The following is a 72,089-nucleotide window of genomic DNA, read 5'->3' on the forward strand; positions in this document are numbered from 1 at the left end:
AAACATTAGGGTGATCATTTAAATGTGACAGCAAGCTTTCTAGCCCACCAGATGATTGGATGCCATGGCTTCTGCTGTCCTGGTGGATGACCGCCTGCCATATTTGGTGATCTAAGTCAGGTATGATAGGGATCTGTGTGCTTTCTGTAGAGGGACCCCTGTGGCACGTAACTTGAAAGCATTGGTTTTGCCAAACAATTGAGATTCTTGTTGTGCCCAGTGGACAAAGTGTTTTGCCTTCTGAAAGATAACTCTCAACCAGGAGCGTGCTTTCAGAAAACAAAAAAGCAACAATTACTATGCTGAGTAGGGATTTTTCTATCTGTGAATGGGGGAGGGGTCATTATGCATTTTTACTGCCTTGGACTCCTGTGCAACAAATGGCACTCCCTAGCAGCAAAATCAAGTAGGAAGGGAGAGTGCCAAATTTACCTGATGGCTGCACAGTGAACAAGCCACAGGGTGAAGGGTTTATGTCAGCAAAGCTATTTGATGCTCTGCAGGTGTAAAAACAGAGGCCCATACTTAGGAAGCCTTTGCTTTGTCCTTGCATCATGCAAGGTGGCACAAGGACAGCATAAAGGCTTCAGTAATATTTATAAAACCAACAAGGCCTGATTTGTGTGGCTTTGTAAAGAAATGTAACACAAGGCAGCTGCTTGCACTAAGTTACATTGCATTTCAACTTGGGAACAATTCCATGGGCAGAGCATGGGTGTTCCTGTGTATCCACCCATGGATTTTGCTGCATTCCCCAATTTACAAAGACTTGTAAACCTGGGAATGTGTTGAAATGCTATGCCTTCCCAAGTGAGGCGTAACAAGGAGAAAGATCTTAATGTCACTTTGTTATTTCTTTTTTCATGTGTGCTGCAATCTGCAGGATTATTTTCAGGGAGTCCATTCCTGCACATAAAATGCATGGTGTCTGCGTTGACGCTAGGCTGCACACAGTGCACCAGCGCAACGAGTGAGCAGAAATGTTCTATATCTCTGTAAATATGTTTCATTTCTGCCCGCTCCCTTGCTAACAACCTAGAGCTTTGCTTGCTGCCCTGCATTGCATAAAAGTTTAGCAAATGTGATCCCAGAGATTCTCCAGGCTCTAAACAGAGCAAGGGAAGAATAAAGTTGTCAGGGCGTAAACACCCGATTTACAGTAGTACTCCTTTACCACCAAACGCAAAAAATCTACCCAGGTTATCAATGATGTTGTGAATCTTTGGGGGCATAGAATGCTATATATTATATTGTTAAACAAAAGAAGTCTATCATTGTGTCTTCAAACACACATTTTTGCTTCAATTGCAATTTTGAGAACTGCTGTAGTTTAAACTGCTTTTAATCATTTTTAATGTTACACATTGATGGGAAAGAAGAGGAAAATGCTTTGTGCAACCTGCCTTTCTTAAGCTAAAATCATGTTTTTAATTTGTTTTAGTAAAGTAGTCGGCATTTATAAAAGCAACATTTCTATGTTTCCTAATATAGGACTATTTTCTAAAAATATAGGTCCTAAAGTCCTACATCATTAAACACTGTTTTTAGTTAATTTGAGATCATTGACACCTTGAAGGAAATTTATCAACATTTTAGGGCATATTTAAGAGAAATTGTCGGAGAACGAGCTGCACAAAATTTGGCAGCACTATGCTCTGACATTTTCAAAATGCAGGAATGTGCCGTATTCACATTGATAGGTTTTAAATTAGCATTTTTACTATTTGTAAATTGGAGAAAAATATTGATGTTGCCTTTCTTCTAAATTATTTTTCACGTAATGCCAAGTTGTATTTCAATAAGTAAATAATGTTTATTAGGTCCCAAATAGGAGACTACTAATTTAAAGAATGACTTCCTCTACAGGAAGTCCAAATTCTTGTCACAGAGCTTTCCTCTTCTATAATTGTAGAGGCGTTTGTACTTGTGTTCTTAGCTTCAGTAGCATTGGTTATGCCATTTCGATTTTGCCCACTAGATGTCGCTGTAGACCCTGGAATTGCTCTCAGAGTGTCCGCGGCAGCCAGAGGAGCCACTGAATTTCGTGATGGGGAGAGCGAGATCTGGACTGGAGCAGACACTGAAGCGGGAGTTTTTCGAAGCAGATCCATCACAGATGTACTGGCCACCGGTATAATCGGCTGTTGTTTTGATGTCTTTACTGTTTTTCCAATTCCTGCATCGAGATTGGTAAGAGAATCACCGCTCTCTGCCCGCATACCGCCTCGCTTTGCTGCCAGCCCCTTGTCACGAAGAGCCTGCTTCGCCGCTCTCGTCTTGGCTGCGGCAGCGGCAGCGGCTATCGTAGCGGCGTTTTTCGGCGCCATTGCACAAGGGACACGGGAAACATTCTGTAAGGGCGAGATTGTATCTCAAATCCGAGCCGGTTGATCGGATTCCTGAAGTCCGTCCTGCTTCACCTGCGTAGCTCCCCCGCTGGTCTGCCCACGAGCGATTAATCGCAGTACAAGTATCCCGATCAAAGAGGTACAGAATGAAAAGCGCAATTGTAGAGCACTCGGGTCCGGTGCAACCATCAAGTGTCGATCTTCTGCTCTGCTCCCAGACATCTTACAAGGGTCACCATCGGAATTTTAAAAGCAGTGAGGAATGTGCTAAGTCTTGTTCCAATTAGTCCCTGGTTTTAATGAAGCATCCTTGTTTCTTCATTTCTTCGTCTCTATTCTTTTCCGAAGTACTGGTTTGGGAGCTGCCTCACAGCGGTCTAGCACGCCACCGCCATCTTTGCCCCCCTCCTCAGGAAAGCTCTGTGACATGTAAGGAGCCAACAGGTGCATCGGCAGAAACATTAAACACTAAGGCTGGGGTGGACCTTAACGTTGGAATGCAAGGTATTGAGAACCTCTCTCTAAGTAATACTCCTGTATGTTCTATAGCCTCGTCAGCCTCTTCAGTATTATTGATACAGACCACATCTGCAGGCTCACTAGCGCCAGCGCCAGTAATAGTACTTGGTGCTATGCCAACGGTCCAGGAAACCCCAACGACTATGGCAGCGCAGGGAGGACAAATACCGCAATGCCAGCCCATATGCAGTGATCTGGGGATATCAGATTTAAGAGATACTGTAAAAAACCTGGGGGATTCGTTGGATTTCCTTGAGGCTCCTGACGACAAGGTGAGAACCAATGGAGATGAGATAACTCCCGATCCTACTGACACGGATAGGGACCCCTCAGACTTTTATTCAATATCAGAGGGGATAGAGGACGCAAGATGGTCAGACGATTCCGAGCTGGATATAGAAACTAACACTGGTTCTGAGACTGAGAGCGATCACGAAGAGAGAACGGCAGAAATGAGAGAAAATAAGAGAGCTACAATACGGAAGAAAAGGGCCCAGGTGCTGACTTGGGATTACTCCCCCTCTATTGCATTGGGATCACTAGAACAAGAGCAGGCCACCGGCTCTCGACCGATACAGGGGTGCTCTTCGCACCAACAGGATGCTACACTCTCCACGGTGATGGATACAGTCCTTCAGGCTATCGCCTCCCATCGTGAGGAAACATCAAGGGATGGGTGCAAAGCACAATTAGCCCTACATAAGGTTCAGGGAGTAGTGCGTAAATTGTCAAGATCAGTTAATACTTTTAATACCAGAATGACAGAAATGGAAGATCGCATAGTCATCAATGAGGCAGAGGCTACGGCTACACATGAACAAGTTGAACTACATGAAGCAGAACTAAGTGACGTCAGATGGAAGCTCGAGGATATGGAAAATCGCCTACGGCGTAATAATCTACGCGTCCTTGGAATGCCGGAAAATATGGAAGGCTCTGATATCCGAGCCTTCATTATCCAACTCTTTAAAGATACACTTCCTGAGCTCTCTTCATGGAACTGGGAGCTTGAGGTTCAACGGGTGCATAGAATACCAATCACTTTGAAACCCACTAGGAAACAAGGAAATTAGCCACGGGCAGTCCTTGTATATTTTGGAAACTTTCTTCTCCGACAGGCTATTTCAGATAGAGCCAGGCCAGAAGCTCGACGGTCTAGGGATTCCATCTCCTATTTTGTGAGACCGGATTTTTGCCACACTACGGTGGAAAGGAGATGGCGCCTGAGACAACTCATTAAACCTTTTATGGAGAAGAAAGCACAAGTTTATCTCAACAACCCAGCCAAACTGAAAGTTCTATACAATGGCCAGACCAAATTCTTCACTTCCGAAGTAAAAGCTAAAGAATTTTTAGACAATCTCACTTAAAGGCTTACTTTAAGTGGTCATCGGTTGAGAAATAGAGAAAACAATCGTTGGATCTGAGAATAGTCAGCGAAGAGAAGAGAGGATAAGGGACACTACTAGACACTATTGACAGTATTGAGTTTTCCATTTTTGAGGCATCAGATCAAACAAACTTTAAATATCTCTATATGTTTCTTTATATATATATATATTTTTTTTTTCTTTTTCTTCTCTTTATGGTTTTGTTTTATTATAAGATTATACTCACCACAAGTCTGGTTTGGGAGCGTCTCTCCATCACTAAAGACTCTTATAGAGTCTAATTGCCTCACAATTTGGGTGGAGGAGGGTGGAGGGAGGGTTGCTTGGGGTTGGAGGGAGTGGGAGGGGGAGGGGGAGGGGGGAGGGGAAGCGGGGGGAAAAATGGAAAAAATGAGCTTCATCTGTAGTATAAGAAACGTTAAAGATTATTTGATCACTCTAATTTTTTCCTTAACTGACAGGAATCCTATATTAGTTATTTTATTTAATCAGAACTGTCAGAAGAATATCAATGTGAATATTGAATGTAAAGTTGGTTGGTGGTGGTGTAAATTATGTAACTTAGATGGTACCGGGTCAACGGGAAATAGTATAGAATGGGGAGATTAAAACTACGATGTTGGAACATAGCGGGTCTCAATGATGGGAGGAAAAGGGCCCAATTTTTTCAATTATTATGTCAGGATCCTGTCGACATTCTCTGTATTCAGGAGACTCACATAGCTGGACATGATAAAAATTTATTAAAAATTCCTGGATTTAATTTGATAGCTGCAACATCTCAAACGTCTAAAATACAGGGAGTTGCTATCTTGGCAAGACCCGGTTTGGGGAGTCCTAGACGCCGACTAGTTGACAAACATGGAAGGTGGGTTGTGGTCCAATTAGACTCATCTATAACCATCTGTTCACTCTATGGTTCTAATTTGGATGACCCACAACTCTTTATTGAACTTGAATTAGAACTGGCTTCCTGGACCGGTCCACTTTTTCTGTGTGGGGATTTTAATATAAATATTGAAAAACTGGTAAACAATAGACTCCCTCAGAATTATAGTGGCCGTAAACCCAAAGTTTACAGGGCTTTATCTCATTTGATGGATAGTCACAACTTAATGGATACCTGGGACATCTTGAAGCAGAATGATAATGGCTTCACTTATTACTCCTATCCCCATAACAAGTATGTCCGACTAGACTATATTTTGACATCATTACATCAGACAGCCCTAGTAGATATTATTAAATCCCCTAAAACTATCTCTGACCACAATGCACTTACGTTAATTTTTGAATTGGACAGTTTTAATAGACCTAATAACCAATGGTCATTTGACCGAAAACTTCTTATTAACCCGGATTATATTAATCATATTACATTATATGCTCAATCTTTCTTTGATAGCAATCAATATAGCGCATCCAGATTTAGTGTATGGGACTGTTTTAAGGCAGTAATAAGAGGAGAGACTATAGCGTTTGTCGCTAGTCGTAAGAAAAAGCAAGATATTATTAACAAACAACTTAACGCGGAACTTATTAACTTAGAAACACTACATGCTAAGCAAATTCAACAAGGAAGTTCAACCTCTGATACACTGCAAAAATTATTGACTTTAAAAACAGAAATGAATAGCTCGTTAACTCAAAAAGCAGCGGAAATTTATCAAACCAATAGAGATAGAATTTATGAAGCAGGGGAAAAAGTAGGGAGGCAATTAGCTCTTAAAACTAGACAAAAACAAACATACAATAAAATAAAGAATATCGAATATGAGGAACAACAGTACACCTCCCCTCAAGATATTGTAGACGTGTTTCGAAAATATTACATAAAATTGTACCAAATTGAAAATGAACACCTTTCTATAAGAGACACGAACATTTTTCTTAGTGAATGGCTTCCGGAATCAGAGATACCAGGAATATTAGACAGAGTAGATAGAGCTGAACTGGAGAAAGATATTACAATGGATGAATTAGAGATTGCATTGTCGGACTTACCTATTGGGAAGTGGCCGGTCCTGACAAGATCCCCCTAGAGCTATATAAGGTGCTGGGCAAACAGATACTACCCTACCTATTATATCTGTTTTTAGGGGTACATTATCACTCAGCTACACCAGAGTCTTGGAAGCACACTAATATAGCGATATTTCTAAAAAAAGGGAAACCCCCCCAGCTTCCATCTTCATATAGACCAATCTCACTTATAAACTCTGACTCAAAAATTATACTCCAAGATACTTGCAAACCGACTGAGGGGGGTCATCGAACATCTCGTATCCCCGTGGCAACATGGTTTTATTCCTGGAAGAGGAACGACCGATCATACCCGAAGAACCATCGCCTTATTTGATATTATGGGTGTCACGGGGGGAGAGATGTCGATGATCCTACTCGATGCCGAAAAAGCATTCAATCGAGTATCTTGGAGTTTCTTATGGGGAATTATGGAATTCAACAACTTTGGCCCATGTTTTCTCAAAGCTCTAAAAGCCCTGTATATTAGCCCTAGGGCCAAACTATCCATTGAAGGTTTTGAGTCAGAGTTTGTAGAAGTACAAAGAGGCACTAGACAGGGTTGTCCCTGTTCTCCGATATTGTTTGCCCTTGTAATTAACCCTTTAATTTTAATGCTTCTTGACTCCCCCCAAATTCAACCAGTTAAGGTGGGTTTATACTCTACTAAAATATTGGCATACGCCGATGACATCGCCGTGCTTACAACCAAACCTGCCGATGCAATAGCAGAGATAGAACAAATAACCCAGGTCTTTGGATCTTATTCGGGCTATTCTCTCAATAGAGGCAAAACTATGGTTTTGTGTACAAACATTATTATATATGATAGTCCCTATAGAGTTAAAAATGCAATTTATCTTGGAGTGAATATTTCCCCTGAGATAAAAGAGATTAATATGCTTAATTATGATCCTTTGATCAAGGCAGTGAAAACAGATCTTAAGAGGGTAGATAATTTACATCTTTCCATAATAGGGAGAGCGAATTACATTAAAATGAGTATATTTCCAAGAATATTATATCTATTCCGGGCTATCCCATTGATGGCCGATGGTAGCATTGTTAAAAGCTTTGATTCCATAATATCCAAATTTATATGAAACTATGGTAAAATCAGGAGAGCATTGCCATCACTAACCCTCCCCTTACATAGAGGCGGGCTTGGTATCCCGAATTTGACATTCTATTTATGGGCGACACTACTCCAACAAATGGGCCTGCTCTTTAAAATCAAGCCTTCCAGTCTACCTAACACAGACTCCTATATCCCTTCTATTTTCGAAATAGCATTAGGTAATAAATGTCGAGGGCTATTTTTGAAACAACTTGAAGCGTCATATTATAAAAAGACCAAGTTTAAGGTGATAGGAGATGCATGGAAAATATGGAAACTTGCCTCTAAACAATTAGGTATACCCAAAATAACAAAATATATTTCCCTTTGGCATAATAAGATCATATCACCATCTTTGATAGATAAGGTCTCTAGGAGATGGGAAAATTTAGGCATATATACACTTGGCCATTTCTTTGGACAGAACATTACCCCATCCTTCGAGGGACTACAACAGAGATTCGATATTTCATCCACAGATTATCTAAAATATTTCCAAGTTTTTACTAATATTCGTAACTCTAAATTTAATATTAATTTAGATAGTTTTTACTTCTTCTCTATTATTGGGAAGCGAGCTACTAGGATAGGCACTCTATATGACCTATTTTCTCAATCCTGTAATGATGATTTAGGACGTGTTGAGAGATCCTGGGTACAAAAACTTGAAAACCCAGATGTAGATATTGCCTACTCCCTAACTCTTTATACAACATTATTTTTAGCACCTAACCTTAAAGCACAATATTTTAAAACTATATACAATCTGTACTTTACTCCGGCTAAACTCTTCAAGTGGGGATTACGAGTCGATGGCTGCTGTCCTAGATGTAGACAGGGACAGGCAGATATAATTCATATGTTCGCTGAATGTCAAAAATTAGTTAACTTACAAACATCGATTGGAGGATTTTGGGTTCAAGTATTCGGGCGGAATCTTAGATCCTCTCCTACCCTATTTCTTCTAGGTTATGATGAATCCTTATGTTACAGTCTGGAGGAACAAAGGATTGTTTTCTTGGGCACTGCCGTCTTTCGTATTATTCTTGCGGCTTGTTGGAAAGATCCCAATGTACCCTCCTTTCAGACGTGGCTTTGTCGTTTTCTTGCCACATTTAAGCAGGAGATAGCTATATATAGTACAAGAGGTAGGAAAGTTAGAGCCTGGGGTACCCAGATCTGGGCTCCAATTTCTGATTGGTACTCTGATGTAAGATCCTCCCTCTGATAAGAAAAGGATTGATATGATATGACGGGGCAAAATGTGTAAATTTCTGCTTTATTTTTGTTTTTCCTGATGTATTACTGTCTCATTAAGAATTCATTCTGTTGTAATGAAAATGATTGATTGAATACTTCAGATCAGATTCAATAAAAAAAATTAAAAAAAAAAGGAAGTCCAAATTTTATGCACTCTGGCAATGTCATCTTGTCATAGATCAGAAGGTTCTCTTCTGATTCTAAATATGTTTATTGCCTCTTTTGTATCACTAGTTTTGGCATCTAAACTCGTTTATTGAAACTTGGGCAATCGTTTTTAAATCTGTCTTCATTTTTTAACTGATTGAGTTTTTTAACATTTATTGGAGAAGTGGGAGATAAAATTGTGTGATATATTGATATATTGAGTGGCTGTAGCCTCACAGAAACCTCTAACATGGAGTACACGTAGTCCTCCTTCTACTGTTATCTTCTGAAGCTCGGCTAAGCTAACTTTTGTTTTTTTCATGCACCATGTAAATGTATTATGTGCACAATTGATCTTGGTAAAATATCCGACTTGGAAAAAATGTGGCATGATGAATAATGGAAAGAGAGAGACCCTTCCATCTCTCCATTGTGCTTACCAACTTATTTAGTAATGGTTAAACATTGTCATTATATAATTTCTCAGATGTTTATGTAATCCATATTCGTAAATATTGTTTAGGGTACCAGTGCAGTTCCTCCTAGTGTACCCCATAACATTTTTGTACATTGGGGACTGCAGGGGGAGTCCAAGGCCCCCAAACTCCTCCAACTCCCCTGCTAACACCCAGCCCGGGTGCTCGCAGGAGCCGACATTGCTTCCACCTGGCGAGATAAGCTTTTATTTGCTCCTGACAGGCAGAAGCAATTCTGGATCTCCTTATCTGAGAAGGAGGGCAGGGAAAATATTGTGTGCTCCCACCCAGTGTGTGCAGCTTTTTGCTCCTGTGGATTTGAGCAACCTACACACATTCAGCGAAAAGTCAGTGCCTCAAGGATTGGTTTCCCTAGGACAATGTCCTTGACCCTGCCCCTGAGGGTGTTTTTAAAATATTGGCCAATACTATAGGGTCTCTGGGACCTAATTGAGGCTCGAGTAGCGGGACAAGCGACCCCTTCCCCATTTATAAAACACCAGTGGCCAGACCAAAGTTATGGGGTCTCCGGGGCTCGGGAAGGGGGGCCACATACCCCCTTCCCAAATAGAATATTTAATTTCCTCTGGCCCTGAGCCACTCTGGGTGGGGTTGTATAAAAAAACAGAAGATCAATGACATATTTTTTAATAAAAGACAGGATCCGCAAATCCACAGCACCAATTTGTTTTTTAAAATACATTTTTTGCTCTGATGACTCCCTCATGCCTTCTTGGGGGGTAGGGTATCTCTACCCTGTACCCCTATATTTTGTATTTGAAGTTTTGCTTTCTCTTTTGCGGGATTGCTGTTAAATGTTTCAAATCAATGAATAAGTGGGGAAAAAATGTTTTGGGAACCCAATCCCTTTCCTTTTAGACCCCACTTGATATATCACCCTGAAACTTTCCAGGAAAGAATTGAGGTGGACTCATTTTTGGAGATTTAAGTGAAGATGTGGCCCCAAAGTATACCAAAAAATGCTTTTTCCTGTAGAAACACAGACTTAACTATAACTACGCAGTGAAGAGCTTACACACACATATATGTATATATTGATATATTTATACATATACATATATTCAGTTGAAACATTATATAAGTCTGAAATTAACCAATTATAGTTCACTGAAGTAAATTTAATTTGTGCATGTGCCATGCACTGTGCCGTCATCAATTATGTAATTTCTGATATTGCATTGATGTTATCTGTGATGTCATACAACATACCGTGAGTGATGTAATATGTGAGGAAATATGTAATATGTGAGGTAATGCACACTTCATAACTAGGCCTACCCTGCACTACACACAGCCTTTTGCTGTGAGCAGGGTGTAGCTGGCCACATGTCCAGACCTAAAACCAAGACCTGCCCCCAACCGCCATTGCATGTGGCTTGTGGAACATGGCGAAGGCCAGGACCTAACAGCATGCCCCTATCTGGCGGGCAAGATCCTAATGCTGGTTAATCACCATGCTCCTGCAGTGCTCAAGGCCGCACCCTTTTATTCACTGTGCTGTGATACCACCGTACCACTGAGAAATTACATGGGGACCGCGCTGAGCCCCGCAGCAATACCACGTACTGTGGAGCCATGAAACAATTATATTGACACAAAGGTGTACCCTCTCAGGACCTCCCTGGCCCTACGAAGGGCCAGGAGCCAAGTCCCCAGGTAATAATATGGCAACTGCAACTTTCTGTTTATGTGGCTGACAGTCAATTAGGATCACGTATTTTGAGCTTGCGGTACCAATGTACTCCATAGTAGTATTGTGTCACTTTATATGAATACAGTTTCAGCCTTAATAGATAGTAGTATAGTAGGTAGTTATAGTTAGGACCTAGATTCCATAGGAAAAGTGATTTTTCTTTTCCCTATAACTTTGGTGCCGGTTGATGAATCTTCGTGAAATTTTCAAAAAAAGTGGCCAGCTCCAGTCAGCTTCTGTCTTGAAAGTTTCGGGGTGATTCGTCAAACAGGGGCTGAGAAAAAAGGGGGGTCCCAAAACACATTTTCCCCATGTTAATTTAAATAGGAAACTTTAAACAAAGCTACAGCCCGAACTACTGAACGGAATTTCACCAAATTTGGCAAAAAGGTAGGTCTTGATTCAGAAAGAGACCTTTTTTTAAATGGTGTAAATCCATTCAGTAGTTGCTGAGAAATTAGAAAAAGAACAATATCGATATCTGAGCACCGAGGAGGGTTTGCGCACCCTCCCAGGCACGAGCTACACTCTGATTGGCTGCCAACATTCCAAACCAGGAAGTGTTGGCAGCCATTTTGTGACTCGGTTACTGCGTTAGAAGATAACTGTGGAAATAAGGGTGAAAAAGAAGAATGGGGGCAGGGTAGGAACACCGTGACCCCCTAGGCCTGCTCAGGGGGTTGCGCAAGGACCCCCAGGGCCCCCCTATTTTTTTTTATAAAAGTGCTGAGTGCGCACCTCCTGCCATGAAAAAAAAAACAAAAAAACAAGTGCAGGGTCAGGCGCTTCGTTTTTCAAAGCCCCCGGTGGGCCAGGTCCCAGGAGCACTCAGCAAATAATTTGTGGGGGCCCACAGTGGCCGCCCACAGATGCGGGGACCACCACCTCCCCGGGGCTGAAACAGAAGAAATGTGTGTGGGGTCCCAAACTACACACGCTGACTCGGGGACAACCACCTCCCCGGGGCTTTGATAATATAGTGCGGTTTGGGATGCAGTCCCCCCCACAGCCCCGGAGACCACCACCTCCCCGGGTCTCTGTTTTAAAATAAAAATTATGTGTGGGGGAAGAGCCCCTCCCCACATGCCTCGGGGACCACCACCTCCCGGGGGGTACTTAAAATTGAAATTCGGGGGTCTGTTACGGACCCCCAAGCCCTGGGGATCACCACCTCCCCGGGGCTTTAGAAATGTTGGAAGGGGGCTGCACGGACCCCCTGCTGGAGCCTATAGTGGCCCTGGCAACCGCCACCCCCCATGGCCGGAACCTGCAGTGTCCCAGGCTATCTACCTACGGGACACTGATGTCGGGGTGCCCACCCCTGGGACACTGCTGTTTGCTATGGCAGGGCTGGAGCACAGCTCCCGCCCTGTCATACCAAACTCTGCTTTGCTTCATTGAAGCAAGAGCAGGGAAACCTGCTCTCGCTTCAATGAAGCAAAGCAGGATTGCTTTTGGGCAATGAAAAGATGTCTGCAGCTGAAGTAGTCAGTTGGTAGAATGAGAGGTATCTCAAATGGTGGGCAAGATGCTATTTTTAATAAAGCAGAGAATTGATTGGCTGTTTAAGAACTTTGTACATTCAAAAATAGGGTGCATTTTACTTTCTTTAAAAAACAGGTTTCTTATTGGTTAGTAAAAAATGTTTGACAGGTACAATAGAAAGGATACGGTCATATTTTGCAAAGTCAAACACACCGGCTGTTTGCATTTGCAACATTGTGTGGTGAACTTGTGACCTGTCAGTTTACTTGAATGTTCCATGAACTGTTACTAAAGAAACTGGCATTAAGCAGAATGGGGGTAGAAGTCAGTTGCTAAGGGTTATTATAGGTAACCAATGGATGTGCTCCTGCCTGATACTTCAGACAAAGGAGCTTTCAACCCTAATGTTACTTTGGCATCTGCTTGCATTCAGGCAATGTGATGTGGCTTGTTGTGTGTGGGGTAGGATGTGTGCGACTTTGGGATTCATGTTTGACATGTCTAGCATGTGGCAAATGTGTGGCATCACTGTGTGTTATGTTGCCTCACAGCTGCTCCTCCCTCCTTCCGAGCCTATTTATTTGTGTGCGCTGCACGGTTGTATAACTTCCACTCCTACGGCACATCATTGTCATGCTTTTCTGCACATGTCCTCAAGCCTGACAACGACACACTGATGTTGGCCATTGAAGGTGGGCGGCCACGTGAGTGTAGGTCTATGGTAAGGATTGGGCGGACACAGATGTAGAGTTCATCTCTGGTGAAGTCAAGCTGTGTGTAGGGCTAGGCATGTGGCTCATGCTGCGGCAATAGAGATACACACAACACTTGGCATGTATGAGCCAAGACCCGAGTGGTCTTGCGCTCGTTCATTTCTCCGTTTGTGCAAGCCTGCCCTCTGGGTGCATGCTACATTGCAACATTGTCGATTGTGTGCCAGGTGGCGCTGACACTAAAACACAGACACACGCATTAGTTACTTCCTTGTCGAGTCCACAACTGAACCACAGCCAGAGCCCTGGGCCAATCCGCTTACGCTTGCAGGGAGGGGACGACAAAGCTACATAACCGAAGTCTTCCCCACTGCCAGAGGTAACATAGTTGCTTCCGCTGGCCACAGCCCAATGTAATGTGATGGGGCCCGGGGCCATTATGCATACATAATGAACACTGGCCTCACCTAAAAACCAAGCACGCTGGACCGACTTCGAATGCTATGACGAAGACTCCATCTCTAAAATCCTCTCTACCTTAAACCCAAATAACCACTTTAATGACCCGCTACCATCCAACTGCCTCGCTGCTGCCTCCCAATCCATTGTTCCTATCTGGACTGCAATAATCAACCCCTCTCTCCGGCAGGGGTCGACCCCTTGAAAGCCGGCCAAGTCCTCCCTCTTTTAATAAAACCATCGCTGGATCCAGCCTCCCCTGACAACTTCAGACCTATCTCCAATATCCCTCTGTTATCCAAAGTGTTAGAGAAGTGTGTACAACAGCAACTAAGTCAGCACATCAACAACTTCCACCTACTTGATGACTTCCAATCTGGATTCATACCGGGGCACAGCACTGAAACTACTATGATCCACATCGTGGACGATGCCCTCCAAGCCCTAGACCAAGGCAAAACCTGCCTTCTAATACTCCTAGATCTATCCTATGCCTTCAACACGGTCAACCATGAAAAACTACTCAAACACCTCAAATTCAGGATGGGTTTGGATGGCGCTGTCTTAGAATGGTTCAGGTCCTTCCTCCACAACCGATCTCAGAGATTCCTCATTAACGGCAACCTATCAGCTCCCATTCCGGTCACGGTTGGAGTCCCCCAAGGTTCAACCCTGTCTCCCACCCTCTTTAATCTTTACTTAGAGCCACTCACCGAAGTTCTTTGTACCGCTAACATCTCCTACCATATGTACGCGGACGACACCCAAATATACATTAATATTTCATTGCTCGAAGAGATCCTCTCCCTGAACGAGACCCTAAAACTGACCATCCAATGGCTAGCCTCTAACCAACTCAAACTCACGCAAATAAAAACTGAAATTCTCCTAATCTCCCCTAAAAAAGCCAACCCAGAGATTCAGATGTGGATCAAGGCCATCACAGCCTTAAACTGCCTGCCGACCATCATGGACTCTGCCATCGATGCATCTGACTTAAAAATGGCAGTCCAAGCACTAGTCATCTCTAGACTGGAATATGGCTGTTCCACCCTCACGGGATTACCCAAGATCTCCTTGGCACCTCTAAAAGCCTGCCTCAACGCAGCCGCCAGACTACTTACTGGCACTAGGAAATTCGACCACATTTCTCCACATCTGAAAGCGTTGAACTGGCTCCCTTTAGAGGCCAGAATAAAGCTGAAACAGACATGCATTACACACAAGGCTATTTATGCAAACTCCCCTGCTTATCTGGCACAGAAACTAGTGGTATCTGGAGGAAGCAGGAACTCCCAGTCCACCAGATACCTCTTGCTCCAACCAGCCCATTTTCAGAAAAAAAGAACCTACAATAGGGCCTTCTCCGGGGCAGCTCCAAGAATTTGGAACTTTTTCCCACTCGCCATCAGAAGAATCCCTTCTCTAGCACGCTTCAAAAAGGAGGCCAACACTTTCCTCATGGGAAAATTCCTCGTCTAAGGCCTGCCTTCAACCACCACAGTGTGCCTGACTAATCTAAGACTATCGCTTCTTCCTCTTATCACCATCTCACTCCACCAAGAAAATGTGGGTCTTTTGTTTTTACTGATTCCAACTGTAATTGTAACCATACACTTGTGCCCCTCTTTTTTCCCTTTGTTCCCAGCACCCCTGCCCCCCCAACCATTTTGTATATTTCTGTACTCTAAGGGGCTCATTTATGAGCCCCTGCGTCACTTTTGCGCCGCCGGTGCGTCACTTTTTGTGACGCACCAGTGGCATAAAACATGCGCCATGTTGCGCCATATTTACAAAGTGACGCATCTAGGTAGATGCGTCACTTTGTAAACCCCTGCGCCACATTATACCTGCGCCAGGTATAATGTATGCAAGGGGGGCATTTTGACACAAGAAAGGGTCGTAGAAGTGACGCAGTGAAATCTACGAGATTTCACTGCGCCACTTCTAGTGTGCAAATGCGTCAATTTCTTACGCCTGCCTCACAGCAGGCGTAAGACTGACGCAGGCCCTTTCACTTGGGGCTTGCCCCATGTGAAAGGACACATTGCTGGAGTTGCGTCACTTTTGTGACACACTCCAGTGATGCGTCACTTTTGCGCCTACAGATACGTCAGAAATACTGACTTATCTGTGACTCCTTGCGACATGATGCGTCATACTGTAAATATGACGCATCACTGGAGTCGCAGGGAGGGCGCAGTGAAAAGTGGCGCATCACTGTTTTCACGCAGTGTTGCGTCACTTTTCATAAATGAGGCCCTAAGTCTTTTTGTTTGTTCTCCTCTGTAAACCGTTGTAAAGCGCTCTGATAGCCTCACGGGTCAAGTTCGCGCTCTGTAAAACACTAAAATAAATACATAAATAAATAGCACACGGACACAGTTAGATAGCTAGTGGAACTTGCTACAGGAACCTGTTCCTGCCCCTTTTTATTACCAGGCTCACATGTCCAGTGATGTCTGTGCTGGATGCGTGTGGGGTGAGTGTAAGCCAGTCCTCTGGGAATGGTTGGTGCTGGCAACAACTACAACAGTCATCATTGGAAGGCACACAGAGATTCAATCATAAAGGGTCCATGACTTGTGGTGCACTAAGGTAGGGGCACAAGATATGAAATCATAGACAAAAGATTGTATCGTAAAGGGTCCATGACATGTGGTGCAATGAGGTAGGGGCACTAGAGATGAGCGTGCTCATGTGAAGAAAATGTTAATGTCCCTTCGGGATATTCCTGCTGCCTGAGGTGACATTACTGCGTCCGGTGTCTACAGCATGAAAGAAGTCAATCAAAAAGGGTCAATGAGTTGTGATGCACAGAGTTATTAGCACATGAAGAGCTCAGTGTGTGCACAACCAGCGATGATGGTGTGTTCTTGCAGGTCAGGATTGGATTGGATATGTGTGAGACCTGCTGACCGCAGTATAGGCCGGAGGCAACGGTCAGCAAGGGCCCACAACCACGTGGTGTTGACTTGAGCTGCACAGAGTTAGTGGCACCTGATGCAGTCAGCGTGTGCGCAGCCAACCATGATGCGTCGTCCGGGTAGGCCGCACTGGATGCAATGTCTGTTGCCTACTGGACTCTGCAATTAATGAATCAAGACTGAATTTGAATTGTGAGCCCTGCTGACCACAGTGTGGGCCTGAGGCAGCGGTTAGCAAGGACAGACAGCCACGTGGCGTTGACTTGAGCTGCACAGAGTTAGTGGCACCTGAAGCGCACAGCGTGTGCGCTGCCAGAGATGATACGTTGTCCGGGTGAGCCGCACTGGATGCAACGTCTGTTGCCTTCTAGACTCTGTAATTAATTAATCAAGACTGAATTTGAATTGTGAGCCCTGCTGACCGCAGGGTTGGCCGGAGGCAGCGGTCAGCAAGGGCCCACAGCCACGTGGCATTGACTTGAGCTGCAGAGAGGTAGTGGCACCTGAAGCGTGTGCGCAGCCAGCGACTCTGCAATTAATGAATCAAGACTGAATTTGAATTGTGAGCCCTGCTGACTGCAGTGTAGGCCGGAGGCAGAGGTCAGCAACGGCCCACAGCCATGTGGCGTTGACTTGAGCTACACAGTTAGTGGCACCTGAGGCACTCAGCGTGTGCACAGCCAGCGATGATGCGTGGTTCGGCCGGGCTGCACTGGGAAAAATGCCTATTGCCTACTGGACTGTGTCATCTGCAATCGCGACTCGATCTGAATTGTGAGCCCTGCTGTCCGCAGTGTAGATCGAAGGCACTAGTTAGCACAGAAATAACTGCATGGTGCTGTGCTGCTGGGTTCGCAGGGGGCCTGCGTCGAGAAAGCCAGCGGTCACGTCGGTGGCCTCGTGGCAGGTTGAGGGCCACCCCCCTGGCAGACGCATTGGCCTTCCTGAAAGTGAACCACGCCCAGAGCCCCGGCCTATTTATTCACACTCCTTCGCTTGAGTGGCAATTGTCAGACCAGCCCACTTCATTTACACTTACAGGGGGGGACAACACTGCTACATGACCGAGATCTTCCCCACTGCCTGTGGTAACATGGTTGCGTCCACTGTCCACAACACTACAAGCACCAGCAATATATGTCCTCATGGAGAGGTCTGTGCTCTGCATAGTGAGGTCTGTCCAGCACATCACCGCCACACTTGGCATTGTGTGCATTCTTGTTCATGGGTGACTTGCCTCCTTCACACATACTTGGTTGTCACCTCTCCCAACATTCAGCTATTGTGTGGATGAGGGGCCATGCTGTTTTCAGAACATCTGCTGTCCTGTTCTGTGCTGCCTCGTGGTAGGCGGGGGAGGGAGAGGGGTGGTCCGGGGGGCTCCTGGTGGTGGTGACGGTGGGAGTTGTGGCCTTCTTGGGTCTCCGAGCTGCATGACCAGTAGCTCCATGACATGTGTTGGTCTTCAGATGTGGCTCTTGGCTAGGTTCCCTTTCATACTGTAGGTAGTCTTCCTGCTTTACACCAGGAAAAGGCAGGTGTCAATTTCCTACTGCTAAAGTGTCTTATCGCCTGTTTTTGGATCGCATCGCAGATTTGGCTGGTCGTTGCAAATATCAGGAAGTGGTGTTTTCGTGTTTTTTTGCACAGGAACAGCTACTCTGCATATCATTAGCGTTAGTTGGCGCTCTTATCCGTGGCGATGTTTTTTGCGGAAGCTATTGCTGGAAAACTGGTGATATCAGCAGTTTGCACCAGGTTGAGAATGGAACGATAATTCTTTCACCAATTTTGCTGCGCTAAAGTGCCGATAACTCGGCGATAATTTCATCCAGATTCGCGCACCCAGCCGCTTTTTAATTTTTTTGGGGGCCCTGGGGGTCCTTGTGGGACCCCCTGAGCAGGCCTAGGGGGACAGGGTGCTTGTACCCTGCCCACTTGTCACCTTTTTAAAAAAATCTTTTCTTGTGATTCGCATGTAGCTGCAACAAACTTCTAATAAACACAAGGGCTCGTTTTAGAGCCACCCTATAACCCAACAGTGGGTACTTATTGCCGAGTTATCGGCACTTTAGCGCAGCACAAGTGTCGAAAGAATTATCGCACCATTCTCAAGTTGGTGCACACTGCCACATTGCCCACAGGCTGAGGGTACCAACACAGCGGACAACCAACATCCCTCCGCAGACAAAGCTGCTGGCTGTGCTGCACCTGTTGGCCTCTGGTACCTTCAAAACAACAACTGCCAGAGTCGGAGGAGTCTCACAGCCAGCTGTATTAAACTTCCTCACACATGTTTTGGATGCTTGTCCACAAAAGGGACGGCAGGCCCCTGTTTCCGCACCACACGCTCGTCCCAATTCGTAGACTTCCTGCACAACCAACCCCATTCGTTGTCTTGTGCTTCTGTTCTCCAGATCCAAGAATGTGGTTTCTGAAATGTGTGTGCACCAGGTTATGAAGTCCAGTAGTCAACAGAAGTGTAAAAACAGTAATTTATTACAAAAACATAAATTAACAACACAAAAACATCAAACAACAAGTGACATTCCCAACGGGGAACAGCATCAGGGAACTTGTGGATCCAAATAACTGCAGATCCTCCTGTAAATCCCAATACAATTAATTTTTCTGAAAGTCCGGATTCAGAAACCTGTTGGATAAATGGTGACAATGGCCAAGCATTAGTATGGTCACAAACATAATCTGGTACAATGTATTGCACTTGGACAAACCGGAATGCTTACAGGTATGATCAATCCTGCACAAAAAGAGCGTAACAGACGTTCGTGTGGCCACGTAGAAAAGGAAAGGAAGGTTACGACCACACAAACTTCTGTTACGGTCTCATTATGCAGGATTTAGCATACTTGTAAGCATCACGGTTCGTTTCAGCTTGATATACCTGCAGCTTCCCTTCACCCACATTGCGCAGGAACAGCTGGAGTCCAAGCAAGGTAACCACACCATAGGAGGCTTCCCAAACATGTTGGGGGCAATTGATTGCACACATGTATTACTTGTGCCCCCTGCCGACATTGCACACAATCACTGCAACAGAAACCACACACATTCTAACAATGTGAAGGCAAAATTGGATCACCAGGGCCTGTACACTAATGTCATCGCAAACTTCCCAGGCAGTGTGCATGATTCCTACATCTTCTGCAAGCAACACAGCCCTAGTCCCCAGACCGGTCAGCTGCCGAGCAATGCCTGCCCGACCCTGCGCACCCAGACCTCAATGCTCACCTGCCACCACTGGCGTGTCTACAAGGGGGCCCACCAAGTGCCTGAGCAACCTCCTCTGCCGTCGCTGAATTCCACGGCATAGGCCCCCAGCGCATCCTGCTGCACCGTGCCGTGGAGTATTGTTTGTACAGCCTGCTTCCTTTGGTGTACAAGCGGTCCAGCTGAGCTCACAATTCAAATCGGGTCTTGATTGCCAGGATGGTGTACCGAGGCCTACGCATCATCGCAGGCTGCACACCTGCTCAGTTCTGGTGACACTAATTCAGTGCAGCTCAAGTCATCGCCACATCGTGGGAGGCCTGTGTCAGCCAAAGTGCCTCGGCTGCCACCAACTCTGTGCACTTCAAGTCATAGGCCCTCATACATAAATGATAACCACAAGGACACACCCAGATAGAGAGTGGAAATGGTGTCGAGCACGTGCGCCTGGCCCTTTTTATTGGCAGGGTCACATGTCCTGTGATGCCTGTGCTGGATGGGTGTGATGTGGGTGTAACCCAGATCTGAGGGAGTGGCTGTGGCATGCTGACAAAGACCTGTGGTCAGGAGAGCACTACAGGGAAGACCTGGGACATGTAGTGTTGTCCCCCCCTGTAAGAGTAAGCAGAGTGGGCTAGCCTGGCGTATGCCAGTCCAGCGTAGGGGTGTAAACAATGACCCCTGGGCTCTGGGCATGGTTCCGTCCTGGGCTGGACAAGGAAGTAACTAATGGGTGTGTCTCTGTTGTAGTGTCGGCACCACCCGGAATGCAATCGATAATGTTGAACCCTGTGACTCAAGTCCCACAACATGAGCAACATGCAAGTAAGAGGTAATCACTGACCCTACATTCATCCATACTTCTACACTTGAATGATCATAGACCTCGGTGTAAATTTGAATGTTTGATGCACATTCTTTGGAGTGGTGTCTTAAGGTATTTTCTTCTCTGCTTTTTGGTATAGCCAGTACTATGTACTCATCAATTCACTTCGCTAATTCCCAAGCACTTATACATTCACCATGCACTCTGCTTGCAGTGCTCTAATCATTCAGTCAGTACCCATGTACTCATCTAATGACCCAGGCACTAACACATGCACTGCTACAATCCTCTGTACACTACCCATGCAGCCCTCTAACCAACTACACACTACACATTCTCTCCTTCAATTCCCCAAGTAGTACCCATGTAGTCCAGCAATCACCCTGTCACTCCCCATGCACTCCTCAAATCACCCAGCCAGTACATGTACTTATCCAATTACTCCGGCAATACCTTTGTAGGCATAGTTAGAAATTAGCAATTAAAAAACCTTGAAATTCACTGAAAAAAACATAGGTTTCAGGGACTTTATAGTTAGAAATTAGCATTTAAAAAGCCTTAGAAATTTGGTGAAAAAACCATAGGTTTCAGGGACGTTATAGTTAGAAATTAGCATTTAAAAAACCATAGAAATTTACTGAAAAGACCATAGGTTTCAGGGACGTTATAGTTAGTTGGACATTTCACTCATACAAAACCAGAGAAATTCTGTTGTTATAGTTAGTAGAGCTAACTATAACTCACGCCCCTGCAATGCTGATGATGTCACACATTACATCATTCATGACATGGTCAGTGACACCACTGATGATATCACTGATGACATCTCAAATGACATCACTGATGACATTGCGGACGGTGCTGCTGGCTGCAGCACCGTCCGCAATGTTAAAAGTGCTTGCACTGCATTTCCCTGCACTACGTGGCAGGCACCACGCGTTTCCTGCCACTTGGTACATGGAAACTCAGGGGTGTACCATGGTTACCCCCCAGTACAGCGACACCTGCCCCAAACAAGGTGGGCCTGTAACCGGCCCCCAAATCAAATCCCCGCCAGCCTTTCCATGGCGGCATTGCCACCATGGAAAGGCCTTTTTTAACCCACATCCTAATTTGGTGGACGGTGCCTGCTAGGCACCACCACCATATTTGTGGCCCTTCTCCGTCTGCCAGGCAATCGGTATGGTTGCCTTTGGCTGTGAAGCGGCAGACGGACATGCATCCGCCGCAGTACCCACTGCCATCCTAATTTGGCGGTGGGTAAATCGCTATGCTACTTGATGGCCAGCCCGGCGGTGGCGGTCCTTCGCCCATCATAATGATCCCCATAGTTACAATTATTAGAAAATGTTTAAAAATATATGTAATACATATGATGTAAAAATAAATTAAACATCCATATATATAAAATATAATATATTAATTTACTTAATAATATTGTTAAATATTTTAATAAATTATAAATTGTTCAAAACATATTAAAAATTATAAATACATATATTTATAAAGGTCATGTGATCAAGGCAGAGGAGCTGCCGAAACGCGTCATGGCGGAGTGCTTCCACTTGCAATAAAAAACAAGTTAAGCACTCATTTGGGTCCACTCTCATTTCGTTTTCCGTAAAAGAGATACAGAAAAGCGAGGATTCTTCATATATATATACATACACTAATAACATAAAATTAAAAATTAAATATATATATGTAATAAATTAAAATATTAAAACATTTTGAATCTTTTTAAAATACATGTAACACTACATTAACTGGAACAGTAAAGAAAATGTTGGATAGCGTAGGGGATAAAATTACTATTCCCACTCCAGAGAGTGCAACAGCAGGGAAAGTGTTGGATAGCGTAGGGGAAAAACTACTATTCCCACTCCGGAGAGTACAACAGTAGGGAAAGTGTTGGATAGCGGAGGGAATAAAATTTGTATTCTTACTCTAGGGAGTGCAACAGTAGGGAAAGTATTGGACAGCATAGGGGTAAAAATTACTACTCCCACTCCAGAGAGTGCAACAGTAGGGAAAGTGTTGGATAGCGGAGGGAATAAAATTACTATTCCCACTCCAACAAATGCAACAGCAGGGATAGTGTTGGAAAGCGTAGGGGTAACAATTACTATTCCCACTCCAACGAATGCAACAGTAGGGAAAGTGTTGGATAGCGTAGGGGTAAATGTTACTATTCCCACTCCAACAAATGCAAAAGTAGGGAAAGTGTTGGATAACGAAAGATAAAAAAATATTATTCTCACTCCGGTGAGTGCAACAGTAGGGAAAGTGTTGGATAGCGTAGGGGTAAAAATTGCTATTCCCACTCCAACAAATGCAACAGTAGGGAAAGTGTTGGATAGCGTAGGGGTAAAAATTACTAATCCCACTCCAACAAATGCAACCGTAGGAAAAGTGTTTGGATAGCGAAAGATAAAAACTTACTATTCCCACTCCAGTGAGTGCAGCAGTTGGGAAAGTGTTGGATAGCAGAGGGTTAAAATTAATATTTCCAAAAAATAAATATAAAAATATAAAAGAAACAAAATAGCAACTACAATACAAAAAGTGTTAATAACACAAAAATGAAAACCATGTAAAAAGATGACTAACAAAAGATAGAAAAATAATTTAATAGGATAAAATAATAAAAATGAACTACAAACATTAATTTATAAACGTTTAAAAACAACATTTTACAAACAAATAACTATGTTTAAAATAAATTATTTATAATAAAAAACTTTTTTATGATTTTTTAAAAAATTACTTCACACCATATTCCCCTATAAACACACAAACAACTCCTACAAATGTGACACAATTAAAAAATGTATCAATGTATTATTTATAATTTACAAACAATTAATAATTAATTATTAATAAAGATATTACCACACACAGCACTATAAAATCGAAAAAGAGAAATAAATGCTAATAAATTAAATATATTATTTACTTTATTCAAATTAAATTACTACCCATCCTATTCCCCTATTATCCCACAACCCCCTAATTTAAATATTTTGAAAAAAAGTATAATTATCAATGAATGAATTAATTAAAAATTAATAAGCAATTAATAATTAATTAATTATAAACATGAATAAATACAAACTAATAATTAATGTATATTAATTAAATTACTTTCCACCCTATTACCCAATAAACCCACAACCCACTCCTTAAATAAATAAATTAATTAATGTAATTATCAACTAATTAATTGATAAACAAATATTAACCAATTAATAATTATTGATAATAAATTAATTATAAATACGAATAAATACAAATTAATAATTAATATATAATAATTAAATTACTTTCCATCTTGTTCCCCTATAAACCCACAACCCACTCCAGAACTAAAATACACAAAAATTATTCAGCATAAAATGTAATTGGTGCTACAAATTTCACACATACATTTAAAAAAAGCTATACTAATACAAAAAAATTACATCACACACTTTTAACACACATACTAATATACAGAACACTAATATAAATATCAATATTACTAACAACAATATTTTTACTAACGATATTAGAGACTTCGATATTTAAAAAATCAAAATTCCGTACCTTAAAGTCGATTTTCTGGTCCTCGATATTCTTGCAGTCAATATTGTGCCACTTCAATATTTACAAAAACCACAGTTGATGGACAGAATGCAGAACAATGTCATACATTCACCCCAGTACAGAGATCTGGGCCTAAATCCATCGTTTTTTTGCTCACCATGCCATTCCAGTTTGAACCCAGCCATATGCAAATCAGTCTTGGCCCTGTGCCTCATGGGAACAGTCCAGCCCGAACTGCCAAGCCAGATCCTCCCTGGACTGGAACCAAGCATCCTAGGACCGGTTTCGGGGTTTCATCCCTCTTCAGCCAGGATAGCTTGATTCCAGTGGCATGGAGAGCACGGGACTCACGTCTGAGCATACCCGTCCCACTCGGGGTGACAAATGCAAAAACCACAGTTGATGGACAGAATGCAGAACAATGTCAAACATTCACCCCAGTACAGAGATCTGGGCCTAAATCCATCGTTTTTTTGCTCACCATGCCATTCCAGTTTGAACCCAGCCATATGCAAATCAGTCTTGACCCTGTGCCTCATGGGAACAGTCCAGCCCGAACTGCCAAGCCAGATCCTCCCTGGACTGGAACCAAGCATCCTAGGACCGGTTTCGGGGTTTCACCCCTCTTCAGCCAGGATAGCTTGATTCCAGTGGCATGGAGAGCACGAGACTCACGTCTGAGAATACCCGTCCCACTCGGGGTGACAAATGCAAAAACCACAGTTGATGGACAGAATGCAGAACAATGTTATACATTCACCCCAGTACAGAAATCTGGGCCTAAATCCATCGTTTTTTTGCTCACCATGCCATTCCAGTTTGAACCCAGCCATATGCGAATCAGTCTTGACCCTGTGCCTCATGGGAACAGTCCAGCCCGAACTGCCAAGCCAGATCCTCCCTGGACTGGAACCAAGCATCCTAGGACCGGTTTCGGGGTTTCACCCCTCTTCAGCCAGGATAGCTTGATTCCAGTGGCATGGAGAGCACGGGACTCACGTCTGAGCATACCCGTCCCACTCGGGGTGACAAATGCAAAAACCACAGTTGATGGACAGAATGCAGAACAATGTCATACATTCACCCCAGTACAGAGATCTGGGCATAAATCCATCGTTTTTTTGCTCACCATGCCATTCCAGTTTGAACCCAGCCATATGCAAATCAGTCTTGACCCTGTGCCTCATGGGAACAGTCCAGCCCGAACTGCCAAGCCAGATCCTCCCTGGACTGGAACCAAGCATCCTAGGACCGGTTTCAGGGTTTCACCCCTCTTCAGCCAGGATAGCTTGATTCCAGTGGCATGGAGAGCACGGGACTCACGTCTGAGCATACCCGTCCCACTCGGGGTGACAAATGCAAAAACCACAGTTGATGGACAGAATGCAGAACAATGTCATACATTCACCCCAGTACAGAGATCTGGGCCTAAATCCATCGTTTTTTTGCTCACCATGCCATTCCAGTTTGAACCCAGCCATATGCAAATCAGTCTTGACCCTGTGCCTCATGGGAACAGTCCAGCCCGAACTGCCAAGCCAGATCCTCCCTGGACTGGAACCAAGCATCCTAGGACCGGTTTCAGGGTTTCACCCCTCTTCAGCCAGGATAGCTTGATTCCAGTGGCATGGAGAGCACGGGACTCACGTCTGAGCATACCCGTCCCACTCCGGGTGACAAATGCAAAAACCACAGTTGATGGACAGAATGCAGAACAATGTCATACATTCACCCCAGTACAATATTTACAACTCAATATTCTGGCACTTCGATATTGTTACTTCGAATATCTGTCTGTGCACCCTCCACAACAGTGCAAGTTAGGTTACACTGTCTCCAGCTATACAAAGAAATACAGATTGTTTTCTGTCTGTCTTCACAAGTAGAAACCAATACAACAGAAATCTGATAAACTGTATTATAATTTTCCACACACTAGCAGCACAAATGTCAATTCACTGAAATCTGAGGAGTAGCATATGTGACTTTACTTGTTGTTTGCCCATGACACCGCAGGAAGTATTTTTTGGCCTTTAACATCATAAAAAATTAAACTCCACAACCTTTGAAGCAGAGAAATTTACATTTAGGAGGGGAAGTATGTAACTGCCACTGTAAAGTTATGGTGAGCCTGCCTGATAACAATAACTGAGTGATCAATCTGCCCATTACAAAGGTAATCAGGAATTCTCCATTTCCACTAACCTCAAGTAACAGTAAATTGAGAATATTTGGCAGAATATTTCATCTCTTTATGTGTGACAAAATCTCACTACAGAGTTTTTCAATTTGTATGCAAACTCATCATGTATGCACCATCATTCCATGCTTCCACAAACTCTCAGGTACCCAACAAAACTTTCAAAAATAGTTTTCAACAGATTTGATATACCCTCTCAATAGCATTTTACATGATGCTACTTTATGCAGTGAACTTCTTGAAGCATTGGCTGCTATAGGCCATACTGTTACACTCTTTACATTCTAGAAAATGTCCTTCCTTTATTCCGTGTCTCTTTTCTCAGTGTGTACATCTGTGTGGAGTATAATGTCCTACATCTCTGTATTAGTTGGATAAGCTCCGTTTTCTTATATTCAACATAAACAGTTTGCAGCAAATAAACAGATTCCTTCATTGCCTAATGTAAGACCTGACAAAAACAGTATATTTCAGCTTTTGGAAAAAAAAAAGCTTCTACAAATGTTGCTAATGCTTTCATAGCCCACTGACTAAAGATCACACATGCATGGTAGATCTCCTGCTCATAACTGCTTGCTGAAAGAATTATCTGTGCCTCCTGGGTAGATGTCTAGCGTATTTACTAAAGGTGAAAGTATTGATGGATAGGAGTGTGATCTTCCCTCTTAGTACAACCTTAGTCTAAAGGTACAAAATAATGTGTTGACCCTAACAATGAGACATTGTCACTCCCCAGTCCATGTGAGGAAGTCATAGCACACCGATGTAGGGAGATAGTGTAGAACTTCCATTCAAGAATCCTCCATCCACTACAATGCAGAACATAACTGAGAAGCGAAAATCTTTGTGTTAATGCTCAGAATGTTCAGGCCTTCCTAGTTTGCTATCTTAGGAAGTGTATTATTCACTACTCTTGGAGCTTTTGGCCTGCACCTAAAACAAACAAAATGTACTTGGATTGTTTAATCTATACCCTATGGGAACCGGAAAACCAGTGTCTGCACTACATAAAGAGGTCTTAGTACATATTTCATTTTATGTAGGACATACTATAAAAAACAAAAACTAAGGGGTCTAATATGATGGCGATCACCCTGGGAAATGGGACCGCCCACCAAGGGTACGGCGGTTCCGCATGGGCAATTAGGATGCACCCGCCACACTGGTGGGTGCATCCTGCATTTTTTGCATTGCGGCGGGCGGTGCTGTCAGCAGAACCCGCCGCAATACAAAAAAGGCATGTGCGCACTTGCATGCACAATGCGGCAGGCACCGTGTGCTACCCAAGTACCCCCCGACCCCCCCAACATCCTGGAGGCCCGCAACAGGACCCCAACTGCAGAAACCCATGCCGGAAAGGCTGCTTCCCGCTGCCATCATAATGTGGATGGTGGTGTCTAGCAGACACGGCCACCATATCAGGCCCCTTTTCTGCACGCTCACCTGTGGGACTGGCGGAAACCCATAGACGGTCTTTCCGTCCGCCGGGGTCCCCCCGCCATACTAATATGGCGGGGGAAATGGCATGCGAGCGGAGGGGAAAGTCGGGCGGATTGCCACTGCCATGCGGGTGGTGGCGATCTGCCCGACATTCTAATAGACCCCTAGATATCATAAAGCTCCCACAGCTAAATAAATGCTTGCAGAAAATAGTTAATCATGAAATATTACGTTAATATTTGATGTTAGCAGTTCTTGGATGGTTTTATACAATTATTAACTCAGATAACCAAATAATGGTCCAATCAGAAATATCAGTGAAAATTAGTGACAATGTTCGCATAGTGAAATGGAACATTGAAGATTCCCATACGTTATGATTTTCAATAGTGTATCCCGAAACCGGATATTTCAGAAGATTTACGTAACATACACACTGGGGATGGAAATTACTTTTTAAGAAACATAGGAGCCTATTAGGATGGCGGGCGGACCTGAGTTTGCCCCCAAAATCCTCGCGGTGTTGGGACCGGCCGCCAGACGTGCAGCGGTCCCACACCGCTAATTTGGATGCAACCACCACCCTGGCAGTCGCATTCCGCATTTTTGACATTGTGGCAGGTGCTGCTTACAGCAGCACCTGCCGCAATGCCAAAATGCCATGGTGTGCATTTCCATGCACAACATGGCAGGCACCGCGTGCATGGAAATGGAGGTGGGTACCATGCACCCCCCACCCCCTAACCCCCGGGGGCCCGCAATGGGCCCCCAAAGCAACTCCCCATGAGCCTTTCCATGGCAGCATCGCTGCCATGGAAAGGCCAGTTTCTGCACACATCCTAATATGGATGGTGGTGCCTGGTAGGCACCGACACCATATTAGTGGCCAAGTCCGCCCAGCCAGCAATCGGAACGATTGCCGACCAGTGGAAAAGCAGTGGACGCAGTTTGCGTCCGCCGCGACACCCCCGCCGTTATAATATGGCAGGGGGTAAATCGGGTTGCGATGGCGGATGGATCGCCTCCTCGGGGCCGGCGATGGCGATCCACCTGCCATCCTAATTAACCCCATAGTGTGTTATCATCAAGCATCGTTAATGTGATGTGCCCTGACTAGCATTTTATTCTTGAATCAACATCTTCATATAAAGAGCAAACAATATAGGTGAAATAGGGTAACTCAACTCATTCTAGGCTCTCTAGTAAAAAACTGTTTGAGATAAATCGGATTTTACTTTTGTCATAGCTTGTTGTAGGTCAGACAATGTTCGCCAAGATAAATATACAAATTCCTAGGCTAAAGATGATGTTCAGGAGAGTTTTGCTCATATAGTTCCACTCAACTTTACTGAGCACTTCTCTACATCAAGTGATAGAATGATCATCATAGGATTTCACACTTTCAATGTACGTATAAAATTTCACAAAATTGTCTGTCTGATATTAAACCTGATTGATAAAGTGAAATCAGTGTTGAACATATATTCTAAAGGTATGTTGTGAGACTTTTTTATGATCTTCACATTGTAATTTAACAGTACATATAGGTTTATAGGATCTGCAAGTCTTGGAATAAATTCTTGGTAATAACAGAAGTCATAATGGCAATTCTATCATACCATTAGTGTACAACTTGGACTGACATTTTTCAATACATTTCGCAATATGCCAATCTAAAGCTATTCAAAGAATTAATAAAATGAGGCAGAATAGAAGTCAGTCTTCCCCTGGAGCCTTATAATGTGACAGAAAATTAATCACCAATAGTACTTTACCAGTTGTCATTGAGTCTCTGACAATAGAAGGATCTCTGTTTTTATAACCAGGAACTGTACACCAGCCAAAAAATCATCTAGTTCTCACACATTAAAATTGTATGCCGGATAAACCCTTGTGTTGTATTGCATAAGCCCCTGATTTATTTGAATTTTACACTTGGAATGCCACAATTTTGGAAGCGATGTACCCACCAGCCTTCTACTCTCCCCATTCATGGTACATCTCATATGTTGTTCTACTCATTAGCAAGTGTTCAAGTTCACCTCTAACTTTATGCACATCTTTAAATAGTGTATGCATGCACTCTGCTTTTTGCTTCTTTTGCAATTGACACATCCTAGTTTCTACATTTACTTTTGCTTTTTTAAAGTTTAACAAACTTAACACTGTGTGAAGTTAACTCCTCTGTATAACAGATTTCCCATATCACTCTTCAAGAAACTTCATCTTGTATCTGTTATATTTTTCTCCAAGAGGTTTGTCAGGGCATTGCAGATACTTGCTTGAGGGATCAGATCTCTAAAATCTATGTAATTAATTTGCACTGGGCCCCTGTGAATGCCACCATTTGAGAGGTGTTCACAGTTACTGAAGTATAATGTGATTGTTAAAAAAAGAAGCTTCTAGTCACAATCCATCGATTTGCTTCAAATGAGTTTCTTGTAGTAAAGCTAAATCAAAGCCTTTTCAATCTAAGCATTTCAAGTTGTTTCACCCTTCTACTTTGAGAGTTACTATATTATTAGCAACAATGTAAGTCACATTAAATTTTACATTCATTATTTATTAACCATTTTGTCATTGACCTCTAGTCCCCTACCCTGAATGCTAACAAGCTCATAAAGTCATTGGTTATTATCTGTTACCCAAAGCCTATCTACTTTCACAAGAAGCTGCCCACAATTAACAAACTTTCCTTGAAATGCTAACATTCTGTCAAATAAGTGATCTGAAAAAACTGTCATATTGAAAACAAACCATTCTTTAAACACCACCTTTCACAACACATTCTGTATGGGACACAAACAGTGGAACATTTCATTTGCACCTCAAAGAGCACGGGTAATCCTCCATGACCTTCAGAATATGTTAACTTTAATAATATGTATTGGCAAGAAGTGGTACAAAATACCTAATCCTGCCCCAGTGGACCATTCTATTTTGACTTATATTAATTGAAGGGCTGCCCTTTGATTTGAATGTCGATTTCAATGAGCAATCTAGAAACAGAGCATCAAATATTTGAATAAATGAAATCGAAATCATTAAAGAAATTGAATATAATTATTTTCACAACAAAGGACAATATTAGTCGACCCTGATAACGGAGCATATGAACTTCCAACTCCGCACAGACGGATAAAGCACAATAGAAGGCACCCTCATCTACAGACTACCAGGACCTGGCCCCAGCTTCTGCAACTCCATCTTTGACCTCATCGCCCAGATCGGCATCAACTCCAAGCACTGCATCTTCCTTGGAGATCTTAACTCCTTCTTGATGCCCGCAGCGATACCAACCGAACCAATCTGCTGGAAAGCATAAGTCACATCGGCCTCAAACTACTTGTCAGCGACCCCACCCACATCACAGGACACACTCGAGACCTCATCTTCATTTACAGTGACAGAGTTAAATAGAAGTGTGTCTCTCAGCTCACCTGGACTGTCTATTACAGTGTCCACTTCAGTATCTCAGGACCTACCAATACTGACACCTCACCCCTCAGCTCCACGCACAGAAACTGGAATAATATATCAGAAGACGATTGGAACCAGGCTGTCAACTCCCACCTCCCAGAAACAACATCCAACCCAGAACAGGCTGTGAAGTACTTCTCCCAGTGGAACACAGAACGCAGCAATGCAATCACCTCCGGCCAACCTGCCAAGCCAGCCAAATCCAAAGGACCTGCCAGAAGAGCCAGCTGGCTCACCGTGGAGCTGAAATCCACCAAACGCAACTGCCATGATCTAAAGAGAAAATCGTTCTCCAGCAAAGAGACAGGAGACCACACCATCTTCAAGATAGCCCTCAACAATTACCACTGCCTCCCGAAGGAAACAAAGAAGAGTACCAAAGCACACCACATAGATGCCAGGGCAAAGTGCAGCAAGGAGCTCTTTGCCATCATGAAGGAGTTCTCCAACCCTGCCCCTGCCAGGAAAAGCATCCCCACCTCCCAAGAACTGTGCAACACCCTTTGGGGTCTTCTTCCACAACAAAATCTTTGCCATCTACGAAAACATCAAACCCCAACCCAATGACACCGACAGTATCAGCCTGCTCACACCCATGAACATAGACCCCGAACACCTGATCACCTACTGTGACCCTTCACATCTCAAGCCACCATCTACATCATGAACTTCGTATGCTTGGGTGCACCCACAGACCACTGTCCCCATCACATCTTCAACCTCAGGAGCAAGCCTATTGGTGATGGGCTCAAGAAAGTCCTGAACACCTCCATCACCTCGACCTCTGTCCCTGAAAACTGGAAACATGCTGAAGAGAGGCCCCTCCTGAAGAAACCATCTGCTGACCCAGCAGAACTCAAGAACTACCAGCCCATCTCCCTTCTTCCCTTCCCAGGGGAGGTTCTAGAGAAGGCAATGAACTACCAACTCACCGCACACCTGGGATGCAGCAACCACCTGGACGCCTCTCAATCTGGATTCCGAGCCAACCACAGCTTCAAAAAAGTCCTGATCGCAGCCAAAGGTGGTATCAGTCCCATCCTGGACCACAGGGAAATGGCAGCCCTCATCCTCTTGGATCTGTTAGCCACATTTAACACTGTCTCACATCACATCTTGATCGACAGACTCCACCACATCAGAATCCCAGGAGATGACCTCAATTGGATCACTACAGATCATCAATGGAGGGGAGGGAAAAGAAGCGGTGGTCTATTCAGCTTCCAATGGTTAGTACAAAAATCAACAATGAGGGGGGGAATAGACCACTTGTCCTGTGTACCAGGGTCTCATTTAACGTGGATGGCTGTCGTTAAAAAACCCTCATATACGTACACAAGTCTCGGGCGGTATATGTTGGTTCTCCGCCTTCGTGTGTCGTAATAGCATTATCATTGGGCTTTTTTTTGTCCAAATGCTTGCCTCCCCATGGAGGAAGACCAACTGGTTCTACAGTAGTGGTCAGAGAGATAATAAAAAGAGGGTGTGCTCGTGCTCAGTGAAAAAGTGATTCGGAAGATAAAACCCGGCTGTCAAAACTCTTTTCCTTTATTCTTGAGATATTTGACTTGGGAAATTAAAATCGTGAACGTGCATGTGGAGACCTAGTTATTGGTCTGATGCACTGGTTATTGTCTTTAGGAGGTCTGGTCTACATGTTTCAGCCTCGTGCAGAGTCTAGAGGCTTTCGTCAGGACCAAGGTGGGTTACGGGGAGCTACACTGGGCTCATCTTGTGAATACCTCACTGGAAGAACCCAGAATATTAGTCTCTTGCGGTTTATATTGAAACCCAAGATCAACATCTGCAGCATCCCCCATGGATCATACCTCAGTCCCACCCTTCACAATCTGTACATGAACCCCCTGCTCAGCAACGTCATACCACATTAACTCAACATCATCTTCTACGACAATGAACCCAGCTCATCATCTCACTGTCAGAAGAGCCCTCCACCATCAGAGCTAACTTCCACAGATATACAATGAACGTCACCGACTGGATGAAGGATAACTGTCTCAAGCTCAAGACGGACAAGATGGAAGTCCTCATCTTTGGAAACAACATCTCTCCATGGAATCACGCATGGTGGCCTGCTGAACTTGTTCCGTCCCCCACCCCAACAGGCCTCGGCATCATCTAAGACAGCAGGCTTTCCATGAAGAAATAGATAAATGCAGTCTCTTCCACCTGCTTCCAGGAAGACCTTCAGGTATCTCCCAGTGAACACCAGAAGGCCTGTCTTGTGAGCCTTCACCACCAGCAGGATGGACTACTGGAACACACCATACGTAGGAATCACCTCACGCCTACAGAAGTGTCTACAGACAATACAAAACACAGCGGCCAGACTCATCTTTGACCTCCCCAGACAAACCCACATCACACCTGTAGGAGAGTAGGATCTGCCTCTAATGTTGTCCCCACTTTTTTTCTGATGTTTACACTGGTTTCTGGCTATAGTCTGGATGGGATCCTGCTAATCAGGGCCCCAGCCTCTCTGTTCTCTCTAAACAACATGGAGTGCATATTAGGTGCACTAGTGATTGGATACTGTGGTGCTTTATGAGTCCCTAGTATATGGTACCTTATGTACCAAGGGCATAGGTACTTCACAGGCCTACCAGGGGCTGAAGCATGTATTATGCCACCCATGGGAAGCAGACTCCTCACTGAGATATAGGTTCACTATATCTCTCCTGCACACACATTTAAACCTATCAGTCACCCCTAAGGCAGGCCCTATCAATCCTGAGGGCAGGGTGCTTGGTTTCCATGTGAGGGGGTGCCTCTGCCTGAGCAGTGCCCATCTGCAGCTCTCAGAGTCCATTCTCTGTGGCTGTTTGTGAATGCGGTCAATCCATATACTCTTAAGTGCATTATAACCTCACGGTAAATGCTAACTTTGGAATGGCTGCATCAAAACATGTCGTGATTGATGTCAGACGCTTTGGAATCATACCCCCACACCAGTAACTGGTGTGGGAGTATGATCCCACCCTTCTAGAGGGATAGACATGTACCTGCTGTGGAAATGCGGTAGAGTCCTGAAGAGCCCTGGCATCACAAAATGGATGCCACCAGTCACAGACACTGGGCTGCCCTCCTGCTGATGACTGAAACTCGCAGTGGAGGAGGCCCAACAATAGGTATCCTGTCACAGGGAGGTGTGACCATCTCCCAGACAGGGTTTAGTGTATTGGGCCTGGGTGGGTGCACTCCTAGAGTGCTTTGAACTCCTGCACTGGGGTGCAGTAGGCTCCTCTGTGCATACACCAGTTCAAACCGGCTCAGGGGCTACCTGCCCCTGCCCTGGCGCAAAACTGGACAAAGGGAAGTGGGTGTAGCCACACACTCCCCTGACCCTCCCATAGGTGGGGTCATAGGGCTAGTCCCTCCCTTCCTTCTAGTATAAGTTAGGGAACCCTTGCCATTGCAAACTAGATACCCCTGGATGACGCTCTGAAGACGAATCCTGGACCTTCGACATTCCACTACCTTTGGAAGACGGAAGAATCTCCCTTGGAGTCAAGGAGTGACTCCCCTGCTTGGCAGGCACCAAAAACTTCAAACAACAGTCGCAAACTCCATCACTCCCGCCGGAGCCCGAAGTCCCTTCAGCCCAGGAAGAGGATTTCCTGACTTCTCCAAGGCCATTGTGAGTCCCCAGTGACGCTGAGGCAAGTGGACCCCACGAGTGACGAGGAACTGCAAACCCTGGGTACCGTGCACTATTTTCGAGTGGGAACCACTTTACGACATTCTACGAACCTGTGCATTGGACCACATGTTGTCCAAGCCTCCAGCAGGAATCCATCCGAAGATCAGAGGCCTACCCCGTCCCGAGTGACTGTGGGCCCCTGTTGAGTGGATCCTCCTGAGGTGTCTTTGCGATCCCTTGCCGGTTGGCTTGTGGGTCCCCTGAAGACTTTTCTACAGTTCCAAAGGGCTCCCCTGTTTGCTCAAGGCGTGCCCTGACTTACCCTTGCTGGGTGAATCCCTCAGACCTTGCTGGTCTGCACCGCTGACTTTTTGTCCTTTCTTCAAGCCTTGCTGTTACCAAGGCTTGTTGGCTCCAATCTGGTCACCGACACCGCAGTAAGCTGCAGACTTTATGGGAGACACTGTATCCAGCACCTGGTCATCGTCGATGCCTCCTGGATCTCGTGGCTGAAGAGTCAAGACATCCATGGATCACCTGAAATCACCCGCCGACTGTGGGCATCCATCTCTCTTGCCCCGGGTCACTGCCAAGTGACTTTGAACACTGTTCCCTCTGCTTTCAGGTCTTCCTTCTTCTGAATCCAGCCTTGGATTCTACCGGACACTTCTCCTGTCTTCACAAGCAGCAAGTCTACATTGGCTCCCATTGAAAACTGCGCCGCGACCCGACACCAAAAGACACCTATGCACCCGGCTTCCCTGGGTGAGGTAACTCCAGCACTACGGTGCTCCTGTGGGTGTTGGCTCTAGAACTACTTACCCTGTAAGTGACTTGCTTGTAGACTCTCCCGAAGTGTCCTTAAACCCTTAATTGCCAATCGCGACTTGCTCCATTGAAGTCAATAGGGATTCGCGGCTGTGTTCTCACACTGCATGCGTCTCCCATGGGTCCTTTAGTTACCTGCCTTGGGTGGTTTTGTGAGGCCCCAGCGCTTCTGAAGGCCCTAGGTCTTGTCCCTTTTCCAGTCGTTGTTCTTAAGTCTCTTTTTTAGTATATGGGCTGGTACGCCCCTAGGGTCCCAGCCATATTTGTGCTTAACATTGTGAAACGTTGATTGTGCATATGTTCCTGACTTCTAATCTCATAAAGAGATTAGTAGAGAGTTGTTTAGTAATAAATACATATATATATGATATATATACCTGTGTGGTGTCCATTCATTTGGTAATTCAAGAGATTATAAGGTAAAACAAGCTGCTTTACTTTGCTCTAAAGACTTAGCCTGAAGGCTGCTCTCCACAGCTACCACTAGGATAACTTTCTTTAAAAGTTGTCTTAAACCTACTACCATAAGAGTCAAATTGTACTGGTGCAAGGTGTCCACTTTAACTAGTGAACAGCGTATACCAGGCCATCTTCTCACAACACCCCACCTCGAGAAGCTTCACTAGCTCCTGATCCAGAAGAGATGCATGTTAAAGATGTTGACCCACGCAGACAAAGCCCTGCACAATGATGGACCAGCTTACATCAACTAATGCTTGACCTTCCACCAACCAACCAGACACCTCTGCCTCTTCCTTGCAGACACCCCTTGGATCTGCCAAAGCAACAGCAGAGTTCCTTCTTACACTTGCCACCCAAAGCATGGAACAACCTGCACATCAGGATCACCAAATCACACCAGTATTTTCAGGAAGGACTCAAGACCTGGCTGTTCGAATGAACAGATTACCACGAAGCAAGCAGAAGCTCCAGCGCCATGAGACCTTCACAGGTGATTTGCCGCACTTTACAAATCCTTAATTGATAGACAGTGAGACAACTAATGGGTTATTTACCTAGCCACCTCCAGCCTTCATGTGCAGATCCGAGGCAAATTAGACAGATACAATGAACAGTTATAGAAGCATTCAATATCTCTCAGAGGCAGAGTTCAGCAAGGGGACCATTTAATGTCAAAGTCATTGGAATGTTGAATTGGAATGTCAACCACAGGCATGTAATGGACTCCTCTGCCAATCCAACAGCAGTATTATGCAAAAGGAGAGTTTCAGAAATACTTCACAACATAGTGGCAACCCCTTGCTCCCTCCATGGCCTGTTCGATTCCACACTGCCCACCTTAAGGACATCCTACATAGGACCGCATTTCATCAAAGACCAGAAGAAATATGACTTTACCCCCATCCATACAGAACTCCACAGCCTCTCCTTGCCAGCCCGCACCATCTTCAAAACAAGCTGCACCATCAGCAAAACCATAATGACTGGCACTCCCCTGATATGAGTGACGAGCTCACCTCCTCCAGTGGCCCTCAGCAGCAGGCTTTCTACGTCCATGCACCCAAGATCTATAACGCCCACATGAATCCTTTCCAATTCAGGACGTCCTGAAGGCACAGATCCTTAAAAAACACTGCATAAAAAAAGCAGTAACAGTTCCCCTTCTATCACTGAGCCCAGTCACTTGTTGAACGTATCTTTGCCTTTGACTCTGGATAGCACTCCACTACCTTCCGGCGAGGGTTGCACGATATAAATACCTTTTGCATACATGCATATATTCTTTTTCTCGCTGCTTACATAGCTTTCTGACAATTAGTTTTTCTCTGTTCATAAGTTATCGCTTCTTAGTTAGCTCTTGCAAGTATGCCTGATACTCCAGCTTCCCCTCAGTTCAAAGCTTTGACTGCTTCCTTTCTTGTCTTTACGGAAAACGGTTCAAATTTGTTGGGAAATGATTTTCGAAATGAAACACCGCAGCAATAAGGACTCTTTTTATTTTCTCAGACAGGCTGGTCTTTGAGGTCAATTTAGCCAACATCTCTGGAGAAATATCTTGTTATATAGATATTGTTTCAACTTTAAAGTGAAAAATATCAAGTTTATAAGCAGCATTGGGAATAACGTATTTTTTATTTGAAAAAATATAAACTAGAGTCAGAACATCAGGTTCCCAATTCATTTGTGATCTGATATGTGATGTTTTCGACATGATTTTGTTTGTTGACCATCACTTTACTGTTGCTGCCTCCGAGTAGCCAATACCCATGCGAGTTCATCACTTTGTCATTGTTTTCCGTTATTGCAATTTCCACATGGTCTATTCTCATGTCCACTTTCAATAAAATAAATGGTCGAGATCAGTAAGGAATTTCGTACAATCTTGGTCATCACCTCTATGTCTTTTGAAATTCTCGAATAAATGATGGTATACAATTCTTAGTAGACACCCCCTTAAATCTTTTGTTGCAGGGGGTTATCAGAATCTAACGCTGACTGCTGTGCTGAGGGAAATATTGTTGTACTCAAATTCATTCAGACAGTGGAAATTACACTGGACCGCATATGGGCATTGTGTTTTTGCCCACCGTGCTACTTCAGACAGGAACCATCCATATTCAAACCAGCCTTGGTGCTTCTTCATTAGGAACAGTCCAACCCAAACCGCCAGGCCTACTCTCCTCTGAGTGGGAACACAAATACCCCCAAGGTTAGTTTTGGCCATTTTGGACCTCATGGGTAGGGTGTGTCTTGACTCCCTAGGCATAGTGTGCAAGAAACCCAACTGGGCATATCCGTCACATGTAGGGTACTGCACCAAAAAAACACATGCATGCATGTATGCCTTCCTTGAACTTATCACAAATACTAGAAACTATTCTCGACCCAAATCCAATACATCTGTATTTCTGGCTGAGATTCATTCAAGCATAACATTCATCACTTTCGTCTTCATTGCAGTAGACACCCTAAGTGTGAGTGATATGTACAGATATGGCTCTTGCGCTTACTGTACCATGTTGCTTGCTACATGCTATTTCAGAACATCCTTCTGCCATTAGTACAATCTCATACCATTGCTGCTTTGAAATTTGCCTGACAGACAGGGAGGCCTAATGACATGAGATACTGAGAAATGCTAATATCAGATATTAATACTAGCGAGAAGAACTTGTTATTAAAAACAAAATGCATGGTAAATAAGATATTTATATACAAATATCATAAAGTCTTGTAAGCAGCAGTAGGACTGACATGAACAGGTGGGAAACAAATGTTAAGCTGTTTTGATAAAATCTACGCTTTTCGTTTTCAAATGATTGGAGTATTGCTAATACAAAAACCAGTTTGGAGACAGTGTAAGTATAATGGTTCATTATTGCTGTAAAATAACCATTCCTGCATTTGGTTGAATATTAATTATTCATAGCCATGTAAAAAATGTAGTATGTGTACAGATTGTATTTGCCCCGTACTCGGTGAACAATGGTTTCATATTATGACGACAAGGTATGGCAGGAAGCTGTCACTGAGAGAAACAAGGATGCCCTATTCCCCTAAATTAGGAAATGCTGTCATTAGAATGAAGTGCATAGGATCTTAGTTTTGTCCTAAGGTGGTGTTTTGTTTTGCAAGGAAGTAAACCAGGAGAGCTGTGGTAGAGGGACTTGACTTGGTAGGAATAGTGATCACTACTCTCTATAAAGACTCTGTAACCTTACGTTACCTGACCAAATCTAACCCAAGCCAACCCAAGCTAGCCTAACTTCACCTAAAATAACCTAACCTAACCTAACCTAAATTAACCTAACCTGAACTAACCTCACCTCACCCCACCTCACATCCCCCTCACCTCACCTAACCTAATTTAAGAAATTGGATTACTGGTTGAGGGGGTGGAAACCCTACTAAAGTAGAACCACCATCCTGGTCAGGGTGAAGTCACAAGCAAACCCTAAATTATCCTATGCTCAGCCCTTGGGTAGACTGATTGGAATGGCAGAGGGAGCAAAAAAAACGATGGATTAAGGCCCAGATCTCAGTGCTGAGGACATTGTCCTGCATTGTGTCCATCAATTGTTCTTTTTGCATTTGGCACCCCGAGTGGGTCCGGTATGCCCAGATGTGTGTATCAATGTGATCTTCAAATTATGAATTAGTTAATTGCTTCTAAGTAGCTACTATACAAATCTGTACCAGAAAGTGCTCTGTATGTAACTTTATGTGCCTCTAGCAAGCTAAATTGCATAAGCAGGACAGTAAGTGATAGATAACATAACATTTCAGTGCATGTTTAAAAACAGCAGCCTACTGTACACACTGATCAGAGGTATGTGGTACAATTATTGTTGCATCTATGAACTTATTTTACTCACAGCATTAGCTCTGCCCTGAAGAAGGCTGCATTCCATCTACCATTTTGCTCTGCAAAAGAGATGCTTCTATTCAGTTCACCAGATGCCTCGTATGTCAGAGGATTAAAGATATCAGTGCATTAAAAAAGCTAAATTTTAATAAGTTCACAACAAGTCAGATGTTCCTTATCAATCAATCAGTCAGGGGAATTGTAAGCGCACTACTCACTCGTGAGGGTCTCAAGGCCCTGAGAGGGGGGGGCTTCCGCAGATCTGTTTAGCCAAAGATCCAGTTCTTGAGGGTCTTTCTGAAGGTGTTATGGAAGGGGGCGCGTCAGATGTCTGCCGGTAGCTCGTTCCAGGTCTTGGCTGCGATGTGAGAGAAGGATTTTCCACCTTGTCTGGCTCTGTGGATACGCAGGGTTTCGGCCAGTGCAAGGTTGGAGGATCGGAGGTTTCTTTTGGGTACGTGGAAGCTTATTCTGTTGTTGAGGTTTTTGGGTCCGTTGTTGTGTAGGCATTTGTAGGCGTGAGTGAGGATTTGGAAGGTGTCTTAACATGTCATTATGTACTGGAGGAATTCAGTAGCAGCCTTCATGATTTGAAGTATGTGCAACTTCCGGGGGTATCACACATCAGGTGATGAGTGTGAAATTAAAAGTGCTTCAAAGTAGTTTGCATGTGTGAGCCTAACTTGATTATGGTTAAAGAATTTGTGACTAGACTGATCCAAATAGCACTGACTGATAAGTTACTGCTACTCCTAAATATGTTTATTGTGTATTGTATGAAATTTTAAGAACCTAACAATCAACATAATCTGCAGAACGCTGTAAAATGCTCTTCTGCTTCATTTTGCTTTTTTCACAACTAAAAATCCATGTTTCATCTTGAAATGCATTGATTTAAATTTACAATTCCACAGAGGATGTTTCTTCATTAGTCATCAGCGGAGAATCTAAGGTGATATTGTCTAATTGAAGAACACAACTTTATTTTCAACCCTGTATTGTTAAAAAATGATCACTCAACATTTGCTTTGGTTGTAGACAGCATAAAAAGATCCTATTATTATGTGTGAATCAGTACTACTGTGTGCAAGAGAGAGTGGGTGTGACATAAGGGGACATATGAAGAGAAAGGTAGGATGTAATAGTCTTGGCCACTAGATATACCTCCGTAAAAAATTGTTGAAGAGAGATTTAAATTTTTGAGTTGTGGATTTGTATTATTAAAGTAATTTAGCTTGGGTAGACATTTCTAATTCAGGCCAAATTTTTCTGGACGACATTTGAAAAAAAATGACTGATGTGTTGCAGTGATGATGTGATATTTCAGGAACCATGAAACCTATATACTTCATTCTTGCATCAAAACATAAGTTTCAGGGTTTAAATAGTCTCATAGAGACAGAAAATAACTCATCAGAGCAATCCTTCTGCCATTTACCAAAACAGTGGTTCTATAATGATGGGTTTTCACCATCATATTTGAAATGTATTTTAATATTGTTTGGGGGGGGGGGGGGCTGGCCAAGCAGCTAACTGTAATGGCCATGCGGAGATGCAGCTCCGTCAGAATCCTCATCATCCAAGACATAAACTGGCTTAAACACTGCCATCAAATATAACCTGTTACCTGTACATACTGGTGTTACACCTGGGACTACTCTGATGTGAGAGGAGATGGCCAGGATACTAAGAGCAGTGACCCGCACTGCCTGAATTCTTAACTTGGCACTTGCCGCAGCATACCCAGACAATGCGGCAGTGACTTCTTAGGTCTGCTATGCAGCAGGCTGAGAAGAGCTGAGCGGTGCTGCCTGTATGCTCTGGTGACAATGTCGACATACTACACCACACACTCTTACCCCATAGTGTCCTGCTAGCCCCCAGATCGAGAACACCAATGAGCAGGTGGCTGGAGAAGCCTACTCTGCAGGAGGGTTGCCCCCCCAAACCCCTCTTGCTACAGTGCCATGGAGGCAACCTGCCTGGAGCTCTCCCAGCTGGAAAGAGGGGAGTATGGAGCCAAGCAGAGAGTCAATCTGGTTAACTGCATCCAAGAACAAGGTAAGGCTGGCCCGAGATCTCTCCGAAGGCTCTGCTGTGGCAGGGGCCGTGAGTGAGCCTGTGTATCAGTCATTGGCTGTGTTGGGCCAGCCTGCTGCCTTTCATTCTCCTTGATACCTCCCCTGCATGTGTCACCCACTCCTCCTGCCTATACTGATGACCTTCGCCAGCCCCTGGCAGCACACTTGACTTGTTGGGGTATGTGATCCATGCCTGGAAGCCTGCACCTACCGCCACGGAGACTGGAGACTGTCCTTCAGCAGGAGCGCAACTTCTGGCCCTATTAACGGCACTTCCGAGGTTGGCTGCCTCGGTGCTTGTGGCCTCAGGCAACAATGAACCCCATGTGACCCCTGGGCTGGACACTCTTACCTTCTGCTGGTTGCCCATCCTGAAACATGCTGTAGCTCCCACCAAACACCACTGGTGTGACTGAATATGTCCTAGCAAGGAGCCTGACACAGTACATAGAGTGGTCCCACATATTTACACCTCAGACCCACTCACTCAGCCTGCGCATGCCCAGCTGTGAGACTGCTCCTACCTGCTAGGACGGACAGGAATCTTGTCTCACCATAGTACATATCCTCGTTACCATTGGTAGCCCTGCACCCACTTCTGCCCCCACTTATGGCCTGCTCCATGATTGGCTACTGTGAGGTTTCTTTCCCAGAACTGCTGGGGTTCCTAATTGTCCCTTACCACAGCTGTCGCTTTCCACACCCTTGCAAGCACCACACTAAGCATCTGCCTGCTTTACTGATTTTCGTAGCGCAATTAAGCTGTACGGAAGTTGCTAGCAGGCAGTTGTTGATAGTTGCTTAGAACTGATCTTCACTCCATGCCCCACTACATACAGGCTATGGTTTGAGAAGACCCTAAACAGTGCAGATAAACCTTTGATAAGTTGAAGCCTCTCTGCACTACACAACATAGGGCGATGGCTGAGGGAGGTGGTCCGCATGACGTGGTGGCTTCTTTGCTGGCTACCACAGATGCAATCATGTCAGAAATCAGATCGGGCTTTTAAGCCCTAGATGGCCAATTTGACACTGTAGACAAGAGGCTTGATGCAATGGGCAGGCACCGCGAATGTCCCGGTCGGTAAGCCCCACTCTGTGAATTCTGCAAGAACTCTGTGATGCATACATGTTGGTTGATGCTTGGCACCAGCAGTAACCTCTCATATCTGCTTTCACATTCCTCTCAACACAACACAATATCTGGACATATTTAGACTATTGGCTTCACTCTGCAACACTCATACCCTGGCTTAACTCCACCGCACATCTCCCTGTACATTGTCAGATAACTCCCCTGTAACACTAAAGATATGAATACCTAGAATAGGCGGAGTTGAATGGCAGTGGCGATTTCCAAACATGACACTTCAAGATGACCTCTTCCTCGGTGAACTCTGCACTACTGTTATTTAAATGTTTTAATTAAATAAGGGATCTGTCACCTCCCAGGCCACCCTATGGGAAGCCTTTAAAGCATGTACAAAAGGTGTTTGTATTTCCAAACATTTACGGATACTGAAAGATCTGCATGGGACCCTGTCCTGAATAGAGGTGGATTTAGCAGTGCTAGATCAGGCACACCACACTCTGAATTATCTACAGTGCCGAACAGCCCTACTTGCCAATTTCAAGGAGTTGGCATACAGAGAGCGCCTTTATCTTGGGGAATATGCTCAGACATGTAAATATGTAGAAGGGGAAAGACCGGGACTAATGTTACCTGGGCTGCTTTAACATTCTCAACGTCAATCTTATATCTCCGGCCTTCAGCGGTCTGATGGCACACACATCTTGAACACATTTGGTATTCAAGTTGAAGTGTTCAACTACTGCACCAATGCCACTGAAATAATTAGCTATATAGATTGAAAGACCATAGTTTGGCTGACGCCTGCTCACTAGCAGTTCCTTAGTGAGCCTTTCACCATTGAAGAAATAATTGAAGCTATTGATTTGATGGATGGCTCCAAGGTACTGGGCCTGAATGGGTTTTCTAGGGCTTCCTATAAACTTACCAGCAGCTACTGGCTTCATAGCTCCTATAAATGTACATTGAGGCGCTAGAGAGCGGCATACTCTCGTCCACTCTCTGGCAAACAGTGATAACGTCAATTCTGAAACTGCGTAAGAAGACCTTACATTGTGGCTCATATCAGCCAATTTCATTGTTTAACTTTGATAGTAAAATCTTAGCGATAATGTTAGCGACCCGCCTTCCATTATTAATGGAACAAATAATATCTCCTGCCCAGTCAGGATTTGTACCACACAGCTCAACAGCGATAAACCTGCAAGTGATTTTTGCCGTGCTACATAGAGGTGCCGATTAGAATCCTGGAAAAATGTTCCCCGTACGACTCGTATCCGGTCTTTTTACCATACGAATCGTACAAGTACCGTACAAACTGACAAGTACGATTCACATGGGAAAAACTCCATACGAATCGCATTGGGAATAATTCCCCACACGTCCTCGGGTCGGAAAATGTGTCCGACACGTCCTCAGGCGATTTACCGTACAAACGTGAAAAGTGAAGTCCGACCGCGCAAGTATGATCTATCCCGTGCGTCCGATGTCACAACCGTATGGAAAATACACTGTCCGCACCGAACTCCCATAGCAACCATGGAGACATGTGCCCACTTACGCGCCGAACAACCCCCCCAGCCCCCGTATGTATGCGCCAAACCACCCGTGTATGTACACCCGTGTACGTACGAGTCGTACCCCCACCCGTGTATGTACGGTGCGTACCCCCAGCACGTAGCGCTGGGGGTACGCACCGTACATACACGGTGGGGGTACGACTCGTACGTACACAGGTGTACATACACGGGTGGAGGTACGACTCGCACGTACACGGGTGTACATACACGGGTGGGGGTGCGACTCATACGTACACGGGTGTACATACATGGGGGGTACGACTCGTACGTACATACATGGGGGGTTCGACTCGTACGTACACGGGTGTACATACACGGGGGGTTCAGCGCGTACTCACGGGGGCTGGGGGGGGTACGACGCGTACTGGGCCCCCTAATCTGGTCGTTTCACAGCGTACTTCGCTTTTCCGGCACTTTTTGGGTGCCGTAAAAATATTGCCGTCCGGACTGCTGTCAGTTCGATTCGTACTTCCTGGGTCGTGAAACGCTGCCTGAAAGCGTCCCGACGTCACGTCGGAGCATTCCCGGATCACATTCGTATGTATATTTTCGTCGGTCGGTGTTTTGTACGACTCGTACGGAAATGGTGTTTCCGTGCGAATCGTACTTTCATGTTTGTAAAGTTTTGCAACCGGGTACGAGTCGGACGGAGAATACGCTCCGACCGACGGTTCGTACCCGGTTTCTCCAGGATCGTAATCGGCACCAGAATCTCTTCCATGGTGTCAGCGGCAGCAGCATTGCTTGATGCTGAAAAGGCCTTTGATTCACTGTAATAGCCTTTTTCACATGCTACATTGTGCAGGTGTGGTCCCCTCTTGGATTCACATCCCTCATCATCACGCTACTATAACCGTAACCAACAGCACGCATTCAACTCAATGGTACGCTGACGCCGCCATTCGTTATGTTGCCGAGAACTACACTTCAATCACTGCTTTTATTCATAATAGCAAATTTTACACCTTAACTATGTCCAGCAATTGATTAATTGACTACTTGGGTTGAACGATAGCTCCTTCTCCCACTTTCAAAGTGGGCCACATAGCTATCATTAAAATGGTAGTATTGCCCCAATTTTATACTCATTTCATAATATTCCTATTCCATTACCAATTAATTTTTTGCAACTGTTTGCACATCTTAAGTTGACTTATCAGGGGGGATAAACAACTGTGGATTGAATGGGACACGCTGGTTCTCCCCTACAAACGTAGGGGGCCTCAGTGTTCCTAACATGCATCTCTACTATCTGGTGGTGCAGTGCATTTTTTCCCGACATTGGTACCATCCAGACATGCGAATACCATATGCTAGACCCAAAATAGACCTAGCTGCTCTATCACCACTAGAAGTAATATGTCCAGCTGGGCTAACAAGTGACCCACACGATATTCAAACAGTGTCCATGGCTAGCTGTTCCTGAAAGAGACTGATTCGGATGACAGGTGACCAACTCTGGTACTCTCTGGCAATTCGTCTAGCTGCCAAAACTTGGTTGCCAATTACAGAAGAAACATTGGTCCAACACACCCTTTCAAGATAGTCATTGCATTCTTTCGGGAATCTCTTCCCTAATAATCATGTATTTTCTTGCGCAACCATACGTGCTTTTGAGACACCCCTTATAGATCATTTTGTCGTACACCACGGAGGTGTGGATCAAGTCTTATATTCTGTGACACAAATAGCGAGCTCTATGTAGCCCTTCAGCCACCCATCTCCAGACCCCGGGATATCTGACAACCACTGAGAGACTATATTCTCACACTGGAGCCCACTGACAACACACACTAACTGTAAATATCCCTCCCATGTGTAATTGAGTGGAGAAGTGTGGTGCATCGGCCAGGGTGGCTGACTCCAAGGTGCAGGGCTCACGTTTCGATCAATGGCACAGGAGGCAGCTCAGCACCTTTTGACTCTGGGCAATAGCTCTCTTAGGGCCCGATTCACAGAACAAACTTAAGACTAAATCCTAAACTTAGTACCATTCTGGTATTCACAGAATGCACCTAGTACTTCTGCTATTCACAGAATGAACTTAGTACTTTTGCTATTCACAGAATGAACTTAGTACTTTTGCTATTCACAGAATGGATTTACGACTCCTAAACTTACGTCCGTACTCGGGCCGGAAATTCCGGCCCGGAGGCGGAGTTTCCGGCCCGGGGGCGGGGCTTCCGGGCCGGAGGCGGAGCTTCCGGCCCGGAGGCGGAGCTTCCGGCCCGGAGGTGGGGATTCCAGCTGATTTAGCTATGGCCGAAATCCCCACCTCCGGGCCGGAAGCTCCGCCTCCGGCCCGGAAGCTCCGCCTCCGGCCCGGAAGCCCCGCCTCCGGCCCGGAATTTCCGGCCCGAGTGCGGACGTAAGTTTAGGAGTCGTAAATCCATTCTGTGAATAGCAAAAGTACTAAGTTCATTCTGTGAATAGCAAAAGTAGTAAGTTCATTCTGTGAATAGCAGAAGTACTAGGTGCATTCTGTGAATACCAGAATGGTACTAAGTTTAGGATTTAGTCTTAAGTTTGTTCTGTGAATCGGGCCCTTAATCTCCCAGGCGATCCTCCGCGCCTTAAGACCCTTAGGGGTGAATAGTTCACACTTTACAAATACCGGATTTGAATTGTACTGTTTTATAGAACATTGTACAGCACTGTAGGAGGAATTGGGAACATCCCCGCTTTCTTGCTGTACCTACTCATATTAATTTATTTGCTGAAATGTTTGTATATTATGGTTTCAATCGTTCCAATTTCTGAGACATGTGTGATGTGTATTTGGAGTTACTGCGATTTGTTCTACATTAAGGATGACATGATATGTATATCAGGTACTACAAAAACATCAAAATCTAGTTTAAAAAATATATGCATATTGTTTTTGCTTCAGGATTTCCTTTGATTCAAATTCATAAACAAGAGCAAAGCAGATGGTAGCAGAGGATCTTTACATCCAGACAGAGTGCTGCTAATTACAACATCTGAGGACTCCTTCAACAAAGAAAAATGTATCAAATACCAAACTAATCCAAAAGAAAAGCTAACCAACTGAGGCTGAACAAAAAAGAGCTTGAGATGCTGCAAAAGTATGGTTAGATGAAGTTCACAAAAGAGTGAAACTGATGGGTGAGGAGGATCAAATATTTCATCATTGTAACAAGTGCTACAAGTGGCATACAATAGAAAAAAGCCTAACATTGTCACAAAATAGCACAAAGAAGTGAATCACAACAAGAATCTGAGTCTTTTGAGAAAGAAACAAGAACCAAATCCAATGCGCATCCACTTAGAAGACCAATGTCTACCCCTGGTCCACCTCGACAAATGATCAGAAAGCAGAGAATCTTCAATTAGGTATCTGTGGTTTAGCCAGAACAAGGGCCAATGGGATTGATCAAAGCATAAAGTAGAGAGTATCTGAGTCTCAAACAGCAAACATGTCTTTATCTAAAGCTTGTTTCTTCTCAGATTAGGTTTTCAGCTGAGTAGCTGATCTAAACAGCTAGGTGAATGTATCTTCAGTAGATTTGTATGCCCACCCGAACTGCAAGTGTGCATACATTAAAAAATCTGAATGTACAATGAGCTTCCAGCAGAAACGTAACTGCCAACCCTCAGTTATGTTTGCACACTTTGGACAAGCAATTTAAGTTTTAAAGCCACTCTTAAGTGCTGGCTACAGGTTCACACTGAGAAATAATGGTCAACATTGATGAAACTGCATTGATCCATAATAATGAAATTAAGATTTTACTGGTGAGAATGTACAATGACCAAATTTGTTTTTGTCAGTCTGACAAAAAGAATGAATCAACTATGGTGTTTTCAGATGATTTGATGCCAAAATAAGAGCACAGTATGCAGTAAAATCAGCAGGAATCATTTTAAGAAATGTCCTGAAAGATTTGAATTTTGGACTTAATGACAAATATTGTGATGCCACAGAGCTCCGCAGGCTACGGGAGTCAATATGAATGCCTGTGTTAGCTTAACAATTTGTACAACATTGTTTACTATTAGCAAAACAAAACTGTTGCAAACTAAAGTTCTTGAATTTGGAACAGAAGCCTACAACATTGATGAGGCTTTGAAGATATAAGCAAACTGTAAGACAATCCCATGAACCAACAGGCTTATGTGTCTTTTTGAAATCATGTTTTATGAATTACATCATGGCAAAAAGAAAACTTTGCTACAAACTGGTAAAACAGTCTTTGACAAGCCAAATGCAAAAAGTAGAGAGAGAATCACTTCAATGAATAGGATTGTTGTATCCACAATTGTAATGGCATAGTCCTAGTCATAGCAGAAACGTACTCATGCTGTAAAATCTTGTGATTCCAGCAGCACACCACTTACAAGTCACTTTACCAGGAAAGGATTTCCAATTGCTGTTCTTGAAAATTTTGATTTCAAAGACAGCTCTTCCTTGTCTGGAACATCCAGCACACATGTTACTGCCGTGGGGAGTTTTCAAGACTGACCCAATGTAACAGTTGCTGGAAAAAAAGCTGTGTCAGCTGTAGGCATAAATGAAGCTGCAAACATTTAACCCAACTGCCTTGTAGATGTGTAAAGTCTTACAAGCTATTAACACGTACCAGTCTACCAGAACATTTCAACTAAGCTGATAATAGGGATCTTCTTCTAACTGATGCTATGGTCTGCAAATCTGACTTAACTCAATCTATCATATCACTTATTTGTTGCGGACTGAAGGATGACGAAAAGTTCCTCCGTAGGCTGAAATTGATACTCTGATCTCACAGATTACCATCCCACTGAAGAAGGTTGGGTTTCTACCAGAAACACCATTTCCAATAATAAACTACGCAACAGTATACACAGCTCCAAAAAAAGATTCCAAAATGTGCGTGCTCAGGTTGAAGACCAGCCTATCCTGCCAATTTTCTGCAATGAAGGTGTTTTACGTATTGTAGTTGATATTTCTTTGAGCAATCCATTAGAATTTGAAGATCTTTATCTAATGATGGGCGATTTCCACATGACAAAAGTTGTCTTGCCGTGTGCAGGAAGTTATCTCAATTGATGTGGCATAGATGATTTACCTATCGAGACTGACATCTTTGGAAGTAAAACTGTCCAGTCTGTATTGAGCTGAACTCATTCTGTTTTTTCGTTACAAAGTTTTGTAGAGGCTATAGAAACATTGCATTGGAATGCTTTCTGGAACAAAAATTACAAATTAGGTCTTGCATATCTTATCCCAGAAGTGAACAAGGCACAGGGTGCATTTCATTCAAAAGATTTAATGCAATATTCACTACACTCAATTCAATATCATAAAACCTGAAAATCAAGTTTGTAGAGTTTGTCAAAGGATTGGAAGAAAAAACGAGAACTTTGCAAGTACTGGGGACATATTTAACACATGGCAGCTCTAGTGAAAAGCTTGGTACATGATGATCGAGAAGGTGATTGGGAGCTGAATTTGAAGACTGTGGAGTCACTGATTAATGTTTATCACGAATTTGATTGCATAAACTACCTTAGATATGGGTCCTGGTATTTGGAAAGAGTGAAGAAGCTAGAGGTGAAATAACAATATCTCTACAGAAAATTCATCCAGATACATTTTGTGGTGAAAGACAAAGAGGGAAGGATCTATTCCGTAGCTCCAGATATGAAACTAGAACAGATGATCAAAAGATCACAGAATAGCTCCAAGGGAATTGTTGGTCAGACACATAAAAGTGAATATGTTGCTTAATGGTAGTTAGTTTACCATGAAGTCCTTTCTATTTGCAATGTTTTCAGATAGATGACACATTCAAAATTAATGGACTATCGTGAAACTGTTCCTTACCATGAACCTGACGGAAAGAGAGAGGGAACGTTTTAATAATCATGTTGACAGCCTCCTTCATTTCATGCAACAGCCAAGAAACCCCTTTGAAATGACTGAGCCAGTGCAACCACACAACTTTGTGACCAAGCAATATGTGGATAACGAAATATAAACACGTCTACTAGATGTCCTGGAACATGGATCAAAGCTAGATGTAGAACTGAAGCAGGAGAGATTTGTATTGAAAGAGAAAAATTTGTTTGACGTAATCACTAAAGCTAAACTTCCACAATTTAACTGCCATAGTAAGAGTTTTGTCCAACCAGTCACTACAAACCAGGGTACAAAAAAACACTTTTGCAAGCAAATAGAGAGATGGATGTAGCAAAAGAAAGGGGTGAATTTATCAAGGAGATTCTGTGGCATGATCTTCTTCTAACAAATGCAATATTTGATGGATATGCTGCAGCCAAACCAGTGAAGCACAAACTTGCACAAGAGCTCAGAATAAAACCTCTCACCTGAAGAATTTCAATTTGAAAATGTATCCTCATCAAAAACTGCTGTTGTTGTGGACTAAATGTTACAATTGCAAATGGTAAATATTTCATCCATGCAAAAGTTTGTAGAGGTTGTTCAGACTATTCGACAGATATCAAAGTCAGGGTGCACCTTGCAAGAACTGCACATTGTCTTTGACACTTATCTTGAACTATCTGTCAAAGAATGTGAGAGAATCAGATGAATGTCTACAAGTGTAAAACTTCACTGTTCCTGAATACAAAATTCAAAACCTATACCTGTGCAACTTGATAATTTCTGATCATCTACATCAAACAAGATGAACTGGGAGATGTTAACTCGCCAAAACATTACTGATGCTTCAGTGAACACTGAATTTACAATATTGCAAGTGGAATGATTGTCAATGAGGAGTTGGTGCCTGCAGAGATTTATTAAAATGGTGCAGGCCTTATTATTCAAGAATTTAACAGCAAATTGGAGGTACCTCACTTTCATGTTGTGCCACATGATGAGATAACTATTTGAAGTGGTTCCAATTGAGTCATTTTACTGTCAAATAACACTTGTTATTATTGTGCTACTTAGATTTGTTGCAATGTTCATAAGTCAAGGAATGTCAGAATTATGGATATGTTATAAAAAGGTAGGAAAATACACTTAATCCCACTTCATATTCTATAGAAGAGATTTGACCCAAAGACTCCCAGTGTTCTTATCAATGATGTGGCAACAAACACCCAGATGTGGGTCATGTGCTCACTATGCCACTGGATTCAAGCTATCCTGGCTAATGAGGGGTGATACCCTGAAACTGGCCCCAGGATGTTTGTTTCCAGTCCAAGGAGGACCTGGAATGGCAGTTTGGGCTGGACTGTTCCCATGAGGCACAGGGTCAAGACTGATTTGCATATGGTCAGGTCTAAACTGGGGTGGCATGGTGAGCAAAAGAATGATGGATTTAACCCAGATCTCTTGACTGGGGGAGAATGCTTTGATTTGTTCTGCATTCCGGCCATCAATTGTGTGTCTTTTGCTGTTCCCATGAGGAGCAGGGTCAAGACTAATTGGCTGGGCCCAAACTGGGGTGGTGTTGTGAGTAAAAAAAACAACGCCTTAAACCTAGATCTCTTGATTGGGGGTGAATGTGTGATTTATTCAGCATTTTGTCAATCATTTGTTGCTACAGCACTTTTCACCTTAAGTGGGATGGGCATCCCCGGATGTTGGTCCCTTGCTCGCTATGCCACTAGATTCAAGGTAGCCTGGCTGAAGAGGGTGATACCCCGAAACTGGTCCCGGGATGGTTGTTTCCAGTCCAGGTAGGACCTGTTTTGGCAGTTCAGGCTGGACTGTGCCCATGAGGAGCAAGGTCTGGAATAGTTTGCATAAGGCTGGGTACAAATTGGGGTAGTGTTGTGAGCAGAAGAATGATGGAGTTAACCCAGATCTCTTGGCTGGGGTTGAATGTTTGATTTATTCATCATTATGTCCATCATTTGTTGCAGCAGCAGTGTTCTTATCAAGGCACATATTGCTAAAGGTGATGAAACTATGAGCGGAATTGGAACAAAGTTGGAGCTTTAATTGCTGAACCTGTGAATTTTCTAAAAGGATTTGGTGAACCAGAAGTAGAATGCAAATTTTAAGAAGTAGAAAAATAACTTACGCGTGTCTGGAAAATGAGTTCTGACTGTCACACATTTAACGATCTTTGGTGCAGTGAGTTCAAGAGATCAGTCCCGCAAATTGACCTTCCACTGATGCCATATTCTTTGTGTGGACACATTAAAAGTGCGCTCTTCTTGATCAGAAAATGTGTGCATATGTAGAGAAAGATCCATGTGAATTTGGTTGGGAGGATATTGATGAGATGCTAAAACCTACGACATTTCTAAAGCCTCTACCAAGAACCATGTGAATTTGGTTGGGAGGATACTGATGGGTTGCTAAAACCTACGACATTTCTAAAGCCTCTACCCACAGAACTTACACATACATGTACTTGCAAATCCTATGCTATAGAAAGATGTCCCTGTCGATATGCTCTTCTCAAATGTTCAGCATTCTACAAATGTACCACCAGTGATTGCTGAAACAAATAAACAAATAGATGACGTGAACTATGAACGTGTCTAAAACAGGAGTGATAAACATCTTTTTTTTATATTTAGATCACAAACATTGTTTAGTGTATACATAAAAGTATTAAAAAATATTATTTGTATCATTTCTATATATGTTTCTTCTTCCACTATTATATTCCAAAATTTTAGAAAATAGCAGAAGGGTTGCTCTGTGGAGGTATTTTCTGTCTCTATAAGACTACTTGACACCCAAAATCTATGTTTTGACACCAAAATGAAGTATATATGTCTCATGGTTACTGAAATATTACATCATCACTGCAACATAACCGCCATTTTTAATAATAATGTCCAGAAAATTTCGTCCTGGATCAGCAATGTCTACTCAAGGTTAATTACTTCTCTAATGCTCCAAAACCACAAATCAGAAATGAAAATCTCCGGATAACAATTTTTTTACACAGGTATATCAGGGAGCCGGGATTATAAATGAAGTTCAATTGTGTGGGAGAAGGGCAACTAAGAGGAGGTTATGAAGAAATTGAGGATTTTAGAGATTCAAGACAATGAGTGTGTGAATGAGAGAGATGAGAGAATGCTACTGAGAGAAGAGGGTGTGAGAGTACAAGTGAGTGTGAATGAGAGGGTATGAGGAGTGTTTGGAATAGAGAGGAAGATCATAGAGTGAAAAGTATGAGAATAAGAATAGCAGAAAAGTAAAAGAAAGTTGTGAGAAACATTGAGACCAGCGGGGACAATGGAGGCGATAGCAAGGAACAGTAGCATAGAGGTGCGTTTTTAGTTTTTGCCGTTTTTCCATAAATGATTGGACTGTGCACCAGCCTCTGCCTCTTTGCCCTTTCATACCACAAGCAAAAATTATACTCTGTAAAGTTATAGCAAGGCCCCAGCCAGTGAGATCACTGACACATATCATTGTGAATGGCAGGTGTAGAATCTACAGAATGTGACAGCAGAGGCCGTATTACACATGACTGTGCCTGCGCTAGTTGTCGATGTGTGCCAGAGTATGCGCCCCATCACATTACAGAGGATCGGTTTGTAATGCGATGTGATGTTGGCGCAGACTTTGAGCTCTGTGTTTATGTGCGTTTGCGTCTGTGCATATATTGCTTTAGCAAACAGATGCAAACGCACATAAACACAAATATACTGTGGCGCACATCGACAACTAGCGCCGGCGCAGTCATACGTAATACGGCCCCAGAAAGGCTGCAGGGTAGGACTATAACAGGAGGTGCACCAGAGCTAACAATACTAACGGCATATCAACAACAACAGGTGAAAATTATCGCTAAGCGCACTTAGCGCTAGGATAATTATCGCTGGCTAGCGTGGATTTTTATCGCTGAGATAGCGTGCTATTAGCAAGGCTTATCTCAAAGCGATAAAATTCCTAGCGCTAACTGCCTAACGTGAGATTATCGCTGGAAACCCAGCGATAATCTCACGAAATGTGGCGTTAGCTTGTTGATAGGGACTCAAAAACTTAGCCATGATATCCTCCTTCCATAGGATATCATGGCTAAGTCAGTCCTGAAGCAGGCGTAAGGGAAGTAGCGATAACAGGGGTTATCGCTACTTTTCCTGCCGCTATGCTTCATAGCGTGGGGCTTGATGATAGGAGAAATGTCTCTTAGCGACATTTCTCCTGTAATGTCAGGTCAGGAACGCCCACTTCGCATCTCATAAGAAATTATCGCCGCATTTCGGCCGGAAACGGCCGCAAAAGCGCCGATAATTTTCTATCGCCTCGTTGTTGATATGCCTCCATGAGTCTTCACAGTAGTACTTTCAGGATGTCACATAAGCATGCTTCTCAGTCCTTAACTGTATGCTCCGTAATCGTTGGAAACGTGCACTGCTGTTGATATGCTAAACTTGCTCTGCAGGGAAAGGATACTTTAACCGTGGCTGCCTTCTGTGAGATAGGGACTCTTGTTTTGCAGCTCCCTGTCGATACCTGTTCTGTGAGAAAGCAAAGGTTGTACTGTTGCTGCCCTATTTATTTTTTACAGTGAGAGAGGTAACCTTGTTGTGCTGCTCCAAGGCTGTACCTATTCTGCAGGAAAATTAAACTTGCACTGCTGCTGCCCAATTGGTGTCTGTCCTATGAGGGAGAATTTTGCACTACTGCTGAGCAAGCTGTACATGTCCTGTGAGAGACAGAAAACGTATTGCTACTACTCCTCTGTAGAAAAGGTATCTTCCGTGAGGGAGAGAAGCTTGACTTGTTGAAGTTCTAGCTGTTCATAGTCTGCGAGGAACAGAATGGGCACAAATGGAAATATTGGTATTGTACATGTTCAGTATTTGTGACAAAACCTTACGGTACTCCTCTTGCTTCTGTCTGTCCCATACCTATTCTTTGTGCTAGGGAATCCAGCACCAATGCTGAATGTGCAGCACCTTTGTTATCCATTAGCAAAGCTTGGTATAAAACCTCTCGCTACACAAAGTGAAAGCAATTGGCATTTTCAACGTTTTTTAAAATGCATCATATACATGAAAGAGCAGACTCTAACAAAACATATGAGCAGCGTTTACTTTTTATTTTTGCAGATGAAACAAGCACAGTTTTTTTAAAACAAATCCTGTCATTTCTGACACCCTCTGCTAATTCTAGCTTTTTAGCCAATACCAGTTTGCTTGTTGGCATTTCTGAGCACATAGTGGGGCATATCAACAAGGGCTTTATCTCTGCTTTTTTGGCTATAAAAGCCAAAAAAGGAGAGATAAAACTAGCGCCCTATCAACAACAGGGCTCTACGCTTCCCCTTGCATCTCTAATGAGATGCAAAGGGGGCGTTCCAGAGTAAAATAATAGGAGAAATGTCGTTAAGCGACATTTCTCCTATTATCAAGAATGTCGCTAACCCTGTTAGAGACAAAAAAAGCAGCGCTAACCGCGGTTAACGCTGCTTTTTTACGTCTGGTATTTTTCTGACTTAGCCATGATATCCTATGGAAGGAGGATATCATGGCTAAGTTTGCCTGTCCCTATCAACAAGGTAACGTGAGATTATCGCTGGGTTTCCAGCGATAATCTCACGTTAGCCTGTTAGCGTGAGGATTTTTATCGCTATTGAGATAAGCGTTGCTAATAGCACGCTATCTCAGCGATAAAAATTCACGCTAGCCGGCGATAATTATCCTAGCGCTAAGTGCGCTTAGAGATAATTATCGCCGGTTGTTGTTGATATGCCCCTAAGTGAGCAGCGTTTACTTTTTATTTTTGCAGATGAAACAAGCACAGTTTTTTCAAACAAATCCTGTCATTTCTGACACCCTCTGCTAATTCTAGCTTTTTAGCCAATACCAGTTTGCTTGTTGGCATTTCTGAGCACATAGTGAAAGTGGTAAAAGCAACTCGACAAATCCCAGAATGCAACATGTCTTCAACTGAAAAGCAGGAATGCCTGATGGTATCACATATCAAGCAACTTGAAAGGATTGTGAAAAGATAGTTCTTCTACCCTGTTTCTGGTAGGCAACCATTGGTTTGCTGGACACAGCCTTTCACGTGCAGATGTGAGAATCCCACTGCTAGAGGTCTAACATTCAAACTCCTAAAAAAGACTGCATGAACACAAGACCTTGCTGCCCAAGACAACGAGAGCCTAGGTGAGGTTTAGGTACTTAGACATAAACCACCAGCAATCCACACCGTTCATGTTACTAGCAGTAGCTGAACATATCTGAAAGAACCCAAACCTCCCAATGTACAGAGTCCAGCCATAGGTTAGAGTTCGGTGTGTTGAGTTACTGTGGATGCAACGCATCTGTAAAGCTCCCTCCTGTGAACAGGTGCAACACGTGTTGCAGGTGCTGCCTCACAAGGTCAGCCACTGCTATAGTTTACACCTTCCATGGGCGTTACATAGTCCCCTGTGATGTATGTGACCCCCCACCACAATTCAGATGCCACCGTTTGGCTAATAGAGTCCACTAATTAACACGAAAATTAGTTAACTTAGTTAGCTGAATATGCAATTATAAATGTAAGATTCAATGTTCATATGCCATGCTTTTGAACTATACTGAGTTGCAATAGGCAACAATAATTATCTGTAAAGGGCCAAAGAAAAGGAAAGCATAAAGTTTCTTTAACTAAAAGTAAACCTAATATTGGAGAAATGTGCACAATATCAATTAGAAGCTTTGACCTTCAAATGACATGCCTAGAAATGTTCATCATAACTGCAGAGGGTTCCGACTTAATACATTTATTACTTTATAAGCAACATTTTGATTCATAAATGTGAATAACTTCTATTTTCTCACGACTTCACATAAATGCTTGAACAAGATAGATGTGCATTATAGACAATTATTCTTGTTCGTATAAAATGGAATGTATTTATTTTAGAAAGTAATCCTTTTGCTCTGTTCAGCCCCTTTTTTTGCTGAATGATACTGATGGTAACTGACTGTACCCTGGAATCTACCAACCAGGCCCAGGGCCAGTGCTATGTTTCAATAGGTACATGTAATAGGGGTCACTTACAATTGGCAGTGACAGATCCTATAAGTCCCTAGCACATGATAGGGCCAGGGAGAAATCTACCTATAAGTCCTGCGATTATGATAGGACATGGAGGTTTGAAGGGTCAGCAGATTTCCTGCACTTGCATGTGTGTGCTGCTGTGTGCCTGCTGTCCTTTTAAAGACGGTTCTGCCTTGCAGCCTGTCGTTAAAAGTAAATTCTCAATATTGGTATTGACAGTCTCTATAAGTCCCTAGTATATAAAAGGGCTAGGTGGTTCAAACTACCTACAAGTCCCTAGTATATAATAGGGCACGGACGTTTAGAGGCGGAGCAGATTTCCTGCACTTGCATGTGTGCACTGTTGAGTGTCTGATGTCATTTTAAAGGCTTTGCAGACTGTCTTTAAAAGTAAATTGTATGTAAATTCAACTTTGGTGGTATGAGCACATTAAAAGTGACAATCTACCTTATTTTGACATATAAGGCACACCGAAGGTCTCCCCTAGGTGAATTGAGTAGGGGGCGTAGACCTATAAGCAGGGACCTTATAAAAGATATTTTATATGACCTGGTGAGGGAAAACCTGTTCATTCCATTTTTCCCCATTGAAGATACTTAGCTCCATAGGCTATCATTGCAATATTTAATTTAGGTATACATATTGCTAGAAAAGGAGTAAATATCATTCAAAGACTTAAAAGATTGGTATTGATAAATTCAACAGATAAATTCAACAAATTGTCACTGTTGAATTTATCATAACCAATACAGAGGATAATTTGCAGAAATGTCTCTTCAGTAAGCCAAAATCCAGCCTCCTAGTAGTCTTTGCTGATTGGTCAGCCTTCGCAGGCTTAGCCAAGCTGCTTTGATTAGGTGATAAGTGCCATGGCCAGAGCAGAGGTTATCTGATGGAGAGAATCCTGAAGATGAGGAGGATATGTCATAAAAAGGGGGCTGAGTAAATCAAACTGAGCTCAAAGAGAGAGCAGGTCTGTAAGGAATGCCAGTCATACCTACCCACACATCCTGTGCCCCCAGCCAGATGCAGGCTTAGGACAGGAATTTGCACAGGTCAGGGGAAGGAGAGCTAATGGAAATGAGCCACACTGCGGTTTGGTTTAGCCAGTTTTTACTCCTCTGGAGAGAAATCATCCATGGTGTATTTTGGAAGTGCAGTACTTTGTGTGACAAGAGAATGCCACACTTTGGGGGAAGTTGGCATGCTGTTGGGTGGCACCCATCACCTCAGTGGACAGAGGTGCCCCCCTGCTTGTTGCCCCAGTGCACTGAATAAAAATGTGAGAGCTGCATAGTTTCTCAGATCTGCTGCCTGAAACTACAAGGAGAAGAAGGACAGCCCTGCTGTAATCTAGATATGCACCCAGCAGCCTGCGCTCTGACTGACTGCACCTTCTGCACAGTCTGCTACTACAGCCTTGTGAACTGCACCTTGCTTCAAGAAAGATTAAGGAGTGTATTCCCTGCAAACTACAGCTTAACAGAGATCACCTGCATCTTCTTAACCAAACGTTCACATCCTGGAGATCATCTAGGAGACTTTAAAGTTTTTGGCTGAGTGCATTGTGGGAATCGTAGTCCACACATACCAGCAACCATTTAGGAGATTCCAGACCTTTGGATTGGTATTTTGGACACTTTGAGCCAAAAGGAACCATCACGAAGCACTTTCTGAAGTTTGGAGAAGTTTGGAGAACTTTTGTGAAAAAGCTCCAGGAGGTGACCTACCTGACAGCGAGAGTCAAGCATACTACCTTCAACCGAGATCCGGCCTGGATTTCAGTTTCTTTCTGCTGAAATCTCCAGACTTACAGGATTTGACTGAGAACTCTCAGAAAGACAAGCTGGCGAACCATCACCGAATCCGGCACGCTGCGGAGGGTCAAGAGACACCGAGAGAATAAGCCCCAAACTGTGAAGGTAAAATTTTGACTAGGGCCTTCCACTTAGTGTATCTGACCAGGGCTCCATTGTGGTCAACCTCAAACTTTCACTTTGTCCCGGTCAAGCACAACCAGATGTCCCTGAGTGGTGCTATATATTTTTAAGCACTATAAAGTGGTTAATCTTTAAAAATTCATATCTCTAGTTCCGTTCATTGGATTTTTATTGTTTTGTTGTCATAAAAATATTTCCTATTTTTATAAATTGGAGTGGGATTTCTATTGTGTGTGTTTTGTCTTACTTATTTGATGGATTGGTGTTTTTGAGTGCTTTACATTCCCGTCTCTTAAGTTAGGCCTGACTGCTCAATGTTCACTACCAAGGGTTGAACAAGGTGCTAATTTACTGAGACCTTTACTGGACCCTATACCGTGTTGGTGGCCTTATTACTAGTGGTAGGTGCATTCTTACCCCTACCAATATCCCACTTTCCAACAATTACCTAGAAGTGATTTTGTCTTAGTTAGTACACTTCCTTTTTATCGCAGTAAAACAACATTTGATGTAGAAGGCCGACCTGTGCTCAACCTCCTCTGGCTACTAATGCTAATGTTTCCAGAATCTAACTACACAAGAATGTTTGTAGCTAACTTTGTGATAACTTTAGAAGTTTTATGTATTTTCCATGGAACAGAGGAGCAGAGCCTGCTCAATGACGAGAGCTGCCACCTAATTGGTCCGTGGATGAAGGAGTACTATATAATGTCTGCAATATGTATTCATGCTTTTTATATTAGTGCATGTTCCTTGGTAGATGCAATGCCTTTTTTCCCTTTTTATCCCCTGGCCAGGCTCTTACTGGTTATGGCTACTGCCGCTGCTGATTCCCAATTTGCCCTGCTATTGCCATTTAATTTTGACAGATTGCTTCTGCAACTGTATGCTGATTTATGTTGAAATTACTGAGACTCAGCTGAGTTTCATGAACTACTCTTTCTGGAAAGTTCTTCTGCTTTAGCTGGGCTTTGAGCTTTATGCTCCTGTGATCTCACTCTATTTCCTTATGAATACAAACTCTATGAATCTAAACTCTGATCCCCAGCTTTAGTACAGGGAATTAGTCCTTTGTGGAATGCACTTAAATGTATTACTTGATGTCTGAGTCTAACCATTCTTTTTTGATGAGATGTACATTTATTTGAATTATGGACTAATTGAAATAAAAGCGACCAAAAGGAACTTTACTAATCTTTTCATGAGAATAAAGGTATTAAAAACCTATCCAAACTCTCATCATTGACTGAACTTAAAACCATTTATGCGGGTTAAAATTATGATGCCTCATTTGTTCTTTGACTTATAGTATGATATTGAAAGATCCATCATTGGAGGAGAGAAAAGATAAGAACATTTTGGGGGCCCAGTCCACAGTCTACACTATCAATTTTCTGGTAGCAGAGTACAGCTTAATACCTCAAGCAAAGAGCTATAAATAATTAGCCAAATTAGAATAAAATACCCAAATCCTGACATCCAGTGCCTGGAGCTTAAGGAGCTGATAAGGTGAAATTTTTTAAGGTGGTTGCTGTTTTGAACATGTAAGTATTAATAGGCTGATGCCATGTAATGGTGTTTACTGTTTTAATATTGCGTTGGAAGTGAATGGATTGATTAATAGAAATGTTTTCCTTCTATGTAAACAGATTGAAGAGTTTCAGACTCGACGTAGGCTAAGATCCTAGAATAAATAAAGATATTGAGGCAAGCGCAGAAGACCTTTAATAAGTCATCGTTGAATGGTATTTCTTATTTGCAGAAGAATCTGTGGTATAGAGTTTAAGGTACCATCACCTATACAATTGAGATAGAAATACTAATAAGCTGTTGTGTTTGTCTAATATTGATTGATGTTAGCTAAACCAGATTGAACCAAAAGGTGAAGCTACGTTGATTAGGTTGATTTCACACTGGTCAAGATTTCACATGGGAATTAGTAGTTCTTCTTATACAATAAAAGTTGGTAGGTGTAAAAACCTTAATATTCCAGTTGTTGAATTACTATAATTTTCCTTTAGAAGAGCAAACACAAATGCATATATTTTTATTTTCCTTATGAAAAGTTTTTGTTGGTTTGTGTGAGTACGAAAGTAGGCGATGAGCAAGATTTTGTGTCATACTGTTTTGCAATGAGATTGCTTGGTTGGTGTGCTTTGGTGCTGGTATTGGTTGGTGACGTTAAGGTGCTGCACTGTCACAGGTCAGTGTTTATGTGAATTTCCTGTTTGTTTTGTAAGCAGGATTTCAATGAGATAAGAACTGTGACAGGATTGAAGTAGACAATTTGCCATTTATGGAAGAGAATCAAAACATTGAACTGTGAATTATCTATTCTTACAAATTTGCAAAACACAATTTATTTAAAGGATTTTAATGTTTTGAGAGAGACGATGTTTCCATTCCAAAAACCAAAGTTGAGGAGTCATCTGCCATTGGCACACCTGAACATTATATGACAACTGAATTGGGATTATATACATAATTATGGCTTTAGCAGTGGTGCAAGATTACTATGAGTAAGTAGGTTCCTTTAGATTTCCAAAATATGATACCTTTAAATCAATCAAGAATTATTGACAAGTTAAGAGAAACGTATTGTGAGATGAAACCACAGCCTAGACCCACACAATTTGAGGATTCAGGCATGTGGGAAAAGACACCATCAGAGAAGGAAATAGAGAAATAGCAGAAAAGGACAAAAAGAACAATGCACAACTATGCAGATGTTTGATGAGATATGGAACAGAATAGATGGAGAAAAGCCATAGTTGAAGGCACTAGAGTATATCCAGCAATTTCTATTGAAATACCAGAGAAAGGGAAGAAGAAGAATACTCAGGGGAAAGATAAAGAGGAAAAAGAAAATGAGACCAATAGTGATTCAGTGGATGAGATATTAGAAGAAATGTTGGTTGGACGATCCACTCCTTATGCGACTCCAGTTGATAGTTCTAGGAGTAGTGCCACAACAAATAGTATAATAGCGACTGCCTCTGTAGAAAGTAAATTGGTACAAGTTGAGAGACCGCTTCAAATATCACAGTCTATCCCACAACAAGTTGCTCAGTCACAGATTGTTCATCTACCCATGGAAAATCCATCTGTAATGCATGGTCCGGCGCAAGTACCACAAATAGCAACCATATGGGGCAGTGCCTAGACCAGTTACAAATGCTCTAGCAAATGTTAATCTGCGTCTTGAGACACAAGGAGCTGTATGGGGTTTACCTATGACAGGATTTGACCCGACTTCACAAAATTCACAGACTGTTGTATCTAGACCACTTCTGATGGTTCAAGCACTAAGAGATGAGGGAAGGATTGTCCTTATGACACCAATAACCCAGGAAGAAAAAAAGTTGTTGGAAGATGGAATTTGTTCACCATAGTTTGAAGAAGTTGTACAGATTAAAATGACAGAGAGGACGGTGCAACTTGCTAGCTCAGAACCTGAAAAGTTATCTCATTAAATATTCCCAGATTAAAAATTGAGCTGGGAGAAATTATTAAGGGATGTTTGTATTTAGAAAACTTAGGTACGTATCAAGAGAAATAATTGGTCTACCTGTGTAGAGAAATTACAAGACGAGCAGTGACAACACAAATGAGAAACTAACTAAATTGGCATAGAGATATAAGATGGAGATTTCTAAAAACTCTCCTTTTCAGAAAACCTACAGGGTGCAAATAGATGATGCAGCAATTGAAACGATCCATTCTTAATGAATGCAGTGACACATCACTGAATTAATAAAATGTATTTTGAAAAATTAGAGAACAAAAGAGGCAAGAAAACAAGTGAGGAAAAAGGAACAGCCAGAATTATGAACAGAAAGAAAGGAGGCAGAAGAGGAAGGAGCTTCAGCTTATACACTGAGAGAAATGGCGTGAGGAGTGTATGGTCATGTGCCTTGGAGCATGGGTGATTTTGCAGCCTTTACGAAAATGTTACAAAAATTGGAGACAAACCTGTGCCGTGGTATAACCAAGTTGATTGCTTCGTGAACATTTCGAAAGTGTTGTGGATTGATTTGGATACATTCTTTAATAATGTATGGCAACGTGAAGAGCAAGCATGAATTCACATACTAACGCACAATCTCCTGTAGATATAGAGAAATATGAAGCAGTGATTACTTGCTGAAAGAAAGAGTGCCTCCAAAAGACAAATTGGTTATTGAGCAACACAAGAAGCAAGAGAGTCAGTTCACGATTATTACGAGAGTTTGTTGCAGATGTTTCAGCAGCACAGTGGTAGAGAAACTCTGAAGAAAAGGACATAGGAATTTGTATATCTCAGTTTGTTTTAGGATTAAGACCAGAGATCAGTTAGCAGATAACCCAAAGTGTAAATTGCTGGCAGAACAAACCGCTTAATGAGATCCTGAGGTATGCTAAATATTGCAGCCAAGAATTAAAAATGAAACAGAAAAATATTAAAGAAAAATGTATGTTGGTTCAAACCCAATTGGCGCAGAAAGGTTTCCAGAATTATTCTATTACAGGGAATCATTGAGGCATTCAAGGTTTTGTTGTTATTAGATTGGTTTCCAGGGGAATGCAGCAGCTTTTTGTCATTTACAAGGTAGATGAAGAGAAATACCTATTCACCCACATTCAGGAATGGAGGTTGCATCATAAAAAAAATGACTTCTTGTCACATCTGTCATAAAGTCTGCAATTGGAAGAGGGAGTGTATATTTATTCCTTATGATTAAGCCCAGGTGGGTAACTCCGCTCCGCCAGCAGAGTTTACGGAGTATCACCTACTCCGCGCACCGTTGGGAACGCAAAGTTCCGGCAAAATTGGACAACAAAGGACACAGTTTGATATTATTTTATGTCACACAGACCTATAGATTGTATTAAGGCTTATTAGAACAATTTAACCTGTTTGATGCGACCACTAGAAAACGTTTTTATTATGACTTTGGAAGAAAGAAACTCTAACCTGACATGAGTAAAGACAAACATAGTTATGTTTTGAAAAATGTTTGGAAGAAAGAGGAAGATGAGTTCAGAAAGAAAATGGTTTACCTAAAATAAAAATTGGACAGTCAACACAAAGGGAACATTTGTACTTACAGAAGAAGGACACCCAAACGAAAAGGACATTTGCAAGAAGAATCTGCAATTCCAGGAGTATATTTTGTTTGTGGACAGAATGCTTATTTTCTGCTGCCCACTGACTGGGAGGGTATCTGCTATTTAGGTGTGCAATTTCCTAAAATGTATCATGTGAATAGTATAGAGTCATTAACAATGACAGTAGCATGCAGACTTAGTACAGAGAGCAGAGCTCAATTAGTGGGAGAGTGCAGCTCATTTGGTGTAATCATTTCACCTGTATGTAGTCATACTAAATGGCAAAAAGATTAGAAAACTGATGACTGTTGTCAACACATCAGTAACCAATACATCTAGAGCTTTTCCCCCAGCCACAGATTTGGTATTACTCTATCCTTATTTTGATTGCAAAGCCATCCCAGTTTGGACACAGCCATATTCAAGGCAGTCTTGACCCTGCTCCCCATGAGAGCAGTCCAGCCCCAACTGCCAGGCCAGATCCTCCCTGGTCTGGAAAAAAGCATTCTGGGACTGGTTGTCAGGTATCACCCCTCATCAGCCAGGCTAGCATGAATCCATTGGGGGGGTGAGCAAGGGACCCATGCCTGGGCATACCCTTAGCCACTTAGCACGCACATAGCAGCATCACAAAATAAAATGATGGGTGGAGTTTTGAAAATTTTACAACCGTCACCCCAAGTCACAGATCTGGGTTTAATCCATCATTAGTTTGCTTGCCATGTCACCCCAGTGTGTACCCAGCCAAAAGCAAATCAGTCTGACCCGGCTTCCCATGAAGAAAATTCAGCCCGAACTGCCAGGCCAGGTTCTACCAGGACTGGAAAGAAGCATCCTGGGACCAGTTATGGGTTATCACCCCTCATCGGCCAGGCTAGTTTGAATCTACTGGCACAGTGAGCAAGAGACCCACTACTGGGCATACCTATAGCCACTTAGAAAGCATATAGCAACATCACAAAATAAAAAGATGTACAGAGTGTTTAGGCCTTTCAAATACTCACCCCAGTCAAAGATCTAAGTTTAATCCATCGTTATTTTTCTTACCACGTCACCCCAGTTTGGACACAGTCATATGCAAATCAGTCTTGACCCTTCTCCCCATGGGAAAAGTTCAGCCTAAACTGCCAGGCTAGGTCCTGCCGGGACTGGTTTAAATACTGAGCTTATTGCCATATACTTAATTGTTTTGGAAGTTCGTTCAGCATTAGACATTTTACTCACAGAAAAAGGCGGAGTCTGCAAGATATTTAAATTAACCCATTGCTCATGCGTACCTGAAAATAGTAAGAAAATAGAGGTATTTGCAAAGTGTCAGAGACACCTAGGCCCTTATTTATGAGCAACTTGTGCCACTGTTGTGTCAAAACTTTAGGGGTTCTTCAAGTTTACAAGGAGACACATGTGGACAAATGCGTCATTATTTGTTAGCATGCGTCAGTATATGCCTGCGCCAGAATCAACTGCGGCATGCAGAAATTATTGTATGCAAGGTAGGCGATCTGCTCTAAAATCCACCATAAAACTGATGCTGTTATATTTATTTTTTACCAATAGTGATGCATCATTGTCAGGCGGTGCACTGAGGCTGAATGCATCAAAAGTCCTGCACATCGACAACCCAGAAATAGAAAATATCTCTTGGGGTATTGTATATGAAGACAAGGCACTCAAAACAGTTTGGCAAGCTCCACTACACCATGGAACTGCTCATTCTGAAGCTCGGAGTTGAAAGGAGAACACCATCCTAACAAATACCCACCCCCCAACCACGTAGGCAGCACAGGATAAGGGAGTGCATTTATCAACAGTGGACTTCCATTATTGATCTCAGGGAAGATGAGGTCATCACCTACTACTGGCTCAGAGGGAATCCATCATCCAACTGCTACACCAGATAGTGCCAAGGCTACAGCCACCAACTTCCAGATCCACCAAAATCCCTGCGCAGGTCAAGCTTACGGCAGTTCTCCACATGCTGGCATCTGGTACAATCCAGATTACAGCAATCAGAGTGGCAGCAATCTCCCAATTAGCTTCCTCGGCCTTCCCAACCTCTGTGTGAGATGCCATCATCCACCTAACACCCCAGTACCTCCTACTACCAGCTTAGGAGGGATTCCATCATCCAATTGCTATACGAAATAGTGCCAAGCCTACAGCCACCAACTTTCAGGACCACCAAAACCCCAGTACATTCTTTTCCCCAACACACAACAACTGCATCTGGAGACAAAGCAAGGTTTCTAGGCCATTGCTGTTTTCCCACATGTGCTGGGTGCAATGACTGCACTCATGTGCAACTGATTCCCCCTGCAGCAATATCCCATTTCTACAGGAACCAGAAGCACACATACTCCGTCACTGCTCAGGCCATCGTGGCCTATCGTGGGAGTCCACCAATGTTCTGGCAATGTACTCTGGGAGTGCTCATAATGCCTGTTTCTTCAAAAAGAACAATTGGTGGATAGAATGCAGAACAATGTCATGCTTTCACCCCAGTATTGAGATCTGGGCCTAAATCCATCATATATTTGCTTGCCATTACAGTTTGAACCCAGCCATTTGAAAATCAGTCTTGACCCTGGACCTAAAGGGAAAAGTCCAGCCCTAACTGTCAGGCCAGGTCCTCCCTGGACTGGAAACAGGCATCCTAGGACCAGATTTGGAGTTTCTTCCCCCATCAGCCAGGATAGCTTGACTCCAGTGGCATGAAGAGCACGGGACCCACGTCTGGGCAGACCCGTCCCACTCGGGGTGACAAATTAAAGAAGAACAACTGATGGACAGAGTGCATAACAATGTCATGCATTCACCCCAGTACAGAGATCTGGACCTAAATCCATTGTTTTTTTACTCACCGTGCCATTCAAGTTTGGACCCTGCCATATGCAAATCAGTCTTGACCCTGTGCCCAATGGGTGCAGTCAGGCCCGAACTGCCAGGCCAGGTCCTCCCTGGACTGGAAGCAAGCATCTTGGTTCTGGTTTCGGGGTTTCACTCCACATCAGCCAGGATAGCTTGACTCCAGTGGCATTGAGAGCACGGATCCCATGTCTGGACATACCCGTCCCACTTGGGGTGACAAATGCAAAAACAACAATTGATGGACAGAATGTAGACCAATGTCGTACATTCACCCCAGTACAGAGATCTGGACCTAAATCCATTGTTTTTTTACTCACCGTGCCATTCAAGTTTGGACCCTGCCATATGCAAATCAGTCTTGACCCTGTGCCCAATGGGTGCAGTCAGGCCCGAACTGCCAGGCCAGGTCCTCCCTGGACTGGAAGCAAGCATCTTGGTTCTGGTTTTGGGGTTTCACCCCTCATCAGCCAGGATAGCTTGACTCCAGTGGCATTGAGAGCACGGATCCCATGTCTGGACATACCTGTCCCACTTGGGGTGACAAATGCAAAAACAACAATTGATGGACAGAATGTAGACCAATGTCGTACATTCACCCCAGTACAGAGATCTGGGCCTTAATCCATCGTTTTTTTGCTCACCATGCCATTCCAGTTTGGACCCAGCCATATGCAAATCAGTCTTGACCCTGCACCCAATGGGAACAGTCCAGGCGAATTGCCAGGCCAAGGTCCTAGCGTAGTTGGTAATAGAACGATCGATTTAACCCAGATCTTTTGACTGTTTGCATTGTCAGCATTCAATCCATCATTTGTTTGCTGTAACACTTTTCGCCCTAAGTGGGATGGGTATGCCCAGACGTAGGTCCCTTGCTCTTTTGACTGGGGAAGATTGATTTGCAAATGGCTGGGTCCAAACTGGGGTGGCATAGTGGGCAAAGTAACAATGGATTTAACCCACATCTTTTGACTGGGGGAGAATGTTTGCATTGTCAGCATTCCGTCCATCATTTGCTTGTTGTAACACTTTTCGCCCTAAGTGGGATGGGTATGCCCAGACCTGGGCCCCTTGCTCACTGCGCCACTGGATTCAAGCTAGCCTTGCTGAAGAAGGGTGACATACCCTGAAACCGGTCCCAGGATGTTTGTTTCTGGTCTAGGGAGGACCTGGCCTGGCAGTTCGGTCTGGACTGTTCCTATGGGGCACAGAGTTAAGACTGATTTGTACATGGCTGGGTCCAAACTGGGGTGGCGGAGTGGGCAAAAGAATGATGGATATAACCCAGATCTTTTGACTGGGGGATAATGTTTGCATTGTCAGCATTCCGTCCATCATTTGTTTGCTGTAACACTTTTCGCCCTAAGTGGGATGGGTATCCCAGACCTGGGTCCCTTGCTCACTGCGCTACTGGATTCAAGCTAGCCTTGCTGAAGAAGGGTGACATACCCTAAAACCGGTCCCAGGATGTTTGTTTCTGGTCTAGGGAGGACCTGGCCTGGCAGTTCGGTCTGGACTGTTCCCATGGGGCACAGAGTCAAGACTGATTTGCATGTGGATGGGTCCAAACTGTGGTGGCGGAGTGGGCAAAAGAACGATGGATATAACACAGATCTTTTGAGTGTGGAGAAAGTTTGCATTGTCAGCATTCCGTCCATTCTTTGTTTTTACTGTAACACTTTTCGCCCTAAGTGGGAAGCGTATGCCTAGACGTAGGTCCCTTGCTCACAGCGCCAGAGGATTCAAGCTTGCCTGCCTGAAGAAGGGTGACATACCCTGAAACCGGTCCCAGGATACTTGTTTCCAGACCAGGGAGGACCTGGCTTGGCAGTTCGGTCTGGACTGTTCCCATGGGGCACAGGGTGAAAACTGATTTGCATATGGCTCGGTCCAAACTGGGGTGGCATAGTGGGCAAAAGAACGATGGATTTAACCCTGATCTTTTGACTGGGAGAGAATGTTTGCATTGTCAGAATTCCGTCCATCATTTGTTCGCTGTAACACTTTTCGCCCAAAATGGGATGGGTATGCCCAAACCTGGGTCACTTGCTCACTGCGCCACTGAATTCAAGCTAGCTTGGCTGAAGAAGAGTGACATACCCTGAATCGGTCCCAGGATGCTTGTTTCCGGACCACAGAGGACCTAGCCTGGCAGTTCTGTCCGGACTGTTCCCATGGGGCACAGGGTCAAGGCTGAAGTGCATATGGCTGGGTCCAAACTGGGGTGGCGTAGTGGGCAAAAGAACAATGGATTTAACCCAGAGCTTATGACTACGGGAGAATGTTTGCATTGTCAGCATTCCGTCCATCATTTGTTTGCTGTAACACTTTTCACCCTAAGTGGGATGGGTATGCCCAGACGTGGGTCCCTTGCTCACTACGCCACTGGATTCAAGCTAGCCTTGCTGAAGAAGGTTGACATACCCTGAAACCGGTCCCAGGATGCTTGTTTCCGGTCCATGGAGGACCTGGCCTGGCAGTTCGGTCTGGACTGTTCCCATGGGGCACAGGGCCAAGACTGATTTGCATATGGGTAGGTCCAAACTTGGGTGGTGTAGTGGGCAAAAGAATGATGGATTTAACCCAGCTCTTTTGACTGGGGGAGAATGTTTACACTGTCAGCATTCCGTCAATCATTTGTTTGCTGTAAACCTTTTCGCCCTAAGTGGGATGGGTATGCCCAGACCTGGGTGTCTTGCTCACTGCACCACTGGATTCAAGCTAGCCTGGCTGAAGAAGGGTGACATACCCTGAAACCGGTCCCAGGATGCTTGTTTCTGGTCCAGGGAGGACCTGGCCTGGCAGTTCATACTGGACTGGTCCCATGGGGCACAGGGTCAAGACTGATTTGCATATGGCTGGGTCCAAACTGGGGTGGCGTAGTGGGCAAAAGAACGATGGATTTAACCCTGATCTTTTGACTGGGGAGAATGTTTGCATTGTCAGAATTCCGTCCATCATTTGTTTGCTGTAATAGTTTTCGCCCAAAGTAGGATGGGTATGCCCAGACCTGGGTCCCTTACTCACTGCGCCACTGAATTCAAGCTAGCTTGGCTGAAGAAGGGTGACATACCCTGAAACCGGTCCCAGGATGCTTGTTTCCGGACCAGGGAGAACCTAGCCTGGCAGTTCGGTCTGGACTGTTCCCATGGGGCACATGGTCAAGACTGATTTGCATATGGCTGGGTCCAAACTGCGGTGGTGTAGTGGGCAAAAGAATGATGGATTTAACCCAGATCTTTTGACTGGGGAGAAAGTTTGCATTGTCAGAATACCGTCCATCATTTGTTTGCTGTAACACTTATCGCCCTAAGTGGGATGGGTATGCCCAGACCAGGGTCCCTCGCTCACTGCGCCACTGGATTCAAGCTAGCCTGGCTGAAGAAGGGTGACATACCCTGAAACCGGTCCCAGGATGCTTGTTTCCTGTCCAGGGAGGACCTGGCCCGGCAGTTCTGTCTGGACTGTTCCCATGGGGCACAGGGTCAAGACTGATTTGCATATGGCTGGGTCCAAACTGGGGTGGCGTAGTGGGCAAAAGAACGATGGATTTAACCCAGATCTTTTGACTGGGGGAGAATGTTTGCATTGTCAGCATTCCGTCCATCATTTGTTTGCTGTAACACTTTTCACCCTAAGTGGGATGGGTATGCCCAGACGTGGGTCCCTTGCTCACTGCGCCACTGGATTCAAGCTAGCCTTGCTGAAGAAGGTTGACATACCCTGGAACCGGTCCCAGGATGCTTGTTTCCAGTCCAGGGAGGACCTGGCCTGGCAGTTCGGTCTGGACAGTTCCCATGGGGCACAGGGTCAAGACTGATTCGTACATGGCTGGGTCCAAACTGGGGTGGCGTAGTGGGCAAAAGAACAATGGATTTAACACAGATCTTTTGACTGGGGGAGAATGTTTGCATTGTCAGCATTCCGTTCATCATTTGTTTGCTGTAACACTTTTCGCCCTATGTGGGATGAGTATGCCCAGATGTGGGTCCCTTGCTCACTGCACCACTGGATTCAAGCTAGCCTGGCTGAAGAAGGGTGACATACCCTGAAACCGGTCCTAGGATGCGTGTTTCCGGTCCAGGGAGGACCTGGCCAGGCAGTTCGGTCTGGACTGTTCCCATTGGGCACAGGGTCAAGACTGATTTGCATATGGCTGGGTCCAAACGAGGGTGGCGTAGTGGGCAAAAGAACGATGGATTTAACCCAGATCTTTTGACTGGGGGAGAATGTTTGCATTGTCAGCATTCCATCCATCATTTGTTTGCTGTAACACTTTTCGCCCTAAGTGGGATGGTTATGCCCAGACCTGGGTCCCTTGCTCACTGCGCCACTGGATTCA

This window comes from Triturus cristatus, chromosome 5_1 (genome assembly GCF_964204655.1).
Source record: "Triturus cristatus chromosome 5_1, aTriCri1.1, whole genome shotgun sequence".
In the NCBI taxonomy this organism is placed as follows: Eukaryota; Metazoa; Chordata; class Amphibia; order Caudata; family Salamandridae; genus Triturus; species Triturus cristatus.